Source organism: Vicugna pacos, chromosome 11 (genome assembly GCF_048564905.1).
Source record: "Vicugna pacos chromosome 11, VicPac4, whole genome shotgun sequence".
Lineage (NCBI taxonomy): Eukaryota > Metazoa > Chordata > Mammalia > Artiodactyla > Camelidae > Vicugna > Vicugna pacos.
Window position 1 is genome coordinate 18,854,581 of NC_132997.1, and position 72,089 is coordinate 18,926,669.

At 44.9% G+C, this 72,089-nt stretch overlaps 2 long non-coding RNA genes across 2 annotated transcripts; one reads left to right on the forward strand and one right to left on the reverse strand.

The window, feature by feature from the left end:
* Positions 1-15,203: 15,203 nt before the first annotated feature.
* On the reverse strand, positions 15,204-24,868 carry LOC140699175 (uncharacterized). Its single transcript, XR_012077182.1, has 2 exons — positions 24,760-24,868; positions 15,204-15,424 (listed from the first exon to the last, which is right to left on the reverse strand). It is a non-coding gene; the product is annotated as an uncharacterized lncRNA (long non-coding RNA).
* An 87-nt stretch (positions 24,869-24,955) lies between these two features.
* LOC140699174 (uncharacterized) lies at positions 24,956-55,697 on the forward strand. Its single transcript, XR_012077181.1, has 3 exons — positions 24,956-25,065; positions 53,634-53,888; positions 54,251-55,697. It is a non-coding gene; the product is annotated as an uncharacterized lncRNA (long non-coding RNA).
* Positions 55,698-72,089: the final 16,392 nt, after the last annotated feature.

Below are 72,089 nucleotides of genomic sequence, written 5' to 3' on the forward strand. Positions count from 1 at the left end.
CAGCCCTCGGGGGAGGGGAGGGGCAGTTGTGTGGCCAGAGCTACTCCCACGGGGAGGGGTGAGCCAGCGAGTCTCAGGAGGGGATATCTGGCCCACAGGGCTGGCAGGCTGGGTGAGCTGAACCCACTCTCTTAGGCACCCTGTCTTGGCCCAGCACCTGGACCTCAGTCCCAGAGCCTCATAGGCAGGCATGAGGCCTGGAGCACTTAGCCACAGGCTCTGTGTCCCGGGATGCCAGCCTGCAGGGTGAGCGCTGGTCCCGGAGTCCCGGGCCTGGTCTGTCCTCCGTGGAAAACTTCCACTGGTCTCCCAGGAGGGGGGTAGATGCCTCCAGCTCCAGCTCCCAGGGCCCTTTCTGGGCTTCCAGTATGACAGTCCTCTGCCATCAAGTGACAGAATGGGTTTCTGGGTCTGGTCCCCCTACTGCCACCTCGGAGCTCCCCGGGCTCCCATTGGTTCTAGGCCCAAACTCAGAGCCTAGTGTGCCCGAGGCACGTGCAAAACACTCCTTGAACTGAACCAGACTCAGCCCCTGTGGCCAGAGGCTGGGAGCCCGGGCCAGCACTGAAGGCAGAGGGGTGCCTGGTTTTCAGCTGGGACAAGGGCTGGGGCACACAAGCCTAGTGCTGGGGCCGGAACCGGTGGGTGGAGACAGGAGCCTGCCCCCGGCCCCGGCCCAGCCTGGCAAGAGCTGGGCCACCCCTCTCTCAGCCAGCCTGGCCCTGTCACCACGGGAATATCAGCAGCAGATGGTCTGCTGGTCAGTTGGCACAGGCACCAGCCTGGCTGTCACCTCCCACATCCTGCCACATCCCGTCCTGCCCTCTTCCTCTCGGTCTGAGGGTCTGAAGGAGGGGGCTGTTTCATGGTGGCCCAAGGAGAGGTTCCCCATTGCCAAAGCCCTCTGTGGGGAATAGGGAGGGTGGATCTCTTGTTGCCTAGATGGAGGACATGCCTAGGAGCCCTGGATCCTTGGAAGAGGGGGTTAGAGGAAATTTCAGGGCAGTGAGCCTGTGCTGGGTGTGCTGGGTGATGGGCGCGGGTGGGTATGAAGATGCAAGCTTTGCTCTGGACTGGATGCTGTCAGGAATGCGGGGTGATTCCGTGATCAGGTATCTTAGTAAACCTTGTTGACAGGGAGGGGAGCCTGGAGTGAGAGTCTCTCCTGCAGCCGAGCAGAGGCGGGGTCTGGTCATTTTGTGGCCCAGACACCACTCAGGCTGTCCCCTGTGTTCAGTGGTCACCACGCCAGGGGCCATGGTTTTCTCCCAGGTCGGCCTTGTTGGTATCCTGTACAATGCTTGGTATTAAATGGGAGGACAAGCTCTTTGTTCCGAAAAGGGAAGGGGTCCCAGTCATGTTTAGCCCTCAGACCTGGGCCCTTCGAAGAGAAGAACTCAAAATCCCCCAAAAGCCAGACACACAGACTCTAAACCAGGGGGTCCTGGGTTGGATCACGGGCTCTGTCATTACTCACGGCATGGGCCTGGGTGGGTACTTTTTTGAAGACTTTATCTTTTTTTTTTTTTGGAAGAGTTTTAGGTTTACCGCAAAACTGAGAGGGAGGTACAGAGATTTGCCCCCCCCCCATTGCATAACTTCCCCCATTATCAACATCACATACCAGAGTGGTACATCGTTTACAACTGCTGACCCTATTGGACACATCATTACCATTCAGTTGACATCAGGGTTCATTCCTGGACATTCTATGGGTTTTGACAAATGTATAATGACATATACCCATGACAGTATCACATGAGAAGTTTCACTGCCTTAAAAATCCTCTGTGCTCCACCTGTTCATCCTTCCCTGCCCTCCAACACCTGACAACCACTGCTCTTACCCGCTCCATAGTTCTGCCTTTTCCAAAATGTCATAGAGTTGGACTCCCACTGTTTGTAGCCTCTTCAGATTGGCTTTTTCCACTTAGTAATGTGCATTTAAGTTTCCTCCACGACTTGATGGCTTAATAGCACATTTCTTTTTAGCACTGAATAATATTCCTCCATATGGCTGTACCAGTTTATCCAGTCACTTACTAAAGGACACCTTGGTTGGTTCCAAGTTTTAGCAATTATATGATAAAGCTGCTATAAACACTCCTGCACAGGTTTTGTGTGGAAGTCAGTTTCAGCTCCTTTGGGTAAACAGCAAGGACAGTGATTGCTGGATTGCATGGTAAGAGGATGTTTAGTTTTGTAAGAAACCACCAAACTCTCCTCAAAAGTGTCTGCACCATTTTGCATTCCCACCTGCAGTGAATGAGAGTTCCTGTTGCTCCACATTTTTGCCAGCATTTGGTGTTGTCAGCGCTCTGGATTTGGGCCATTCTAATAAGTGTGTAATGGTATCTCATTATTGTTTTAATTTGCATGGCGCTAATAACATTAGATGCAAAGTATCTTTTAATATGCTTATTTGCCTTTTGTGTATCTTCTTTGGTGAGGTGTCTATTAAGAACTCTGCCTGGGAGTGTTTTATTATCTCTCCGCACCTCAGTTTCCGATTCTATAAAATGGCAAAAAATAATATATATCTGTGTTAGTCACGGTTCCAGCAGGAAATAGAATTTACCCCAGGTGGTCCAAATAGGGAATGTAACTAAAGGGACTATTACAGAGGTGCGGGCAGGTTCAGGAGCACCCAGAGACTGACAACTGAGGTCTCTGGAAGCTGCTATGTCCCTGGGGCTAGAGGAACAAGTGGAGGAAATGGTGTTTCCAGCGGAAGTTGATGGGAGCTGTGCTCAGGGAGGGGCACAGACAGTGCCAGTGCTACAGCACATGGGCAGTGGGAGGAAATGCCCCATCCTCTCCCTCCCCCTCTGACCTCCAGCTGCTGTCCCCATTGGCCAGACCCAACCAGGCACCAGCGGGGGATGCAGTCCATCAGGCACAGAGCCAGGCAGCGGATGGAACCAGGGGGCTGGGGGACACCACGAATGAAAAGTGACCAGCACTGCTCATTATGGGCTCATTCATCCACTCACTCTTTCAACAGACATTTATTTGGCCCCTTTTAAGTGCCAAACACACCAGAGACCCTTTAGGGGAAGAAAAGAGGCAAGCTCCCCACTCCCGCCGCAGGGAATTTACATCCTAGCAGACAAACTAAACAAGAAAGAAATAACTGACTGTAGAATGTAACGCCAAGTGCAAGAACTCAGAGAAAAAGGAAGCAGGACCAGAGAAGAGAGAGTGGAGGGGAGGCAATTTTAGATCGTCCAGAGAACGTGGCAGCAATACCCAGGACACACCACTACATGTATTGGCTCTAGCTGGTCCCTTTGTTCAGATGCCCCTCCACCCTCTGGGACACATGGCCTGCTGCCCAGGCAGAAGTGCTTATCCCAGGACCCTGGTGGATCACCCCCAGCACACACCCCCTCCTGGACTCTAGTCACCAGGAAAGCTGCCACCTGATCTGTCCCGTTTCAACACTGTTTCTGGAGGGCAGGGGGCTTAGCTGCAAACAAGGACAATGATGGCAGGGAAAAATGTTTTAGTCCCAAATATGAACATAAATATTTGCACAACTGAATTTCAAAACTTTAAAACAATCACTACACATGAAAACACATAAGAATCAGTCAGTAACCATCCTCGCTGGAACACCCCAGCCGGAACACCCCAGCGGGGTGGCCGCCTGGCCCCTGGCAGCACAAGGCAGCTCGGCTTCGGACCAGCACTGACTGTTAATCCTGCTAGAGAATGCCTGTCCAGGAGCCCCTCCCACCCCCAGCACAGTGTCAAAAGGAGACAGGGTGAGCCCTTTCAAAGTGAAGGGTGAAAAACACCCCTTTAGGACACTCTGGGGTGTGGACCTGGGTGTGGGGAGTGGGGTGTTCGCTATTCCACCGGAGCAGTACTTCTCAAACTTCCCGGGAACTTGGAAATCTCCAGAGGACTTGTTAAAACCCAGATTCCTAGACCCCATCCTCAGTTTCTTTAAGTCTGGGGTGAGGCCTGAGAATTTACGTTCCTATCAAGTTCCAGGATGATGCCAACGGAGCAGTCGGGACACACTTTAACAATCACAGCCTTGGGATATTTAGATGCTGGAAGCGTTTGTTCGCCCCATCCCTGTCTTCTCTGCCGCCACCGCAAGACCCCAAGCCCTGAGCAGGGACACAGTATGAACGTCTGATCTTTCCTCCCGGCTCCCGCCCCCCCCCCCCTTGCACAGGCCAGGGCTGGGAAGGGGGCACTCAGCGGGCGTTAGAGGGTCGCGGAGGGGTGGGTTACTGGCCCGAAAGCCGATCTGGGCCGCCGGGGTCGCCGGGACGCCCCCTTCCCCGGCGGGCGCCGCCCACAGCCTGCGCAGTGCACCAGGATGAGGGGCCCCCGGGGAGGGCACCCCTGCCCCCAGCGCCCAGCTCGGGCGGCCCCGGGCCCCGGCGCCCCGGCGGGTGGGCGTGCCCGCGGCCCAGGTGGCCGCCTCCCGCGCGTCTCCGGCAGCTCCGGAGTCCCGGTGGCCGCGGCCGCGTCGGGCGCCCTGCGCGGGCCCGGGGGGCGGGGCGGGGCGGGGCCTCCGCGGCCCCCTCCCCCGGCCCCGAGCTCCGGCTCTGCGCGGTGGCAGCGGCGGCGGAGGAGGCTCGGGGACCAAGGTGAGCAGCGGCGACGGGTCCCGGAGGCCCCGGCGGGGGAGGGGTCCGGGGGAGCCGGGGGCGGCACGGGCGCCCCTCGGAGGGCGGGGGCCCGGGCGGCGCCGGCGGAGTGGCGTGTGTGTGCGCGCGCGCGTGTCGCGCCGAGTGCGGGGACATGGGGTGGGGTAAGGGTCGGACGGTCCCCTTCGTTGGGGGTGTCCAGCGTCTCCCACCTCCCGTCTCCTGGGACCTCCGGGCTCATCCTCTCTCGCAGTCTCTCTCTTGGCCCCCTCCCCGCCCCCTCCCCCGTCCCCTTCTCTATCTCTGACTTTCTGTCTGTCTCTGTGGGTGGGTCTCTGCCTGTCCGTCCAGCCGCTTGTCCAGCCGCCTTGTTTCCTGATCTTCCTTCCGCGACACTGCCCCCTCCCCATCGCGACTCTCTCCTCGCTTTTCACTGCCCCCTCTTAATAGAGCAAACAAAGATGGTGGAGGGAGGGAGACACCTCCTTTCTGAGCCCTGTCCTGGATCAGCATGGGGCCCCACCCCTCTGGCCTCTGGCCTGGGCCTCGGGCCACCTTCCTGCGGGGAGCTGGCCCTGCAGAGCTGTGGGGGTCGGTTTGGGACAGCTGGCACATATGAGGGCAGAGGCCCCAGTGCTGGAGCTTGCAGAGGTTTGTGCCCTCAACCTGGGGAGCCCCTCTCTCCTCCCTTGAGAGGTGGCACACTGGCCTGGTCAGGGCTCTGGGCCTCTGGCAAAATCAGATCATGCACTCGACGCTGTTCACATGAGCAGAGCCTGACGCTTTCTAAGATTTTTTCCAATGGAACCAAGGTAGGGAGAACTTGCTGGGCTGGGGGAGGGTCCCTGGTCTGAAGGTCACAGGGTGTGGTCTCAGCCCAGCTTGGCCAGGCCACTTCCTGAGGGTGACCTCCATCTCCCCATCCATGGCATGGGGCAGCAGCGAGAGCCCTGTGCAGCCGCCTGAGAACCGCGTGGGCTGGCCATCATGTCCAGGTGATTAGCGATGCTCTTGGAGAGAACGGGGCTGTGCCGGAGCTCCCCGGAATCCCAAAGACCAGTCCCTGGTCTGCATCTGGAAGGGGGGGAGCTCCCTGCAGCCTCTCGGACCTGCTGCAGGGCCAACCTAGAAACCCTTCCTGAAGGGGTAAGCTCGGGGCTCTGGGAGTGGAGCCTGGACCACCAGGCTGTCCTCTTTAACAACTGTGCTTGATAAAATGATGATTCCTGGACTCCTATCCTGGCCTCTGATGGGGTACCAGGAATCTGCATTTTACAACTCCCCCCTCTTCTGATGCACATTCAGGTGTGAATGGTGGCATCAGGTTATGGGACAAGGTCATATAGCTTCCTCTGACTGGCAGGCAGTGGGGCAGACCCAAGAGGAGCTGGCCTTACTGTGTCCCTGGGCAAGCCACTCTCTCTGAGCCTAAACCCCCATCAGTCAAAGGAGATTAAGGCCTCCCAAGGGTCTTTCCTGCCAAATGGTCTGGGATTCTGAGCCATTGCTTTCAGTGGGGGTAGGGGGTAGCTGAGGGCTACAGAGTCAAGGAGGCCCAGGTCGGCGTCCCAGGACCGCCACTGGCCGGCTGTGTGGCCCTGGGCAAGTCACTGTGCTTCTCTAGGCTTCAGTTTCTTCTCCTGAGAACTAGAGATCACAGTATTACCCACTCCTTATGGGTGGTGAGGAGCCACAGAGGCCCAGCGCCTGACACGTCACAAGCCCACCGGTAACACGGGGGGACCAGTCACGAGAGAGGCTAGCACTCTGCAGTTTTCACTGTCTGGTGATGGGGACAGTCGCATGGACTTAATTTCTCATCAGCAGAGAAAGTGGTCTGTGCAGAAACATTTGTTAGCTAATGGATTTTTTTTCTTTCTAATGGATGGCTTAAAAGCCCTGAGGACAGCCACGCAGAATTGCCTGGGCAGCTCGGGTGGCGTCTTATGGGATCCGCTGGGTGCCACCACCAGCTCCCCAAGCACAGGGAGACAACACCCTTGTCTCCTGGGCGACTCCCCGCAGAGTTAAGAGAGCAGAAACCCAGGAGGGGCCTGGGTCGGGGAAGGAAAGAGAAAGTCTCAGGCCCTTGCCAGGTGCCCTGAGTTGTGAGCGTCCGTGGACACGAGCAAAGTCGTCTTCTGGGACATCCGTGGGAAAAGCAGAGCTCTCGAGAAACCCATAGAGGGACAAGGAAAGTCGTTAATTCATTCACTCACTCACTCCTTCCCACAGGCCTTCTCCAGGCCTGCAGATGGTCAGGGTCCCCTGGGAGGCAGAGAGACCCATGTAGAAAAGGGGAGGCCTCAATCTGGGTGGGGAGCTGTTGAGTCAGACGTGCTGTCCATGGTCCTTGGGGTCAAAAGCAGGGTCAGGACATCCTGCTTCAGGGCTCACCCCAAAGCCTGGGGTGGCCCTCAGGGTAGACACTGAGAAGGACCAGGGTTAGAGTCCGGAGATAAGGATTAAAACTGTGGGCTGTAATGAAGACATGGGTTAGTGGGACAAGGAGGTGACTTCCTGAGGACAGTATAACCTTCTTTTTTAACCATATCCCTCTTTCATGTCTCAAAATCGAATTTTGGTGAGGGAGCATCTCATGGGGCGGGAACTTTGAAGTCTGTGTGTGAACACAGTTCTTGTCACTCAGGAAACCTGACGTCTCGAGAGCAGCCCGGGTGCATCTGCCAATAGGACTTGGCTCCAGCCTCAGACCCTGTGGCCTGGAGGAGAAGCCAGCAGGGGCCAGGGAGGGGCTGCAAAGGCTGGAGACCCCAGAGTTGGGTCCACCTGCTATAAATCCCGGCAGCACTATTGATAGCTGTGTGGCCGTGGGGAAGTGGCCTAGCCTCTCTGAGCTTCAGTTTGCTCATTTGAGAAGTGTAGATTGGAAAACACAGCTTAGGTGACCAAAACCTGGGTTCTGGAGCCAGGCTTCTTGGGTTCGAATCCTGGCCCCACCTCTCATCAGCTGTGTGATGTTGGCAAGTCACCAAACGTCTCTGTGTGCCTCGGCTTTTTCATCTGTGAAGTGGTGATGGTGGTTGCACCTACCACCTAAGGCGCTTGTGAGGACTACGTGGCTTCGTGTAAGGTCCTGGGAAGGACAGTGCCTTGTGTTGGTATGGTAGAGAGGTCTTGCAGTGACAGGGGCTTGCGGTCAGGCTGGCCTGGCATTGGCCCTGGAGTTCCTGTCAGTGTTAACGTCAGGGTTAAAACCCACTTCTGGGCTCACACGATGACTATGGGTGATGAGCCGTGTGGAGGCCCCCTCAGTGCCCGGCACAGGGAATCCCTCGGAGATGCTGGTGCCGGTCTGTACCCTCTGGGCAGAGCAGCGGGGACATAGGTGACGTTTGCAATTGCTTTACCCTTGACTACACCAGGAGCGAGTGAGGAGGGGCTGGGGCCAGGTCCCTTCTGAAAAGGTTATCAAGAAAATCTATGTAGTTCGTTTAAAAGGAGTACCGAGTATTGCTCTCCTCGGTTCTGACTCCCAGGCATCGATTTACCACCTACTGTGTGCCAAGCCCAGTGTGAAGACTTCCCCGGCCACCATACTACTTACTCCTCCCAGCCAGCCTAGAAGGTGATCATGGCCCTGCCCAGTTAACAGAAGGGCAAACTGAGGCTCAGAGAGGCCAATGGCTGCCCAGAGACACTGGCAGCAAGGAGCAGGGCTGGGGCTCAAACTGCCAGGTCCCCAGCAAGAGGGGAGGTGTGCACGCCCACTTTCCTGTCCACGACGCTACGTGCCTGATGGTGAGGGACTGTCACCGTGACACCTCCCCATCGAGAGCTGCTGTGGTGGGCTCCTCTGACCCCAGTGGAAGTCCTGCTCATTTTCTGGAAGGTTCTTAATGTTTTGCTCTCTGCGCCACCAGCTGGGCTGATTAAAGACCTTCGTTCTTTTATCCAAAGCAGTTTCTCCAGCAAAACCAATCTGCCCAGAGCCTAGAAGAGAGCAGAGGAGGCGAGACTCACAGGGAAGACCCCAGCTGGGAGGGGGGCCCCGTTCAGCACCAGAAGGTCCTGGTTTCGCCACTTCCACCCCTTTGAGTCTAAGAGGGGTTACTCTCTATGCCTTGGTTTTCAAATCTGTGAAATGGGAATTTTTACTTCTGCTCTGGTGGGAGGGTAGGTAAAGCTGTGAAGTAATAATAGTCAACACGTATATAGCCCTGGGCAGGTACCTGGAAGGCGTCTTACATATTTGCCCTCATTTAACCCTCTGAGGCCCTATGAGGTCATTGTATCATCCCACTGTGCAGGTGAGGAAGGCAAGGCACAGAGAGGTCAGTGTCTTATCCAAGGTCACGCAGCTGGTAAGACTTTGAGTCTGGTAAGACAGTCCATCGAGGCCACTTCTTGGTAGATAGGCATGACACCCCTTGCTTGATTATTCCCACTGACAGGGAGCTCACTACCTCATGAGCTTCTGTGATGGTTAGTCTAGGACTTAGATAGGTGGCGGTGATGGTCCCTGGTACAGTAGACTCAGTGTGGGAAAAGATTCTGAGCTTGGCATAGGCTGAGCAGAGTTTGAGGTGCTGGCAGGCTGAACCATGGAGAGGTGGGGAGGGTGGTCCCCAGTTCTTCGTTTCTCCCAGTCATGTCCATCTCATCTGTCCCACAGACCAAATCTGAGGCTGAGAGAGGAGAAAACTCAGCACAGGAGGGCAGACAGTAGGTGTCCAATAAACCCTTGGTGGGGATCAATCCTGTTTCTAAGGAAAATTTTAAGTTATAAAATCAACTTAGGCATTTGATATAAACTCTAGAAAATCGATCCCAGTTTTACCTGTAACCTCCCCCCAGAACATCAGCATTTTGTGTATCATTTCCAGTCTTTTTTCAGTAAATGCATCCCGATGTAGAACCATTTTTGTGAAGGTGGCACCTTGCGGGGGGCAGGGGGCTGTTGCTAGGGAGGCAGGTGGGAGACCCCGCGTAGAGAAGGACTGGCCCAGATCCTGAGTGATGTTGGGGGTTGATGCTCCTGTTAGAATCCCAGTAGCTGCATCCCCTGAGGGTGTCCACCCACCAGCCTGCCCCTGGGGGCCACCGGGGCATTCAGGAGCCCATGTGACCCTTACCCCTGGGGTGGGGGGTAATCCTGTGGGGCTGGCACTGCTATGTCCCCATTTTACAGAATGGGAAAATTGAGGCCAAGTACAGTGAGTGGCCAAGCTGAGCTTCAGATTCAAATCTGTCCCCAGAGCCCAACTCGTAACAGCCGGCCTCTCCTGCCGCCCTTGCTCCTTCACTGAGCCCCGGGGCCTCGGCTCTGTCATTTGTGGAGAGGGGATTAGAGTGTGACATCATAGGCCAAGCAAGTGCCATTCATGGGACTAATTTTCAAGCCCACTCCCTGAGTTCTCTCTGAGTTCATGATTTCTGTTGTCTGTGGTTGGAGCATCGCTCAGGGGCAAGTTAGGGGAACCAGACAGAAGCACCAGAGGCACCATGGGGACAGGGCTCTAAGGAGAACCAACAGAAATGGGAAATGAGTTCCATTCCACAAGACCAACCCGAAAGAGCGTCAGGCAGCCAAAAGGAGGTCAGTGCCCACACGCCCAGGTGTGGCCCCGAGGGCGTGTGGCTGGCGGGCCCCTAAGGGTGGTGGGAACAAAGCAGACAGGTCTGAGAGGGAGCCGACTCAGTGCTCTGGGCCCTGGGCCAGCTGAGGACTCAGAGGCAGGTGGGGAAACACAGCTGCCCCAGGGTCACAGAGCGGGTGGGGCCAGTGCAGCAATGGTGTCTTCTGCTTTACCTGAACCAGCCAACAAAGGGAGACCTCCGTGCTGATGGTCAAGGTCGCCGGCCATCGCCTTGGTCTGTCTGCTCCAAGGCCAGGAGGCCGCAGCCCCTGGTACCAGGCAGGGAGCGTGAGGGTGGTGGGATGTCACTGAGCTCAAGGTATTTTTTACCTTCTAGTTGTATCAGACTTTACCATCCATTTCTTGTCACTTTATTGGTTACTTTTCAAAATCCAATTTAAATATAATTCTACAAGTATATTCAATCATTCCTTTTCTGTGTTTCTATAGTATCTTATTTATATAACTAAAAAAATACCTTTATACTGGGTAGTGGTTACTCAGATATCTAATCAGTTCTCTACTAGTCTATGAACTATGAAGGAAGGGTCTATGTTCCTATTTTTTATTTTCTATTAATTTAATAAAACAGTTGTTGAATGATAGGTATTAGAGTATAATATCTCTGAGATTCCTTACTGATCTAAATCTCATAAATTTTTTATTATTCAATTCTACTTTAGGAGACAAACCAACCTTTAAATTCATAAGTTGCCCTTCTAGAAAGCATTTTGGTAAAAAAGCATCAGGAATGTTACAAAATGTCCATTAAATCTGATCCAGTAATTGTAATTGTAATAATCTATATTAAGGAAATTGTCAGAAATATAGTGAAAGAAAAAAGGCTATCAACAAGGATATTCAACAAAATATTTAAGAGAAGGGAAAATTGGAGTCTAATTTCTTACCAGAATCTAATGACTTACTAAATCACAGCACAATCATAAGATGGATTATTATGAAACCATCTTAAACAGTTCTTGAATTACAGTAAATGACATAGGAAATGCTTGTGGTGTAACTTTCAGTGGGAAAAGATATATAAAAGAATACAGATGTACAGTCAAATGGAATGATGACTTCATAGGCTGAGCCTTACTTCTGCTGAAAACACATGGCAGTGAATGGGAACATAAAAGAGAAAATCAAACCAACACAATGTGCTTTACAAAAAATGTTAATATCTCTTTGGACCAGAAATAGCAGAGAAGCTTAAGGGAATAAATAATGTGGAGGTGAGAGGTCACTGGAGTGTGCACATGGAGGAGAAGGTAAAGATCTTGGCTTACATGGAAACTGGTGGGGAGAGAGGTCACACAGCAGGGAATGGAACTGGTCTCACCACTGGAAACCCAGAGCTGTGACTGGGCTCTAGACTCATGAAAGGAGGGTGAAAAGAGCTATGGTCCATACACAGCTGTGTGTCTAGGGCAGCAACAGTAGACAGATACAGCTTTCCAGGCGTGACCTGAGACAAGTCGTTCACTAGCTTGATGACCGAATCTTGAATAACTAAACATGTCCACATGGCAGGACTCCCAGGCAGACTAAGTCAAAATAATTGAAAAAATTAAGAGAGTGCAGATGTGTCGGGTCAGGGGACGGGAGAGAGCAAGGGACAAACAGGTTGACAGACAGTTTCTGTCAGAACTCCTCAACTCTTCAGTTGTAACACAGAAGCAATCATAGATAATTCATAAATGATTGGATGTATAAGGCTATGTTCCAATTGAATTTTATTTACAAAAAGCCTACATGCTGTAAACTTCTGACATCTTCTGACACCTGTTTTAAATCAACATTCTAATATCTTAAAGAAAACTAATGAGTAGAAACAAAGCATACAGCTATTAACAAAGGAAAGATGAAACAAAAACTATAGGAAATTCAAACAGAATTTTATTATATTTTTATAAGCATCACAGAGATAAAGGAAAGATAATATTCAAAATAAGAACGAGAAATTATTTTAAAAGTAATCATAGATATGGTAAAAAATATTATAAATCTTAAGAAACAAAAAATTATTATGATTTTAAGATAATTGCATTGAAAATATAAACATCAGGTTGGATAGAGTCAGAGAGAGAGTTAATGAACTGGAAGACATTGTCGAGAAATACATGAAGGTTATAGCAAAAGGAGTAGGGTAGATTTTAAAAATATAAAAGACAAGTTAGGAGACATAGAGTGTTGGACCAAATGGCTCCAATACCCATCTAAGAGGAATTTCAGGAAAAGAGGAGAAACTGATCAATATATGAAAAGGTAATTGTGAAGAATTCTTGAAACATTTAGGTGCACATCAGTCTTTAAAATAAAAGTTCTAAGTACAGGGAAAGATAATAAACAAACAAACAAACAAACAAACAAAACAAATAAAGTCATACTACACATATTAAAGCAAAGCCAAATATGAATAAGGATGAGAAAATTACAAAAGTCAACAAAAATAAAAGACATTATCTACAAAAGAATGGCAGATTGAAAACAGGTTTATCAGTGAGAAGAGATGGCAGAAGAAAAAAAGTATCTTCAAAATATTGATGAAAATGTGTCAATCTACAATTCTATGTCCAGCAGACTAATCGTTCAAAAATAAGAAAGAAATTTTTTTGCAGTTATTTCCAGACTCAGAACTTAACACCCACCAAGCCTCACTGAGCAAACAACCAAATGAGAAGGGAAAAATGGGATGCAAAAGTGATGGCAGAGTGATTACATATGTTGGTAAATGTTATTATTTAAGGATTATAAAATATCAGCAATTTTTAAAAGAAAAATGATAGTAGTTAAAGTCTGGAAAAACATTAGAAGAAAGAAAAGAGTAGTTAATTATTAGTCAGAATGTTCTAAAAGTTTAATCTTATTTGGGAAGGTAAATATATTGAGTAAATTTATGGCAGGTATTAAAACTATATACTTTAAGAAAATATGTTCACAATTAAGATCAGCCAACAAATTAATAGTAATACTTTCTATAGCTTTCAAAATGTATTGCAGGAGTCAGAGAGAGAATGTTGACAAAATTTTAAGACAATAGAAAGCCAGAAAAAAGACATAATGTAAACATAAATATATTATCCAATTTTAGAGCAGAGAATGTAAGAATGGATAAAAATTACAAAAATTTTATGCATCATGGTGTCGATGGAATAATTCGTGCATGTGCAACATATACACACACTCGATAAAAACATGCCAAAATATTAACCTTATGTTATTGGACTACAGGATGACAGATGATGGAGGAAATTTTCACATGCTGAGATATGGATATGTCATTCTGGCTTACACATGATTTGGCTTAAAGTTTATGCTAGCTTCAACAGATTGTTTTGAGGCTTTCAAACATGCACTATACATCTGCTTTAACTATTAAAGAAAAAAGTGCATTCAAGAATCAAAATGGATCAGTACCATACTGTTTTAATTACTATAGCTTTGTAGTATACTCTGAAGCCCAGGAGCATGATTCCCTTACTTCTATTCCCCTTTCTTAAGATTATTTTGGCTATTTGGTTTCTTCTATGTTTCCACACAAACTTTAATAATTTATTCTAGGTCTGTGAAAAATGCCCTTGTTATTTTGATAGTGATTGCACTGAATCTGTAGACCACCTTGGGTAATATGGTCTTTTTAACAATACTAATTCTTCCAAACCCAGAACATGGTACACCTTTCCCTCTGTTTGTGTTGTCATTATAGATACGTTCCTGCATTACCAAAAACTTGAATTTTCTGCACTGTAGCAAACTCAAGGACACCACCAGTCATTCTCAGAACAGTATCTGCTACTAGTTGCTATCTGTAACCTCATGGTCTCAAGGTCTCCCCTTGTAATGATGCAACCATTTTGGACCAATCTTTACATAACAAACACCCTTACATCCTGCCAGCTCCAATTCTAATTCTTGACAAACAACATATTTAATTTTGCAGTTTTTGACTGTATAAGCCTTCCCCATTTTGTGGTTCAGCATAACACAATCCAAGTGCTTCCTGACTCTGTCTCCCAGGCTTCAATCCTCAGATTGGCTCAAATAAAAATGTTCTCTGTTCCTACTGTAATTGTTTATTGATTATTTCCATTGATAAAAACAAATAAATTTTCCTCTCTACATTTTTCAATGTTGTCTGATGTTCCATACTAAAATGTTACTCATTCTAAAATCATAATAAGAAGTAATTTTTAAAAAACTGCTGGTTGCATTTGAATTAAGTTTATAACATCATTTTTTCATTTCTCAAACAAAAATAAAATCAGATATCTACAATTATAAATGTAAGTGTTCCAAACAAATACAAATCAATACGAATAAGTCTATGAGCTGATTTTTCCTGTATATGTCTGGACAGAGACATTATTTCAGCTTGAAGTTACAGGTAATGAATTTGAAATACTTTCAAGTCAGACGCTGAAGGTGGGGGAGGGCAGGAGGTTCAGGGAAGAATGTGCATGAGAACATGCGTGTCGAGTTCCAGGAACTTAGTTACTCAGTGCTCTGTTCATGCTAAGTCAGGTGGCAAGTGGAACCATTTCTACCCAAGAAAGGCACGGGAACAGAAGCCACCGTGGGGCACGATGGCATCAAGAAGAGCTGCTCACAGTCAGAAGAGGCACAAGCTGACCAGGCTGGTAAACCAACTACATGTCACTGGGCTCGGAAAGCCAGGGAGCTCCCAGGGGAGCTGGAGATAGCGTGGCAACAATATACATACCAAACACAGCAGATGCTCTTATAAAATGCTAAAATGAGATTCAGTTGTCTTACTATAAGTGCCTGAGCCATAACACATTATTTCTCGGTCTTTCCTTAGAAACCAAATTAAGTCTGGAATCAGAAACAGTGACAGAGCCAGAAGACGGGTGACTTACGGCTGACAGCTTATCTGTCTTTCTCAAACTAATCACACTGTTTATTCTATTTTGGGAAAGCACAGTGTGTGGCATTACATAGAAGCCCGATGTAAGCCAAGTTAAGAGGTAAAAGACAATGCACAAAACACGTTTATCCTCACATTATTCATGACACACGTGCACAGAAGATACTGCATTTTTTCAAATGGGAAGAGCCCACCCATAGCCTGGATGCCATCTACAGGGTCCTATGATGCGCTCACTGCTCAGGTTCGTCCAGAGACTTGTCATTTTCCTTGTCTTTGGAGGACCGGCCATGCGTCTCCATTTTTTCCAGTTCATCTGATTGTGCTCTGAGGAAAAACAAAAGCCAAGTGGTTGTTAGATAATCATGATCTTAAATACAGGAAAACTCTGTGTATTTTGATATTTTCAGCATCTATTTGAGGTAAAGCTTGACTTAATTCATGACACATTTTAAAATGTTTAAATGTGTTTAATGCAAACCAGATCATCTCCAAATCTTCTAAATGCTATTCGCTATTAGTCATGCACCAAAAAAAATAAATAAATATTTTTATTTATTCCAGCATGCTTTAAAACAGTACAGTTTTCCTCCGTTGTTTTTAGGTATTTCTAATGCTCTCTGGAATGCAAGACTTTTATTTTAAACTGGTATTTCTCTCAGAAAGTAATCAAGTTAAATTTGTAAGTAATTTGATCCTAAAGGTGTTATAACTTTTTTAAAGAAATAAATAAGTATTTAACTATTGCAATCATTGTTTCTGCCTCTTTGTTTTGGAAAAAGAAAAGTACAATTTAATTATTAAGTCATGGAACAAAAATAGAAGATTTTGATTATTTCAAATTTTTTCATCACAAAAATGCTCCAGGCTTCTTTTCTTTCTAACTGTCCTCTTTCACCCTTTAACACCCAAGCTAAAAATTTGTTGCTCTAAGTTTGGTTCTTTATAGGAGAGGATCGTCTGCATTTTAACATAAGGCAGAATATTTTACAGGTTTGAACAACACAAAATTTACTCTTAATACAGAATTTAGATGATTTTTATTTTCAGTTTTATCTCTATAATTCGCAAAGATGTTTCAAAACAGTCAAAATCCTACATTTTCTAAGTGCATTAAGAAGTCTGAGTCAACCACCATATCTTGGGTTTGAGTCTAGTCCTCAGAAGTTAAAATCCCTTCAACATTTTCTGTTGTTTAAACATAAGGCAGCTCAGCCATAAAGTGCTGTAAATGATAGAAGCTGAGAGATTTCTAATAAAGATATTTTGTGTTTTGTGTTCGCTGACTGATTTGAAATGCAGGCTTTTCTGTTGTTGGGATTACCCAGCAAAGACTAACTCCTCAAAGGAAGCTTCTCTCAGCAGGGAAAGAAGATTTGATGACAGATCAATAGATCTTCTGAGGGCTTGACCCATTTGGCTTTTGGAATGTAATGCAACAAAAGATACATAGAAGTAAATGAGATGGTTTGGCTTCAATATAACCTTCACTAAAAAGCCTGCCTTGCCCACCTTGATCCTCATTATAACAAGTCTCTGTCCACAATAACACAGAACCTTATATTTGTTCTGTTCTGTGCTTACTACAATGTCTTACTGGTGCTACACATGGATGTCTACTTATTCTACTGACTGGAGCTTATTGGAGAGAAGGACTATGTCCTGTGTATCTCTGTGGTCCTAGTGACCAGTATGATTCATGGTACAGTCAGCCCTCTTTATCCGTGGGGTCTGCATTTGTGGATTCAACCGAACACAGATCCAAAATACTCAGGGCAAAAAATTTCATAAAGTTCCAAAAAGCAAACTTGAATTTGTTGTGCTCCAGCTACAATTTACATAGCATTTATGTTGTATTAGAAATTATAAGTAATCAAGAGGTGATTTCAAGTATACAGGAGGATGTGTGTGGGTTATATGCAAACTACAAACAATTTTATTTAAGGGATTGAGCATCTGGGGATTTGAGTAGCAATTCCCTGCAGATACCAAGGGATGACTGTATGTAGTTAGAAGTCAGTAATTTTTTTAAAGACAGAAAAATTAGATCACTAATTGAATAGGAAAAAAGAAAGCCTCCATGTCCTGGGAGAAGAGAGAGGTTAAAGGAGGAAAGTTAATGACAAGACAATCAAAATAAGAAATATCGAGGACATAATGATATACAGATAATGCCAAGTGTTTACCATCATCCTACAGTAAAATGAGGGTCCTTATGAGGTAATTTGAATCCCAAATAGATACTTATGTATGCCTGAGACAGAGCTGGTCATGTCAAACATGAGGATACAAATAGATAGATTAAGAAATAAGAAGGCTGCGTCCAGCAAAGGTACATGTGAATTCACTCATCTATACGTTCACTCAACAAAACGCTCTCGTGTGCATATCATTCATCTCTTATGCGGGAATACGTATGTGTAGGAAGTTACAAAAATAGAACTAAAACTTAATGTTAATCAAGTCTGCAATATTCTGCTATTCATTGCTACAGCAAGACCAACTGTTTCTTCTTGCCTGACATCTTGGCTTTCTTCTTGCAAGACATGTGGGATCAAGCAAAAGTCAGTATTTTTCTACCTGTTAAAAACCCATTTCTCACTCTTATCAGCAACTATCAACTATGTAAAACGAGTGCTACAAATTCATGCCAGAACTTAGAGGTCATCTGGATAATTTTGGCTTTGTTTGACCTCCAAATTAAATATAGTCTCAAGTGTTCTCCTCTGGTTCTTCTTTTAAAAAAATGAATTTTAGGGATTATTTATTCATCCACCCATTCAATCAAAAGCTGACTGTTTACCAGGCATTGCACTAGGCACTGGAGATAGCAAGATAAATGCTGGGCTTCAGATTCCAGCAAAATCCCACCTCACAAAATACACAGTTACTCATAATATCACTCTTATTTGCTCAAACCTTCTATAGTGATCTTCTTCCTCTGCTTTTTAAAACTGTATATAACCCTCTATGAAGAGGATGTTGGTGATCTCACTGCCATACCAGTGGTGATGAGAGTTACTTATTGAAATAGGTTCATTTTCCCTTATGGCCAAAGCTATGTGCAAAGTAGCTACACACTAACACATCGATTACCAACATAAAGGAATTTCCAAGTTCTAAACATTTAAATAACAAACCTTCCATCTCCAAATCTCACTCACAAACCGTCTAAGATTAAATCATTTCAGTCTCCAGGACAGGGGTTATCTTTTGGTTATTTCCTTTCTTTTACTGTTCACCCCTTCCCACCCCCACCCCGATTATCTGCAGAACATTTCTTCCAGAATATCCTTTTCTGAGGGTTTCCTGTTTCCCTGTGAATGAACTAGAGCACTGCTGCATAGTTGGAGGCTTTCACTGGTTACCAAAGATCCATCCCACCCAACACCCAGACACGCTATTCACCCAACCACTGGCCGGAATGGATCCAGATTCCTGGCTGTCATCCCTGATTTCACCAAATATTTTGACCTCCACTGCCCTAAACCCACAGCACCCTGACAGTGAACCCTACTGTTTCAATGCCTGAGAAAAACTGAAACTTTCCCAGGGAGGGGGTTGGGGACCAGGGGTGGAGGGGTTTGGGGAGCAGGGGTGGAGAGGGAGGGGAGGATGCTGAGAGGGACGGATGCACAGTTCTGTAGCCCAGTCTGTTAATGACACCCAGCAGGTGTCTCTCCAGTGCTGTTCCAGAGAACGCAGACTTGGATCCCTGAGAGTCTGTAAGTACTGCTGCATGGGCCGTCCACCTTGAGACTCACGGTGCTAGACAAACACTCTTAGAAGTTATGTTGTTGACAAACTGTTTCATCTTAACAGCGATCCCCATACTTACTCCATCATGAAACATGATTGTGTGTGAGAGACAGAAAAAGAGAAAGACAGAGACAGAGAGAGAACATGACAGTAACACTCCCAAGTACCCAGTGCTCTAAGGGATACAGGTGAAAACACTGTGCCAGGCCAGCCTTTTACCAGTTTCTTCAATCAGTTTCTACAATGTTCATAATATTTCTATTCTAAATCTAATCTTTAAATCTTTGCCTTGCTCCTCAAATACCACCATGCCTCTCACTCTTAGGTTTGCCTTATAATACTGTCCCCTTTGATGACAGTACTATACCCTGTTTCCTGGATTTCCTCCCACCCCTCTGCTGACCTCCTCAGTCTTCACTGCCCAGGCTGAAGCCCTTGTTTCCATCATAAGCCTTTGTTTTCCCTTCATATCCACACAGGCAACCAGTTTCGCATCATTTCCAAGAAGCATCTTGGATCAAATAAATGTCTAAAAATAAACTCATGTTTTCTTCCCCCAAATATTCAGTGATCCTGATTACTGGAAACTGTAAACTAGTCACCCAGCCACAAAGCTGAAAGTCATGTAAACACCTGTCTCTACTTTGCCTCCGCATCAGATGCATCACTAAGTCTCCAGTTCACTTACTTCCCTCCATTTCCACGGCCATAAACCTTGTCCAAACTACTTCCTCCCTCAATTTGCCTCCTTTGATACTGGGCTTAGTCTCCTCATAGCCATCCGAGGCTCTCTCTAATATAAGTCCTACAGGGCACACAGTGTCATTTGTAAAAAATGTGGACCGGAGCATGTATTCTATGTCAATCTACTTATGACTCTGTAATAACTAACTGGCATTTTTAGAATAACACCCTAGACCTTGGGTGCCTACGATGACCGCGTGACTCACCTTCCTCCACCTCCCATCTCAGGTCTTGCTTCTACTTGCTGAACACATTGTTCTTGGTGGCTTTCATTCAGTTCCACAAACATTTCACATTCCTCATTCATAAATGCTGTGCCCTGTGTCTAGAACATTCCCCACGCCTCTCAGCTTCCACAGTACCCACTACCTCATTTCAGCTCCAATCTCTCTACCTTGGGGAGGACTTCCTTACCCTCCACATCCATGAAGAATCCCCCTGGTAATATAACCCCACTGTACAAATTCCATTCCCCTCACAACACGTGTCACAGCTGTGCATGGATACATAAGACTTGACTCCCACATTCGAAGGAAAGCTCCATAAGCACAAGGATAATGTCTATTTTGTCATCATCACAACCAGAGCACATGCCTGAAATAAAGCAGATGCTTAGTAACTGTCTGATGGCATAATAATGAATGACTGGAGCTTATTATATAAAAATTTCTGATGTCCCAGCTCCTCATTCAGTCCCACCTTTCCTCTGTTTCTCTCCTTTCTGCAACAGGAGCTGCAGACTACCAGGAGCTGAAGTGGTGGGTTACAGTACCAGTGGGTGTCTGATTTGGAAATGGTAAAGGTTAACATACTTGGTGACATCAGTGATGACAGCCAAGAACTGGGTTCTGTGCTGGATGGGGTTCATGGGAGAGTGTGCCTGGTCTCAAGGAATAGTTTTCTTTTCTTTATACCGGGTGTTAAATGCAGCATCAGCAGCAACCTGGCTCTTTCTGTAATTTACCTCTTTATTTCTCCCTCTTCAGTCCTTTATTCTTTCCTATCTAAACTTCACACTCCTTTCTCCCCCAGTCACTTCCCTGAATCCCTTCACAACCCTCTCTCTACTTGTGCAGCAAAATATCTTGAAGGTACACTGACTTCTTTTCTCATCTTTTGCTTGGTTTTTTATCCCTGTAATCTGGCTTTTGTTCTCACTTAGATCACTCTCACTAAGCCCAAAAATGATCTTCTTAGAGCCAAGAATCTCATCTATAGATGAAGCAAGAGCTCAGTTTTACTGGGCCCTTAGTAACAATCAGGTATCCTACAACTTACTCTACATGTATAATGTCACAGTCACAGGCATTATTAGCAGCAACAGCATCATCCCCATTTGAACAATAAGAAAGCTGAGTCTTAAGTCCCAACTAGTAAGCACAGGTGCCAAGGTTCAAACAAAGTTGGAGTGGCTCCCAAGCCCTCTTCCATCATCTCCTGGTGTCAGTGGCCCTACACTGAGGTCAGTTCACAAAGCTCTACTGAGTCTAGACCGCCTCCTGAAGTGGCCCAGGTCCTTAAAAACCAACATGCGGCCAAGATGAAGTCACTCCATTGCTGCCAGTCCTTCTTGTGACTAAAAATCCTGGCACTAAGAACACAAACAAAAACAGGAAATCTATGAAAAATGGAAAGAAGGCTGACTGGCCAGGAAGCTGACAATGTGAGGAGTGGTGAAGCTCCCCGGGTTTTCTTTCCCCCTTCACCCCTGATGAGATGCTGGAGAAGCCTGGACCTGGAACCACCAGAAGATAAGGGTTGTAAATAAAGCCTCTTCCTCCCTCTAGCCCAAGGACAGGGAAAGGGACATCTGGCAGAAGAACCTTGTTCTTAATACTGGCTCTACTCCAGCCAAGACCAAAAGAAAACTGGCCCCTTGTGGAATCAGTGTCACCATGGGCAGAACTGGACCTGCAGCCTGACCTGGCAGCGCTGAGGTAAAGGTGGTGAGTGGGAGGAGTGCTACTCAGAAATCTGCCTCCCCTATGCTCCACCCCGCAGGGTCTAGGGGGCCAGCAGTTGCTTCGTCCCCACTCCCCCAGCAGCAACGAGGCAGAATGAGGTGTCTCAGAATGGTAATATGGAGCCCTGCAATACAACTAGGACATGGGCAAAGACATAGATGTTTTTATCAAAGAGAATACACAGAAGACAAACACATGAAAAGATGGTCATTTGCCATTAGGAAACTGCAAATTAAAATCACAATGAGATATTACTCTATACCTATCTGTTAGAACAGTGAAAACTTTTTAAAATGGTGACAATACCTATGATGTGGCAAAATTTGATACCTCATATAGTGCTTCTGAGAATGTTAAAATGGTACAGCCATTATGGAAAATAGTTTGACAGCTTCTTAAAAATACATTGTAAATATACATTTAATATACAACACAGCAGATTCAATGCTGGTCACTTCTCACAAAGATATGAAAATGTATCCACACACAAAAGTTAATATATATGAATATTTGTAACAGTTTGATTTGGGATAGCTAAAACTTCAACACAACCCAAATGTCCCTCAATGTATGCAACAAATTTTGGTGCATTCATACCACGGAATACTACTACTCAACAATGGAAAGAAGTGAACTTTTGATACACTCAACAATTGGATGGATATCAAGGGAATTAATTCTACTGAGTGATAAAAAGCCAATATCAAAAGGTTACATACTATATTACATACTATTTAACACTCTCAAAAATGACAAAAATTAGAGATGGAAAAAACATTTGTGACTGCAAGGAGTCAGGAAAAGGAAAACGGAAAGAGTGTGAGAGATTTTGCAGAGGAGGAACAATTCTATATCTTGACTGTAGTGATGGTTACACAAATCAACATGTAATAAAACTGCACGGATACATACAGGCATACATGCACGCACACATACACCGGTGCATGGGAAACTGGCAAAGTCACAAAAAGCTCTATGGATCATACCAATGTCAATTTCCAGATTTTAACACTGTACTACACTTTTGTAAGTGTTATCATTCAGGAAAACTGGGTGAACGCTACCTAGGATCTCAGTGTACTAATTATGCTATAATTATTTCAAAATAAAAACTTAAAAGAAAAGAGATCAATGTGGCCAATTGATCCTCTGTTCCTTTATGTCTCCAGTGTCCATCCTCTGAATATCCAACCTTGGCTTATGCCAATCTGGTCCAAACACCCAAGCAAGAAGTCTTCGTTCAGTCTCTCCCCTCCACATCCAGTTAGGCAACACTTCCTATCTAGGTCAGCCCCGAAAAAAGTCTCAGAAGCAGATTTCTCCCTCTCCAATCTCACTGCCACTCCAGAATGCTATGGCCACATCCATCTCTGCAAGTGTCAACCCCTATCCAAATCCCATTCCAATTCTGCTGTGTATTACCTTCCTCCAATTCAGAAGTCCTCATCCCAAATACATTACAGTTTTCCACATCTATGCCTTTGATCAAACGGCTCCATGTACTGTGAAAGTCTCTCATCTCTTCTCTTAAGTTTATAAGAACATTTAAGAACAGCCCCAAATATTGCCTCGCCATAAAGATTACCCCAGGTCCCCCAAAATAAAAAAATTGTGGCCTCTACAGCAACTATCCTGTTCTTTCCTTAGAACCCTAGCCTAGCACTTACCACATTAGGCTGTAATTATTTAGTTGTGTCCCAGGGAAAGACAGACACTCCCAGAAAACTCCCAAGGACTGAACCTGATTGTCAATGTACACAAGGTCAGGCCAAGAAAGAGCAGAAGCTGGTACTGACAAGCCTTCCAGACCTGTGACCTCCCAGACTGGTCACACATGCATCCATGGACATGCAAACTCCCTAAAACTCAGAGCGGAGACACAGTGGCAGATGATGACCCTTCCCAGGAACTACCCATCCTCAAGCTTCAATCAGCTCAAGTTGCACCACTGGTAGCCACATTTAAGTCTTTATTAAGTAGTTATTTATTTATTTTTGCTTTTCCTCTATTAATTGCTATGAAATCTTCCAAAGCCAAAGGTTACTTCCCAAGAAAAATGAAGAAATTAATTTTCTATAAGACGACTAAAGAATGACTGAACTATGCTGGCATATACATTCACATGCAGATTTGAAAAAAGTCATAGGTTTATTAATATAAAGTGAAATATATTATTATTTCTCATGCAATTCACTCATTCCATTTGCATTCATACTGGATTACGTGAAGTGAATTACATTTGGGATAAAGTAGTAACAAACTGATTAAAAAAATCCTTTATGAAATTTCCAATTCAGTTAAGAATTAGAGAATTCACAAAAGGCTACTTTACATGCACATGGTAATAAAAGCTTGAAGGGAAATGAGGCAGGGAAGTGGGACGGATGGTGATGCATGGGACTGTCATCATTGTTGTTACTTGGTGATCACTACAAGGGATCCAAGGAGATCTTACTGACAAGCAGGCATTTGAGCCAAGACCTGAAGGAAGGAGGGAGACCACCACGTATGTGTCCAGGGAGGATTCAATGCGAGGGAAGAGCTAATGTCAGGCCCTGGGGCAGCATATTCTCAAGAAAGTAAGGGACAAGCCACAGAATGAGAGACTATTTTTTACAAATCTTATTTCTGAAAAGAGCCTTTTATCTAGAATACATAATTGCTAATACAGATTTCTCCTAAAGAAGATATACAAATGGCCAACAAGCATATGAAAGAAGCTCAATATCAGGGAAGCGCAATCCAAAACCACAAGGACATGCCACTTCAGAAACATGAGGACGACTATCATCAAAAAGACAGACGATGACAGGTGTTGGCTATAATGTCGAGATAAATTGGAACCCTCATAGTCTGCTAGTGGAAATATGTAAAACGGTGCAGCCACTTTGGAAGCAGTCTGGAGTTTCTAGAAAGGCCAACCATTGAGTTTCCTTATAACCCAGCCATGACAATCTAAGGTATGCAGCTGTGAGAAATAAAACCTAGATCCCCAAAAAACTGGTTTACAAATGTTCACAGCAAAATTATTCCTAATAGAAAGAAATACAAATTGTGTGGACACCAGTTCAGGTATCCTGTCTCCAACCTGAGTCGCAGCCCCGCCCCCAGACCACAGGAGCCAATCCGCGCGCTCGCTGCCAGAACAGGCCCCGCCCCAGAGCCCTCCTCGGCCTCACCCCTCCTTCCGCCTACCGGCCCGCCAGTTGGCAGTCGGCAGTTGGTGTGAGCGGCCTTCGTTTCAGAAGCTCCGCGGCTCCCCTGAGGCGGCGGCTGCTGCTGCGGCGGCGGCGGCGGCGGCGGCGGCGGCGGCGGCGGCAGCGCGGTCCCTCCGGGAGGAGCGGCGTGGGCCGAGCGGCGGCCGCGGAGCGTTAAGCCCAGCGCGGCGGCGGCGGCGGCGGCGGCGGCGCGCGGCGGCCCCGAGCTGGTCGGCCCCCAGGTCTTAGACGTGGGGCCGCGCTCCAGCAGTCTCATCCTCGAGGGCTCCTACCGCGTGGTGTGGTGAGTGTCCGCGCCCCGCGTGCCGGCCGCGCCCGCCCGGCCTCCCGCTCCGCCTCGTTGGCTGCGGCAGTGGCGTCGTGCCCGACCCGCGACCCCGACCCTGGCCGGACCGCAGCCGGGCTGCCCGCCGTCCGCGCGCCGGGGGTCTCGGGCGGGGCCAGGCCGCTTGGGCCGGGTCGTTACTCGCGGTGCTTCCCGGGCGGTCCTCGATGGCGCGCGGAGTAGGGGAGCGGCGCGGGGGTCGGAGGCCGGGACCCGGGACCCCCGGGACGGGAACTGCCCCCAGCCCTAGGGTACTTGACTAGCGGCCTTCCCTTGACGTCCCCATAGTGAAGCCTCGAAGTACTTAAGATGCTTGAGGAGGCGGCTGCGGTCTGGATAGCGGTTCTCAGGGGCGCGTGTGCACAACCCCGAAGTCATCGTCTTGTTTTGCCCCCTCCCCTGCCTTTTCCTCCAAAGGCTTTGGTTCAGCACCTTCCGTGGTGCCAGTGGTGCTCCCCTGCGCAGGCTTTCTAACAGGCGTGAAGTGGCACCAGTGTGGGTGTGGAATGTCTCCATCTTCAAGTGTTTAAATGGGTTTGGGCATGGTACTGTTCGCGTTTCAGGAAGGGTAAGTCAGCATCGCTGTTGTGATTTATTTAAGGAGTCTTTTGGAGTTGGGCCTAATTTGACTTGTCCCCCCTTTTACCGGGCGTGAGCTCTTGTACTGGCATAAAGGTTTCCAGAGGTTTTAGCATAGTGACTGTGGACTTTCCCTGTTGAAGCTTTAGTGGTCTGTGTGTGTGCCGCCCTGATGGAGTTCTTGCAGAGCCACATGCAGGAGCCCTTGTCTGGCTCGAGATCCCTCAGAAGTGTTCGTGGGATGGGGTTGATGGTGATTTTTCTTTGTTTTTTGTTGTTAGAACCAACTACCTGTGATATTTTGTGCTCATGCAGATTTGTGGTGTATGCTTCCTTATGCCTAAACCTTCATGTGTGTCTTTTGTGTTGTGTGAAGGAAGCAGACTATTTATGATCACTTCATGTCAGGTACTGTGCTATGTACCTTATCTCATGTTACCTGAACAGCCAGCTGCAGAGAGGGAAGGGCAGTGCTAGCTCTATTTCAGATGAGAAAGTGTTTTGAGGTGAAGCCGATTCTGAATGTCCCACAACTAAAGAGTCAGACTTCAGATTGTACCTGAGATCCTGTTTCAGTTGCCAGAGCTCTTTTCATTACTCCCTATTTTCCTTAATTAGTATTATTAATAAATTTGAAATTTTAGCATATTTTACTATTACAAGCAAATTTATTTCAGAAACATTCAAATTTGAACGGTAATAATTATAGAAATACATAGAGGGAATATTTTACCACGTATGTTAGCTAAGTACAAAGACTAGTTAAAATTCTTTAAAAAAAATACTTGAATATTTGCATTCTCTTCAGGAGCAGAGTGCTTCACAGTACACAGCTGTGAAGATTCACGTGAACTCAGTAGGCTGGGATCCATAAGAGGAATTAAATTAGGTCAGGCCTAAAAGAAATAAGGTCCTAGAAGGTAACAGAAAGACAGTACTGCCCACAACATCACTTACCTGGAGTAGGTCTGATTGCTGTGCACCTGCTGGTATGTATGCTAGTCACCAGGTCTCGTTGTGAGAGGCTCGGAATTGCCCGTCACATCATTGGGCCCTTAGAAAAAATTAACGCTTAAATGTGTACTGAAAAATTCTAATTTTATGACATCTCAGTCAAAAATTTTTTTTTAATCTGATGAGAATTTTTCCTAGCTTGAAGATGGTTTAGATCTGGTAACTTTCTATCTCGGCTGTGGACTTACATGACTTAAGTCTCTATTAGGTGAAATGTCAAGTCCACTTACTATATATATTTTCCTTTCTTAAGAAAGATCCAAGTACAAATAATATTGGAATTAGAATCCTGGGACCAGATTATAACTTTTTACCTTCAGGTTGATTGTATTTCATATAAGAGTTTAATTCACATTGTGCATTATTAGTATTTAGTAAATGTTGGTTAACAATGCTGGGTTTTTGAAGGATTTCTCAATTGAAATATTAATAATATTTGGAGAACTGACATTTTAAAAAGCTTAATGTTTCCAGAAGGACTTAAAATTTTAAGGAAGAATTTTTTTTTTATTTTCTGAATCTGTTCATTAGGAATTTTGTCTTTTCCATGAAAAGTCCTTCCCTAAACATTACGTAGGGGATATAAAGAGTGGAGTTTGAATTGAGCCTTTCTGAGTGGTGTGATTTTGATAGAAAGATAATAGGTGCAAGGGACAATCTAAGCTATGGAATCCAATCCTGCAAAAGGACTTAGGTGGCAAATTGTGGAGGACTCTGTAGGCAGAATAGAGTTAGATTTTATGTTTGTGCAATGGAGAAGGATCAGAGTTTTTGAAAAGAGGCAGGCACATGATCAGTTTTGAAATTTTGGGAGAATCTAGATCGACACTGGTGGAAATGACAGGAGAAAATTAAGGTAGGGATTCAACTAGGCTAGTGGCCTTCTAAAGGTGAAGTGAGGTAGCGGTGTGGAGGATGGAGATGTTAGAGTCAATAATGGGCTCTTCATGGCAGGTATGGGATGCAAAGGATGATGAGGTCTTACAGGGTAAGAGTTACGGTGGTGCCGTCATTAGAGGAGGAATACTGTAGGCAGAGGTTTGTTAAGGAAAAATAGTGAGTTCTGGTTTGGACTTGTTAAGTATATGATGCAAGTAGGTCCTTTAAGTTGTATCCACAAGGCATCCTGAAAATAAGAGGGACATAGAATCTGGAGATGGAAATTTGTGTAAGTGGTAGTCTGGTGTACAGGAGCACAGATCCTTATTTGAGATCATTGGTTAGGTGAAATCGCATACATATATTTTGTGTGTTTATCTTTTTAGTAAACAATCCATATCATTCAGTATATTTTCAAAGGGTTCATTATCCCAGAGAAGTTAGGAACCAGTGAGACAGAACAGAAAGACCAAAGAAGAAGCCTTGGCAAGCAAGTAGTTCTAAGAGGTGGGAAAGGAAGAGGAAGCTTAGGAGTGGTGAGGTGTATAAGACCGGAGAAAAGGGGAAAAAATGGTATGAAAGAGAGAAGTTGAAGCTATATGCTTCATCATCTTATTAAGATAACCATCTGTGTTGGGTAAATTCAGCTTGAGACATTTTCTGAGTGTAACGAGAGGTCGTGGGGTCATCTCCATAGAGATGATAATTGAAGGCTTGAGAGAGGACAAGATGAGAAAAAATGTGTGAGCTGAGCTGAAGGAATGCCTGTCTTTAGGTGTCCTTAGTGGGCAAGCTACAGAAGAGGAGGAGGAGGTGTGGTCAGAGGCCAGAGACCTGGGAGTCCGCAATGTCTGAGGAGCCGGGGACATTGTGGTCACTAGGGATCGGTCCTGAGGACGGTAGAGAGCACGGTGCAGCTGGAAGACAAACTGTTGGATTTGTTGACTTTCAGCACTCCTGAAAAAACATAGTTTTAACAAAAATTTTGTCGTGCTCATATTCCTGATGGTGCAGTATCTGGTCCTGTTAATGTTTCTGTGATCACAGCAGGCTGGTAAGAACTACCATTTAGCCAATGTTTTCTGTTATATTTTTATGCATATATTCATTAGTCTTCTTAGCCACACTGCAGGGGTGGTTCCTTTCGGTAAGTGGGAGTCTGAGACACAGCGAGGTTACTTAATTTGCCCACAGATACCCAACTAGGAAGTGGTAGAGCATCTGTGTCTGCTTCCTAAGTGATACTCAGCCAAAGATTAGAGTTGAGAAAATGCATGCTTTCAATAGCAGAAAATACCTATTGTCTGCTTTTTGCATGGTTTGCTTTTTAGCCTTTTAAAAACCTTTCATGCAAGGTCATTCACTTGAATTAATTCAGCACCAGTTCTCTGCAAGGACACACGTGGCACCTGCCCTTCAGTAGCTCTTGTTCCAGACAATGGGGTGCAGTTGGGCGGGAACACAGAAGCCCCTGTAGAGTGCTGTGGGTGACAAAGTTCTGAGTGGCGTGCAGCTGTCCGTGTCTGGCTTCGCAAACCTTCGTGCTGGGTGTTGGTGTCTGACTGGGAGTTGGCCGTGAGACGTGCACTCCGGGTAGAGGAGAGTGCGCACGCCAAGGCACAGCAGTCTGAACAGGTCACAGCCGGTCAGGAAAAGCAGGAGTTGTCTGAGAAGTGAGGCTGTGGGTGGGTGCCTTGGGGAGAAAGCTGGAGTGGAGGCAGCTGGGATGGGTGGGGCCGAGTTCTGAGGGGCTTTGTTTTCTAAGGAGTTGGGACTTGATATAGTAGGGGAAGCTCCCTGAAGGATGCCATTTTTCTGCTGGTTCCTCATCCAATTTTGTGTTTCCCTCTGTCTCTCTTTGACTTTCTAATCGCTGCGCTTGTCTGTTCTGTTTACTTACTTAGGGCTACTCAGTGGGTGTGATTTTTATCCAGTCTCCAGGGGCATTGAAATGTATGTGGGTTTTGTTTTACTTTTTGTTGTTGCATTGATTGGAGGTGTTACTGGCCTTCGGTGTGTATCAGGTGGAGGCCAACGTGCCAAATGACCTGCATGCGGTTTGCACGCAGCACATTCAGTCCCTGCACCAGAGAAGCCTCCTGTTTAGATGCCAGTGCTGTTTCCCTCCAGCCCATCATGAAGAAGTGCTGGGTCCTAGTCAGGTCCTGCCTTCCTCTGAGATTCATCTCCTCCAACAACTTGTCCTTATTACTTTCAGCTCTAGCCCTCCCTCCATCCCTCCCTGGGACTTTGCTGGGTATTGGTACCACCTGTTTGAAAGGCAGGACCAGCAGTGGTATAAATCATGTACAGAGGATCCAGATCAGATTCTTAGTTGTGCTGGTTTAGCTGTTAATTTGACTTTTAAAAAAGAAGTCTCTTGTCTGGTTTTCAGAGCTCAGAGATGGGACGAGACCATTTTACATAAGCAACAGAAAATCCAGAGTTTCTGAGCAGTTTTGTGTGCAAGTAAAATGGAAACAAAATTCATTTTGATATTAGTAACATCCCTAATAATGTGCTCCTGGTGATTAGCTGTAATATATATGCCATTCTGATGAATTGAATTTGTATGTTCTCAATTCTCAAGTATTAATAAAAATACTTTAATGAAAAGCATCCTAGTTGAGTTTTCCAGGAACTATGTATAGTTTATTCCTCACCTTGCTGGCAGTAATGTACCTACTAAGTAAAAATCAAGCGATTCCCACCAAAACATCTCAAGCTGCCCCACCATCCATCCAGCCTGCTCTGCCCACCCACCTGCCTGACCCTGAGATACTGTTTCTTCCTTTTGGCTTCTCTTTTCTCTTTCACTTCTTGAGGCTCCCATACGTTGGAAAGCCAACAGGTTTGATGTTCTCCAGGGTCTCTCAGATGCGCAGTCTTAAGGCAGGCTCTGGGCTCTGAGCCCATCCGTGGCTGGTAGGAGCTGGGGGTGGGGTGTAGGCGTGAGGTCTGCAGGACTTCACCATCACCAGCTGACTAACATTACTTGCAAGCTTTCCTTAGGTGCTGTGGTTTGAAAGTCATTTTCATCCTCACCTTTGAGTTATTATTTTTTTCACTGTACAGATGAGGAAACCAGGTCTTAGGTAACTTGACCAGGGTTCACAGCCAGTAAATATACAGCAGAACTGAGATTTGTCTAGACCTCAAAACCTGTCATTATTATTATTTTTCTTTTTTTTAATCAACTACTGTAGACTTTCCTCTGTTGTGGTGAGTTACCTGGAAACCTTCTTCTTCCAGCCTGGGTTCCTGAATGTGTTGTCACCAAACTATAAAATGATGATTGTCATGGCAAACTTGGGCCTGTTGTGGAGATGGAAGAAGGAGGAAGCAGAAACTTGGAAGGGGTGAGGAAGGTAGGGTCAAAGCAGCTTCATTTTTATCAGAAGGGTGTTTATCAGTGTTGATCCTTCTCCTCCTATGTACCTCCACCAGTTTCTTGATGTTCACTCATTTAGTAATGATACTGAGCATGTACCTGACCTGTGTAGTAAGCAGTATGATCGAAGTGGTTTTTACTGTTTGGTGCTTACAGTCAACAGGAAAGTAATCACATTTACTGAAAATGATGAGGTGCAGAGTGCTACCCTTTATACCCCTAAAAAGTGGAGCAAAGCTCTGAGGAGTAGTCCGGGCCAGTTTCCTGGAGGAAGTGCTGTTTAAGCTGGGACCTGGAGAATGACTTAGAGCTAGCTGAGTGAAAGATAGGGAAGGGTGCTAAAGTGTTTGAGGCACTACTTGTGGGAAATGGATGGTAAGAAGGTAGGAACTAAAAACTAGATCAAAGCATCTACTCCCCACCCTTTGTACATTTAGAAAATCTTCTTGTATCCTGCATCTCTGCCTAGCTGTTTTTGTTTGTTTGTTTCTTCTCTTTTCACTTTTACCGCATCCCATGCACTTGGCAGAAGAGAGCTGACCCTCGCTCCCCAGAGATATGTGTCTTCAGAGCAGTCTGATTCCTGGGGGAGAGAATCTGATCCAGCTTGGGCTAATGTCCACCACTGGTCTGGGCAGCTGAGGCCCAGGTGGAGTCATCTGATAAGGCTGAACCTCTCTAAGGTGGTGCAGTGAGGTGGGGGTGGTCATGAGATGTCTCCCGCTGACCTCTGACACTTACCAGGGTAGCTCTTGGTGCTGCTTACCTAGCTCTTGTGCTGGGCCGAGGCCTGCTGATGGGGGCTGGTGGGGAGGAGAAGAGGGGAGGGCAAAGTCATTTAGGCAAGAGAGGGGCTTTGGGCTGATTTTAGGGTGCTTCTGGTTTCCTGTCTTTGGCAGTATCGGGGTGGCAGCCAAACTGGGTGGCATTCTTTACAATGTATTTAATATTTGATATGTATCTAACATGAGAGTTATGCAGCCTAACAATAAACACCCAAGAACCCACCACCCACTGACTGACTTCACACCAGATTGTCAGAGGCCCATGTTCTAATCTCTGGCTGGGAGTCTGTACAGTATAGCAGGAAATAGTGTGGGCTCTGAACACCTGTATGTGAACTGAGCTTGTTTTTCTCTTCTGTAGAGAAAGGGTAGTGATACCCACCTCAGGGTTGGGAGGATTGAATGAAACACATCGGTGAGTGCTGAGCCCGTGGCCTCGGGTTAGTGCTCTAGTTGTTACTCCCTGGAAGTGAGCAGGCCTGGTGAGACCAGTGTCCTCCCTCCCCTCAGTCTCTTGGACATCATCCTGGAGTGTGAAGCAGAGTCTGTGGAAGTGAGACTGTCAGACTTGGGTCACAGGGTTGTGTGGTCTAGGGCAACATCCTCTCCTGGTGAGATATATCATTTAGAGCATCTTCTCTGCCTGGCCCTGGTCCATGTTCCCACCCACCCTAAGGAATGCTGCAGGTGGTGTAGGAGACAGACTGATAAGGAAATAGACTACTGTGTCACTTGGTGAAAACACTGATATGAGAGAATACTGAACAGAACCACTAACTCCTCCTGGGCTTCCCAGTTTCTAATTAATCCAGCAAGTGGTGTCTGTATGCACTAGGACACGTACTAGTTGTTCAGCTACTTCAGTGAATAAAACACCTAGTCCCCAGCAGCTCATAGATGGTGGATGCCTGGCTTAGAGTGAGCCCATTCCATAGGTTGTTGTTTGGTTTTGCTTATGTTTTCCTCTGCTTTTCAAAAGCTTGTAAGTTTAATTAGATCCCATTTGTTTGTTTTTCCTTTTATTTCTATTTCTTGAATAGACTGCCCTAGGAGAACATTGCCGAGATATATGTGAGATAATGTTTTGCCTATGTTTTCTTCTCGGATTTTTATTGTGTCTTGTCTTATGTTTAAGTCTTTAATTGATTTTGAGTTTAGTTTTGTACGTGATGTGAGGGAGTATTCTTGCTTTATTGATTTACATTGCTGCTGTTCAGTTTTCCCAAAACCATTTGCTGAAGAGACTGTCTTTATTCCATTGTATGTTCTTGCCTCCTTTGTCAAAGATTAATTGACCAAAACCTTGTGGGTACATTTCTGCGCTCTCTATTCTGTTCCATTGGTCCATAGGTCTATTTTTGTACCAATGCCATGCTGTTTTGATGACTGTATCTCTGTAGTATTGTCTGAAATCAGGAAGCATTATTTCTCCAGGCTCATTCTTTTTCTTCAGCAGTGCTATGGCAATTCTGGGTCTTTTGTGATTCCATATAAATGTTATTATTATTATTTGTTCTAGTTCTGTGAAATATGCCCTGGGTAATTTAATAGAGGTTACATTAAATCTGTATGTTGCCTTGGGCAGAATGACCATTTTAACAATATTGATTCTTCCAATACATGAGCATGGGATATCTTTCCATTTTCTTAAGTCTTCTTTAATTTCCTTAGTCGATGTTTTCTAGTTCTCTATGTATAAGTCTTTCACCTCCTTGGCTAGATTTATTCCTAGGTATCTTATTACTTTGGTTGGTGTTTAAAAAGGGACTGTTTCTTTACTTTCTTTTCCTATTGATTCATTGTTAGTGTAAGTAAGTGCAACTGATTTTTGTACATTAATCTTGTATCCTGCTACCTTGCTGAGTTCTTTGATTAGTTCTGGTAGTTTTGTGTGGCACTTTTAGGTTTTTCTATCTATAGTATCATGTCATCTTCATATAGTGACAATTTTACCTCATGTTTTCCAATTTGGATCCCTTTTATTTCTTTTTCCTTGCCTGATTGCTGTGGCTAGGACTTCAAGACTCTGTTGAATAGGAGTGGTGAGAGTGGACGACTTTGTTGGCCCCGGATTTTAGTGGGAAAGCTTTTAGTTTTTCACAATTGAGTACTAAGCTGGCTATAGGTTTGTCATAAATAGTTTTTATTATGTTGATATATGTTCCCTCTATACCCACTGTGTTGAGAGTTTTTATCATAAATGGGTGTTGAATTTTATCAAATGCTTTTCCTGCATCTATTGAGATGATCATGTGTTTTTTGTCCTTTCTCTCTTGATGTGGTGTATTATATTGATTGATTTGCTTATGTTGAGCCATCCTTGTGTTCCTGGAATGAGTCCAGCTTGATCATGGTTTGTGAACTGTTTTATGTGCTGCTGGATTCTGTTTGCTAATATTTTGTTGAGGATTTTTGCATCTATTTTAATCAGTGATACTGGCCTATAATTCGCTTTTTTGGTAGTGTCTTTGCCTCATTTTGGTATCAGGGTGATGGTGGCTTCATAGAATGAGTTTGGGAGTACTCCCTCTTTTTCAGCCTTCTGGAAGAGTTTGAGTAGGACTAGTATGAGTTCTTCTTTGTATGGCTGGTAGAATTCCCCAGTGAAGCCATCTGGTCGTGAACTTTTATCTGTAGGGAGATTTTTTATTGCTAATTAGATTTCATGTCTAGTGATCGGTTTGTTCAAGAGGTCAGTTTCTTCTTGATTCCATCTTGGTGGACTGTATATTTCCAGAAACTTGTCCGTTTCTTCTCAGTTTTTCACTTTGTTTCTATGTAGTGCTTCATAGTATCCTCATACGATATTTTGTATTTCTGTGATATTGGTGGTCCTGGATTTTTGTTTGTAGGAAGTTCCAAAATTTACTGATTCTTACTAGTTACCAGTCTGCTTTGGAGCTCTCTGGGCTTCCTGTAACTGGGTGTCTGTTTCCTTTTCCACATTAGGAAAAGTTTCAGACCTCGTTTCTTTAAATATGTTTTCTGCCCCCTTTTCTTTTCTCCTTCTGGAGCTCCTATAATGAGAATGTTATTGTGCTTGATGTTGTGCCATTAATCCTGTAAGCTGCCTTCACTTTTTTTCCCTTCCTTTCCGTTTTTGCTTCTATCTTTGAGAGAGTTCCTCATACCTGTCCTTGAGTTCACGGATTCTTTCTTGTGCTTCATCTATTGAATTTTTAAGTTCAATTATTGTATTCTTTAGTTCTGTGACTTCTGTTAGGAACTTTCTTATATTTTCTAACTCTTTGTTGAAGTTCTCACTGTCTTCATCCATTATTCTTCTGAGTTCAGTGGGCTTTATACGAGTGTACTTTGAATTCTTCATCAGGCTAATTACTTTTCTTCATTTCATTGTTGTTTTTTCCTGGGGTTTTATCTTGTTCTTTCATTTGGAACATTGTCCACAGTCCTGTTTTTTTCATTTCACTTGACTCTCTGTGTTGGTTTCAATGCATTAAGTAAAACAGCCACCTCTCCCAGTCTTGAAGAGTTGTGTGGGAGATGAACTTTGTCAGTTAGCCCTGCCTACTCTTGGTTGTCAATGAAACTATGATTATCAAAGCAGCTAATTTTATTTTGACATCTTCCAGCAGTTGAGGGTGTGCCAAGATCAGTCAGTATCTCAAAGGTGAGGATCTCAACACAAAGGTTCAGACTGATTGGACTCCATACCCCCCAGTAACAGCTTTTGAAGAATATAAATATCTTGAGGCTTGGGACTGCTAATGTAGTCCCTGCTGGCCCCTAGAGCTAGGAAGTCTGGAGGTGTCCCCTGGAGAACAGTCACAAAGAACAGGGCTTCAGATAAGTATACAAGCTCCTTTCTGGGAAATGTCGGTGAGGTATAGCAAGACAGGCTGAGAGTGTAATGATGGCACCCATAGCCTACCTTCCCTGAGAGCACCTCAGTAGCCCCCTGATGTGTGCCAAACCTGAAGCCTGCCTCCAAGTCCAAAGCTCTTAGACTAGAAAAGGAGGCCTTTTTTCACAAAGTCTGGGGATGTGTCTCAGTCTAATGTGCAAGGTCTGAAAGTGGTAGCCTGCCAGGAAGTGTCTCTCCAACTGTTACAGATCCATGGGAGTGAGACATGCAGTTGGTCCTGGCCTCCAGAGCCAGGTGGTCAAGGAGCATGCCCTGAGTGGAAGCCACAAAACCTGGGTCACCAGTGTGTAGACATTCCCTGCTTGGAGATACTCTCACTCTGCAGCCTATCAGAGGGAGAGTGCAAATATGGCTGGAGTGAGGCAGTGGGAGAGTGCAAAGATGACACCTTCTGAATAAAGAGGAGCAGAAGAAATGGGAAAAGATGAAGTAAGAAATACAGCAAGACAGAGGGAGAGCGGTTGGGGTTAGGGCGCTGGGCCTGGGACGCCACCCTAGGTCCTGTCTGCCATGGGGATGGGGCCAGTGGACTTTCCCACCAGGTTCCCTCCTTCCTTCTTAAGGACAAATTGTTAGGAGAATTGTTATTATCTGTTTTAATGTTCTGCCTATGTGAGTTTAGCACTGGCACTTGTCTAACTCCCAGCAACTTTAAATCTTGGAGGATCCAAACTTCTAGTACAGATGGTGCGATGTGCCAGGAAGGTTTGCACATATAAAATCCGTATCTTGTATGTATATTTTCTTGCACAGTGCAGGTGAGTGAAAGCGGCGTGCAAGGTCCTGAGAGTTTTGGATTCCTGGCGGTGAGTATTAGACCCTAGTAAAAATTAGGGTGAGGACGACTGGCTTACTGGCCCTTATCAACTGACCTGCGAGCTTTGACTACTTGGAGAATGCTGTTCATAGGGATTATTTATTCGGATAGTTTTGTGTCGGCTAAACTTGATTTTTAGAGCATTTTTCAGTGAAGTGATTTTTATCTCTCTTGCTGTGAAATTGCCCAAATGAGATTCCGGTGTTGCAACTCCTGGGCGTGTTTTGTCTGGGGAGACTGGGAACATAGACTCTGGAAGTTCAGTCCTCACAGCCGGCTTCTGAATCCGCTCACCTTGAAAGCTTTGGCTGTCGGGTGTAGTGTGTCCTTTGTTTCCTGTTCCCTCTGGGAGGGAGCATTGTCTCCTACTTTGTATCTTCCAGACATCTGTGGCCTCCCCCACCCCGCCCCCCAGTTTGTGAGCAGTGAATGAAGAGAGGCTGGCCTGCTGGTATGCAGAGGTCTGCAAAAGGAAATCCAGGAGTGGTTTTAGTGAAATGAGAGCTTTGTCTCATGAATAGCGGTGGCTCAGACTAGACAGCAACTTGAAGAGATGGCTGTCCTTTGATAAAGCCTGGGCTGATGGGTTTCAGATAGCTGAGTTATAAAGTATTTTGTCTGGAACCTGGGAAGCCATTTCATTATTGCCATTTGGTGTACGTTCAGTACCTTCCAGTATCACTGATGTTAAATTGTCTTCGTCCTAAGAAATATTAGTCACAGCTTGAAGTGTTATTTACATAGTGCTGCTGCTTGGTTATCTGCTGATTTCGTGATGCAAACTTCTTCAAACTTCTACTTTGGAGGCTTTTTTTCTCCTGGTCTGAACTAAAGCAGCTGCTACATTTATTTTACTTTTAGATTTAAACCCACAAAAATCTCTGGATTAAAAAAAAGAGTACCTTTAAGGTTTGAGAATCTCCTTTCACAAAATTTGATTACTTTGCACCCAATATTCATTACTTTGACCTTGTCTTTGTTCTGAAGGCCACATACAAGGCACTAAAGCAATCGCAATAGTAACTTAAAAAAACTTGGGAGAGACAATTCTATAGGATTAAAGGAATGCTGAGACTATTCAAGTCTGAAGTCCTTGAAGGAGAAATAAAAAACTGCACTAGGAAGTTTAGTGCAGCCTGTATCTAGAGTCCTTGTGGGGCTCTGGGCCTGAGATTCTCCTAGAGGCTAGAAGAGTCACTTAAAATAGCTGTCAGGAAAAACCAATTTTTAAAAGTAAGGTGGCAAAAAACAACCAAACAAAAAAACCCAACATTTACCAGTGTTCAGGTGTCAATAAGCAAGAGTTTTCTTTCTTTTGAAGTGTCATTTGACTACTTCCTTTACCAAGACAATTGTGTAGAAAAATATAGATTCCAATATTAAAATTTAAACTGAATTGAGCTTCCTACTCTTAATAGTGATGACTGGAATAAAAATTATCCATATTAAAAAAAATTTCTAGTTTTTTAAACTTCTAAAAGCCTTCTAGCTTCTTTCCTATTTAGGTCTTTAGCCTTCCTGGAATTTACTTTGGTGTGTGGTGTGAAGCAGTAGTCTCTTTCCCATGTGAATATTTAAGTACCATTTATAAAGAATGCTGTTTCTCTACTGGCCTGCTGTGGCATTTCTGCCAGATATCAAGTGTTGGTATACATAAGAGTTCTTTCTGGGCTCTCTGTTCTGTTCCATTCTGTCTTTATATCCTTAGATCAACAGCATGTTGTCTGAATGTCTATTGCATTATAATAGGTGTTATTGTCTAGTAGACTAGGTTTTCCCATCTCGTTCTTTAAGAGTGTCTTGACAATCTCGGCACTACACTCCCTACAAATTTTAGAATCTTTTCACATCTTCTACCAAAATCTCTGCTGGGATTTTGGCTGGGATTGAAATCTATACTATACTTACTTTTCCAGTGTTTATTCATCACATGTTTTTCCATCTTCTTCGGTGTTCTTTGATAGTTGTCAATAAAGGCTAATGTAAGGTTTTCTTCCTGCACACTTTCAATCCATATAGTCCATACATTGTTCATAGTTTTTGACGCCAGTGTAAATGCTATTTCTTTTTCTCTTTCAGTCCATTACAATGCGATGAATATCACTGATTGACTTTCCAGTGTTAAACTACTTTTGTCCCTAGAATAGACTGGTTTGCTCACAATGTATTATCCTCTTTATATATTGTTGGATTTGGTTGACTGCTGTTATGCTTACAGTTTTGGTGTTTACTTCCTTGAAGGCCATTGGCCTGTAATTTTTATTTCTCTGTCTCTGTGAAGTTTCAGTATTAAGGCTGTGCTGGCTTTGTGACCACGCTGGGGTTTGCTTCCTCTTTTTCTGCTCTCTGTAGAAGTTCCTGTACTACTGACATTATTTCTTCCTTAAATGTTTGGTAGACTTCATCAGTGAAGCCACTGGATCTGGAAGATGTATATTTCTTTAATGATTATAGGACTATTTAGATTTTACATTTCTTTTGGTATAAATTTTGGTAATTGTATTTTTGAAAGAAATATATCCATGTCATCTGAATTTTTCAATATTGTTCATAGTATTTTCTCATTATTTTCCATATCTATAGGATTCTTAATTAATTTCTCTTTTTAAAATCTTGGTTGATTTTTGTTTTCTTTCTCTGTTTCTCAGTTTCTGATCACTCTTGCCAGCCAGGGATTTTCAACTTTATTAGTCATTTCAAAGAACCATGCTTTTTCTTTTCTTTTGATCTCTCCATTTTATATGTTGCATTTTTTATATGTTATTAATTTCCACTCATATTATTTTATTTTTTCTATGGTTTTGGGTTATTTTACTTTTTTTCCCTAGTGTCTAAATTGGATGCTTTCTCATTAGTTTGCTGCATTTCTTACTTCAAGACTAAAAATCTACTTAGAAGCACAAATTTTGACATGTAACATTGAAATTTTCTTTATTGACAGATAGTTGATTTATGTTTCATGTATGTAGCAAATGACTCAGTTATACATATATAAACATATATTTTAGATAATTTTCATTATAGGTTATTACAAGTCATTGAATTTAGTTCCTCGTGCTATACAGTAGGTTCCTATTATTTATCTATTTTATATGTAGTAGTGTGTATCTATTAATCCGAAATTCCAGATTCATCCCTCCTCACTCCCCTTTCCTCTTTGGTGACTTTAATTTTGTCTTCTATGTCTGTGGGTCTATTTCTGTTTTATAAATACATTCACTTGTGTCACTTTTTTAGATTCCACATGTAAGTGATATCACATGATATTACCTTTCCTCTGGCTTACTTCACGTAGGATAATCATCTCTAGGTCCATCCATGTAGCTTCAAATGGCATTAATTCATACAGTATTCCACCTATATACCACATCTTCTTTATACATTTATATGTTGATGGACATTTAGGTTGCTACCATGTCTTGGCTGTTGTAAACAGTGCTGCTGTATGTGTCTTTCTGAGTGAAAGTAGAGTACTTTACATTATATCAACATGTGGGCTTTTTATTGACTATGTGATTAACCAGGAGTTCCAAGTGCTTAGTGAAGTGTTTTTGCAGTTGAGAGGCCTGGGGGATAGGATGAGACACAGAGATACTTAGAATTTGTAGGAATTTGGACTGGGATTTCCACATCTTTGAGCCTCAGTTGTTGGTTCTATGAAAGAGGTTTGGTGATATTTACTTGGAATTTATGTATTTATTCTGTAAACTCAGGGCACCCACTAGGTGCCAGATCCTAACCTGGGGAGTGTGAACACAAAGATGAGCCTCTGCTTCTGAGACTCTTCCAGCAAGTTGGGTTCCAGTAGACTTGTTAACAGACATGTGCGGAGAGAGGGGAGCATTACAGCCAAAGGCAGTACCAGATGGTGGGTTGTATGTGCCATCCGGGGTGTGGGTCACAAAGACTTCCTGGTTGATGGGGCTTGAATTTATCTTAGAGGTTGAGTAAATTTTCACTGGACAACTCAGGAGAGAAGGTATTTGTAGGAGAGAAAAGAGCATGAGCCAGGGCTGAAAGGTGGGAAAGATCATGGCTCTTTAGTGGTACTGAATTGTTTGGATGGGAGAGGGGAAGCCTTTGGAAAGGGTGCTGATTGGCTTAGATTGGATGAGTGGCCATCTCTAGACCAATCGTGTGTAGCCTGGGGCAGGCTCTTGCAAGACCTCCACTACTGCTGCAGCCCTGAGTGTTGGTGTAGTTCCCAGGGGAGGAGGTGTTACTGGGTGCCAGTCCGGAAGGTATTCATTGCAGCTTGAGCAGTCTGAACTTTTTAGCAGTCAGAGGAGCCAGTAAAGGATTCATTTAATTTAATTAATTGTAGTTAAATTTTTAATTGTGATAAAATACACATAACATAAAATTTGTCATTTTAACCATTTTAAAGTGAACAACTCAACGGCCCTTAAGTATAGTCATACAGATGTTCAACCATCCATCTCCAGAGCTGTAAAAGCAAGTTGCTATTTGACTCACTTGTGGTAAATGATAAAAGTTACTCAGCATGATTTTTGTATTGTTTATCAATTCTTCCACTTTATTTAGTTACACACCCTCTGCACCAGTTTGTGCATTTGGATATTTTCTATTACAAGTTATATGGTAGAATTTTGACTTTCAAGCTTCTTAGGAAATTACATAAAAGTAAAACAACAGATCTTTAATCAACAGCTAATTTATCATTTTTGTCAATCTCTGAGGGGATTCCCAGGGAATATATAATGATTGACTAGACTAAGAACTTGCTGTGTTGCTTATGAATACAGAGAGAGCTAACTACTCATGGAAAACATCTGGAAGGCCATCTATGCCCTGAAAGGTACAAAACTGGTAAAATTGCTATTTCTCTGGCATGTATAATTTTCATGGTTTGATTAATTAGTAATAAAATACACACTGGTTCAGTGAATAATGTTGCTGTCACTTTCAACCTTAGTTGTACAATTACTTAATCTAATAATACATAGTGTGTTCCCGTGAAGAGATAAAGCAAGGTAAGTGCAGTCCTTTTATCTGTATTCTAACTGGTATTCCAGGAGGCCATCAGCATGAGTTTTAATTCAAAACATCTGTGTTACCTAAATATACTAGATACTGAAATGCTATTTAGATGATTCTGTTAGATGTTTCATATTTATACACATTAAACAGCATTTTATATAATTAAATGTAAAAAAGTTAAGCAAAATTAATTTTTGAACAAATTTTGAATAAAACAGACATTACAGAATTGTACATTGACCCAGAGCTTTTATAATCTCCCTTAACTGAAGCTCTGTACCCATTAAACCACCACACCCCATTTTCCCTCCTCTCCCAACCCTAGCTCTTTACAGCCTCCATTCTACCTTCCGTCCCTATGACTCTGACTACTCTAGGGACTGCATACGCATGGACTCATAGAGTGTTTATCATTTTGTGACCGATTTATCCTGGAAGCCTTATGTCCTCAAGATTCATCTGTGTTGTAGCACGTCAGTATTTCCTTCCATTATGAGGTCAGATTGTACATATATACCACATTTTGTTTGTCTGTTCATCTTACTAATGTACGTTTGGGTAGCTTCTGCCTTTTGGCTATTGTGAATGTTGTGAGCATGGGTGTACTAATATTTCTTTGAGATCCTGCTTTCAGTTATATTGGGTATATACCCAGAGGTGGAATTGCTAGATCATATGTAATTTTTAGTCTGTATGTTGCTAGTTTTTTTTATTGTGATAGAATTGAAAATAGCATTATATTAGTTTCAGGTGTAAATCATCATGATTCAGTATCTGTATACATTGTGAGATGATCACAATAATAAGTGTAGTTAACATTCACCACCATAGGTAGTTACACAATTTAATCTTTTGGTAATACTGTTTTTAGTTTCTTGAGGAATTGATATGCTGTTTTCCATAGCATCTGCACCATTGTATATTCCTACCAACAGTACACAAAAGTTCCAGTTTTTTCACATATTTGCTAACACTTGTGTTAAAAAATTTTTTTAGATCCTAATAGGTGTGAGGTGTTATCTCACATGATGGTTTTAATTTGCATTTCCCTAATAACTAAAGATGCTGAGCTTCTATTTATATTTTTTGGCTATTTTTGTATCTTTTTTGGAGAAATATATTTTAAAATCCTTCACCCATTTGTTTTAATTGAAGATTAGTTAATTTGCAATGTTGTGTTCTGGTGTACAGCATAGTGTTTCAATTATACGTACATATAAATATATATTCTTTTTCATTATTTTTAGGTGTTTCAAGATACTGAATGCAGTTCCCTATGCTCTACAGTAGAAACTTGTTTATTTTGTATATAGTTGTCTTTATCTATGAATCCCAAACTCCTAAATTATCCCTCTTCCCCTTTCCCTTTGGTAACTCTAGATTGGTTTTCCATGTCTTTGAGTCTCTTTCTTTCTTGTTTTAATTTTAAAGATCCCACATGTAAGTGAAATCATATATTTATCTTTCTCTGCTTGACTTACTGCACTAGTATGATTACCTCTAGACGCATCCATGTTGCTGCAAATTTCATTCTTATTTTATGGCTGAGTAGTATCCATTGTATATACATACCACACTTTTATCCATTCATCTTTTGATGGAAATTTGAGTTGCTTTCATGTCTTGGTTATTGTAAATAGTGCTACTGTGAACATTGGTGTGCATGTGTCTTTTTGTGTTAGAGTTTTCTCTGGATATATGCCCAGGAGTGGGATTGCTGGGTCGTATTCTTCATCCATTTTTTATTTACTTATTTTGTGGTTGTTGAGTTGTAGTAAAGACTTAAGCAGGATGTTCTCATTTGACCTATGGTTTGGAGAGGACTGAGCTTGAAACTTTTTCAGTAACCAGGGCAAGAGTAGAGGGGGACCAGAGCTGTCTGCAGCTGAGAGGATGCACACTGTGCATACAGGTGTTCTACACAAAGGCCCACCTGGCTGTCCTCTCGATGTTGGGTGGCCTTGGACAAGGAAGACCTAGGCCATTCCCTTAAAGTCAGGGCTCTGTCAAGATCCTTGCCTTGTTAACTTCCATGAAAGGCTCAAAGTAGTCCCAGGCCCATGTGAAATCCAGGGTTTTGATCCTTCCAAGTGACCCAGGCAGAGAATGGTTCATATTCAGGGCTATAGGATGTCTGCTCTTCTGCAGCAGTGGCTGGGGGGTGAGGTAGGCTCTAGAAACCACAGAAAGTGACACCATGTTGGGACACATAAAAGTAGACTCTCCTATTCTTGTTTTTGACAAGCAGATAGTTTAAAGGGTTGTAGAGTCAGACTGCCTGGGGTCAAATTGTACTTGGTCTCTTAGTAGATGGGCAACTTACATAACCTTCTAGTGCCTCAGTTTCCTCCTCTTTCTAATGAGAAAAATTAGCATGCTTCCCCTATTAAGAATTAAGAGTAAATGAGTTAATAATGTATGTAAAGCATTAGAGCCATGCCTAGTTCATGGAAAATTATGGCAAGTATTGCCATTTTCACTGAGATCAGGGCCTACCCAGCTTCTGATTTAACTACTGCCCAGCTTCCCACAGCAGTCCCCACCCAGGTCAAGGTGCCTGTATCCTCCAACCGGGTCCTGTCTCCTGGGATTCTCATGCCCATCATAATCAGGCCTGATCCCAGGCTGCCAGCATAGGGCAGCATTGCAGCATGCTGTCCCTGCTCAGAGCAGTAGGTCCAGCCTGGGAAGTCTGGGTCTGTGTCCCTGGCAGGATCCCATCTGGCCTGGCATGCTGGGCATGGGTGTCTGGAGACTGTTGTCTCTGCCAGCACAGCTCCTGTCATCCTCCTTCAGGAGGGTCCCAACAGTTTGGGGCTCCTGTAGCTCTTTCTTTGTCCTTTGTGCAGCCTGGAGGCACTAGAAAATGGTCTTGACTTGGTGCACAATCTCCTCATCTGTAAAATGGGAACAACTGCAGTGTTGCAGGGCTTGGCTTAGGGTGTAGGGTGGGGGCAGGAGATATTTAAACAACTTCCACCATGGCCTTCTTTAGGGAGAGGGCTGGGCTGGGAGGTGATGTCATCTGGTGGGGTTTGGGGGGGTGTTAAGGGAGTGGGCAAATGCGGTGTGAGGGGTTGTGTTTCTGGACTTGTAACCTGCTGATGTAGACTGTGGCTATGAGGATGTGCACCGGGGCCTCTGCTCCAAGCTGTGGCTGGCTGTGTGGTCCTGAAGACAGGGCTGATCTGGGCATGAGCGCACCTCATTCTTGAAGAGGCTCAGTGCCTTTTCCTCTGATTCCTGGAATGGCCCTCCCTTTCTCCTTCATCATCTTCTAACCCTGCTTGGGCTTCTCAGAAGTTCTTAACAGCCTTCTAGGTAGCTCAAGGCCTGACATCAACTTCCCCTGGCCCATGCCAGCCCCCAACAGCAGTCTTAGCCCCATCTGGGGCTACCCAAATTCCTGCCATCACACCTGAACCTCACACCAGAACAAGTGTCTGTCCCAACATGGCCCTTAGCAAGGGACTAGGGAAGTGGTCCAGCTTCCAGTAAAGAAGAGTCCCAGCTCAATGGTTCTAGTCCTGGAATCTCAGGGGCTTCAGGGGTCTAGCTCTTGGCTTCATCCCCTACAATTCCTTGAGGGCCTTGAACACTGGCCAACCCCACTTGAACCATCTGTGGTCACACACCTCCAATAGAGCATGGCAGATGCAGGTCCCGCACCCCTCTTAGAAGCTTAGGACCTGAAAAGCCCTGCAAAAGAGCCACAGACTGGCAAAAGAACACTCTGTGACTCCAGTGATCTGGAAATGCACATTAAAACAACTTTGAGATATAATTGTTCACTTACCAAAATGAAAAACTTTAGAAATTATTAACACCTAATGGTGGTGGAGATGCAGAGAAACAGTCATGATTTTCTCTTGGAAATGTAAATTGGTTCTAAAAACTGCTTTCAAAGACCATTTTGGAAATATGTATTAAAATATTTAAATCATGCATACCTTTCTAATCATTTATCATAAAAGTAATTGCATAAGACCCAAAATGCACATATGACTACTTTTATAGTGGCATAAAAAAAGTCCATCAGCAAGTGACTGGTTAAATAATGACATGTGCATGGGAGAGAACTGTCATCAGGGGAAAAAAATTAAGATAACAGAAAATAAATTCACAGCCAGGGAAGGGCTCACATTAAAATGTTCATTTACTTACTAATTAATTCATTGGTTTAACTTTAACTAACATTTATTGAACATTGAGACGTGTTAGGCATTGTTCTGGACACAGGAAATAAAATCATAAATGAGATATACCCTATCTTTATTTTCATGAGTCTTACCCCTCTATGGGGAGACAGATAATAAACAAATGAAAATAAAATAATTTCACGTATGATCCTTTTGTCAGCTTGTATGTAAAAATTATAAGTGAACAGAGAAAATGACAGGAAGAGAAACATCATAAGATAAATAGTCGTTTCATGTTGGTGGTTAACAGTTAGCATTTCTGTTACTAATAACTGAAAACTTTACTGCATGAGCTGAGCAAGTCAGTGGTTGAATTGTCTCATTTGTCCTGTGTCCAGGGCTGAGAAAGCCAACCACTGTCATCTGGCAGCACTGCCATCTGGGGTGAGGCTGTCAGTCTCTGCTTGGCTCCTCAAGGTCACATAGCAGCCTCTTCTGGATCTGCTGTCCACATTCCAGGTCTGAAGGAAGAACGGGGAAGGCAGAAGGGAAAAGTCTTTCTCCTGGGGTCTTTACCTTTTTATCATCCAGGATCAGAGCTTTAGCCAATGTAGTTGTTCAAAGAGGGCCATGTGGCAGCTTTTAGCTGCAGGAGGGTGGGGGAGAACATGGAGGTGGTGTCAGAAGTGATTGTCATTTTCTTCTCCATGTTTTGTGGCATTTTCTAAATCAGTCAAGGCATTAAAAAGAGATTTTATGTAGAGGAAACCAAGAGCTTTCTACATTTTAAGAAATAGGGGAGGGGTGGTGTATTGCATTCTCTTAAGGCCTGGCAGGTTGACAGAATCTGGCAGACAGAAAAAAAGTCACAGAGCCCTGGGTGACACTGATGTGCCTCTTTTATGGAGAGCAGTACATAGGCTTCAGTGGCGGCGGTGGAAATTCTCAGCCGAGCAGTAGCCCAGCCTCTCTTAGGTTATGACCCTGAATCATCTTCAAGTGGGGCTAAACCTCCTGAGATTTGTCCCTTTCCTCATGAGACTAAGTCCTCTGTACAGGGGAGAAAATTCCCTTTGGCCTGCCTGAAAATAAAATACTTTCTTTACTGTCTGTATAGCATCGTTTCTCAGGTGGGCAGTAGACCAGCCTCTCAAAGATGATTTCCAATAATCCTGATCAGATGGAGCCAAATCTCACAAGGTTTGCCCCTTTTCTCCTGAGACTAAATCCCCTGTACAGAGGAGAGTAATCCCTCGGCACTCCTGAAGTTAAAACCTTTTCTTTACTGCCTGTATGGCATCCCTACTCAAGCAAAAAGCAGCCCAGCATCTCACAGGTGATCACCCCTAATCTTAATCAGGTGGAGCAAAATTGGGTGAGTTTTTCCAGTTTTCTCTCAAGACTGAGTCTTCTGTTCAGAAGAGAGAAACCTTTTTGAGCCACTGAGAATAAGAGCTTTACTTCACTGTCTGTATGACTTCCTTTCTCAGGCCAGAATTAGCCTCTCAGATGATCACCGAGAATAACCTATAGGTGGAGCCAAACCTCGTAAGATTTGCCCCTTGTTTTCCTGAGACTGTGTCCCCTGATCAGGGGAGAGAATCCCTTCTGCCCTTTTGAAAATAATAGCATTTCTTTACATTCTGTATGGCTGGCCCTCTCAGGCGAGCAGTAGCCCAGTCTGTGACAGGTGATCCCCAATAATCCTAATCACGTGGAGCCAGATCTTGAGAGAGGCCCCAGTTTTCTCAAGAGAGTAAGTCTCCAGATCATGGGAGATAACTCCCTTTGGCACTCCTTAGGATGAAAGCTTTTCTTTACTGTCTGTATGTCTTACCTACTCGGGCGAGGAGTAGCCCAGCCTCTCTCAGGTGATCACCAAGAATCCTCTCCATGTGGGGCCAAGTCTCATGAGAGTTGCCACTTTTCACATGGATTCTTGCTGCTCCTATATGGGAAAGCCATGTCCCTTATTGGAAATGAGGCCTGTCCTTTATTTGAAGGGAAGAATGGACTCCATCTTCAGATGGTGCCCTGTTTCACTCCTGAGACCAAATCCTATCCTCTACGACTTTTGCACTCAGAGGAGTGTGAATCCAGCTTCCCTTGGCTCAGTAAACACATATTATCTCACAGAAGCCTCAGCAATTTCATGAGGTTTGCACCTTTTCTCACTATACTTAGTCCCCTGTTCGGGGAGGGGGTAATCCCTCAGCCTCCGGAGAATAAAAGCTTTTCTTTACTGTCTGTGCATCCTCCCTTCTCAGGTGAGCTGTAGCCCAGCCACTCTCAGGTGGTCATCCTGAAACCTTTTAAGGTCTCATGAGATTTGCTCCTCTTCTTGCTGAATTCAGGCCTCTCCTCTGGTGTAAAATCATTCCCCTTATTGGAAGTCAGGTCAGTTCTTTTTCTGAAGGGATGAAAGGGCTCCATCACCAGATGGTGTTATTCATAGATCCAGAGACAACACCTATCTTGAAAGGACGCATTTTCTTCTCACATGATCGTGAATGCAGTCTGACTCATCTCAGTGAGCACACATCCTCTCACGGAAGCCCCAGCTGTCTAAGGAGAGCTGCCCCTTTTCTCGAGAGCCTGAGTCCCCTATTCAAGCAAGAGGAATCCCTTTGGCTCTCCTGAGTTTTAAAGCTTTTCTTTCCTGTCTGTGTGCCTTCATTTATTTCTCAGGCCAGCTGTAGCCCAGTTTCTCTCAGGTGATCACCCTGAATCCTCTTAGCTGGAGTCAAATCTTGCAAGATTTGCACCTTTTCTCACAAGACTTAAGTCCCTAGTTCAGGGGAGAAAAATTCCTATGGCATCCCTGAGAATAAAAGCTGTTCTTTACTGTCTGTGTGGCTTCCCTTCTCAGGCCAGCAGTCGCCCAGTCTGCCACAGGTGATCACCCCTTATCCTAATCAGGTGGTGTGAAATCACATGATTTGTCCCTCTTCTCACAAGTCTAATTCCTGTTCAGTGGAGAAGAGTCCCTTTGGCCCTCCTGAGAAACAATCATATGGATCAATGGAACAGAATAGAGAGCCCAGAAATGAGCCCACAAACTTTTGGTCAATTAATCTTTGACAAAGGAGGCAATAGAATAAAGACAGTCTCTTCAGCAAATGGTGTTGAGAAAACTGGGCAGCAGAATGTAAATCAATGAAGTTAGAACACTCCCTCACACTACACACAAAAGTAAACTCAAAATGGGTTAGAGACTTAAACATATGACAAGACAAAATAAACCTCCTTGAAGAAAACACAGGCAAAACATTATTTCACATATATCTCAGCAATGTTCTCCTAGGGCAGTCTACCCAAGCAATAGAAATAAAAGCAAAAATAAGCACATGGGACCTAATTAAACTTACAAGCTTTTGCACAGCAAAGGAAAACATAAGCAAAACAAAATGATAACCTTCGGAATGGGAGAAAATATTTGCAAAGATGAAACTGACAAGGACTTGATCTCCAGAATATATAAAAAGTTCATATGACTTAATAAGAAAAAAAAACCCAATCCAAAAATGGGCATAAGACCTAAACAAGCAATTCTCCAATGAAGATATATGAAATGATCAAGAGGCACATGAAAAAATGATCAATATCACTAATAATCAGAGAAATGCAAATCAAAACTAGAATGAGATATGACCTCACACCAGTCAGGATGGCCATCATTCAAAAGTCCGCTAATGATAAATGCTGGAGAATGTGTGAAGAAAAGAGTACCCTCCTACACTGCTGATGGGAATGCAGTTTGGTGCAGCAACTGTGGAAAACAGTATGGGGATTCCTCAAAAGACTAGGAATAGACTTGCCATATGACCCAGCAAACCCACTTCTGGGCATATATCCAGATGGAACCCTAATTGAAAAAGACACCTGCAACCCCATGTTAACAGCAGCACTATTTACAATAGCCAAGACATGGAATCAGCCTAAATGTCCACTTACAGATGACTGGATAAAGAAGCTGTAGTATATTTATACAATGGAATACTATTCAGTCATAAAAATGACAACATAATACCATTTGCTGTAATATGGGTTCCCTGGAGAATGTCATTCTAAGTGACGTAAGCCAGATAGAGAAAGAAAAATACCATATGATATGTGGAATCTAAAAAAAAAAAAAAGAAGAAGAAGAAGACAACAAGTAAACTTAAATACAAAAACAGAAGCAGACTCACAGACATAGAACACAAACTTGTGGTTGCCTTGGGGGAAGGGTGTGGGAGGGATAGACTGGGAGTCTGAGATGTGTAGATACTGAGAGGTATATATAAAATACATAAACAAGCTTATACTGTATAGTACAGGGAAATATATTCAAGATCTAGTAGCTCTTGGTGAAACAGAACATGAAAATGGATATATGTATATTAATTTATGACTGAAAAATTGTGCTGTACACCAGAAATTGACACAGCATTGTAAACTGTCTATAACTCAATAAAAAGAAAATAAATTCAAAAAGCCTTTTTTTTTTCCCCTTTCAGGTTCTGCTAATTAAGCCAAGTGTGTAGTCTTAGGTGATGAGGGCTGTGTATACATTTCTAGGACATGATAATAGCTCTAACTTGAATTTTTCTCCTAGGAATAGTTTTCTTCTCTCAGGGTCAGCATTTTGAAAAGATGTCTGATCAAGTCAGCTTTCTCTACAGTTTTGTAATGTCGAAAGAGGTTCATCCTGGCATTTCAGTGTTGAGTTCTTGCCAGCATTGCAAGAGAAGAAGCCAGTCAGAGATCCATCAAGTGGCTGCCTCTCCAGGAGCCATTCAGCTTTTGAGCTACAGTTTCTCATCATTAATTTGGTGTCCTAAATCAGCTATGATCTGAAAAACTTTCTGAGGGCCTAGTGATGGATCCAAAGTGCACTGCTTCTGAGTCTAGCTCCCTAAGGAGTTCTTCTTGGGTCTGTTGGACTCTCTAATCTGTCCCTCTCCAGCAGGAACTGCTGGGGGGATTTGGAGCACTAGGTGATCGGCTTTACGGTGCCCACTGTCCAGCAGAATTGACATAATTTTGCTATGATGGGATCCCCTGCAGGAACACTACCCATCAAGAGGACAGATCCGCAGACATTCCACTGGGTTCTCAGTTGCCAGAGAATGCCTTGTGGCCAGAAAAAGCAGATTCCTTTTCTTCAGAGATGAGCATACTCAGTCCCTCATGTAACCAGCAAAGAGTTTGTTCAGACCATATGTACATAATCTTCCCAGTTCAAGCCTAATATTGAAAAAGGATAGCCAACCCACTTCCTTCCAAATTTCCCCCTAGGTCCCTGTGTAGGAAATGTACCAATACCCTCCCAGGACTCCAAGTCCCAACAAAAACAGCTCCAGTACAATTCAGGACATTATTTAAAGCAATGACATCCTGATATCACCAAAGCACCTAGAAAGACCAAGAAGCAGGTGGCATTAGAAAGACCTGTGCTGGTACCACGCTGCAGTCTGGGGTAGGCTCCATCTGTCCCCTGGTGGTGTTTCTAGACTATCTGAAGAATAATACTTTTCTCTCTGAATAAGAACACAGAATTCTAGAAAACACACCATCTACAATCAAAGAGAGGAATCATTTCTCCTGCAGTCATCTCCCCTGTACCCAGGACTGGGGAGACAGTGCTGGCCTTCCCAAGGCCAGGATGAGCTGGCTAACGCACCCTGTCTCTCTCCAGCTTCCTCTCACTGTCAACCCTGGCAGTTTCCTTGCTGGTCTTTTTGTCTTGATCTCTGAGTCTCTCTTTGTCTCTTTTGCTCCCTGTCAGTCTCTGTCTTTGTCACAGTGTCTCTCTGTTTCTCACGCTCCCCTTTCTCTCACTTGCTCTTCTTGCCTCATCTTTGCTGTGGTCGATGCTTGATGAACATGCCTCTGCCTCTCCCAGGTCCCCACAGGCAGGGCTGTTTCATAAAACACAATCACTGGCAAATGCCTCTGTTGAAACTTCACTAAACCTATATGACAGTAATTAAAATCCCATGCTGCCTGGGAAAGACTCATTGACTGTGAGTGACCTCTTGGTGGATACAGGCCACAGCCACTTCTAGGTCAGGAGACTCTTCTGTAGTCCATCCCCATCTTTCAGTCACAGGTCGTTGTCTTCAACAGTGAGATGATGTGCTGGCTGCCTCACTATCAGAGACAAGGGGTAGTAGGTTTTTTTTGTTCATTTGTTTGTTTGTTTAAGTCATTTCTGAGTGTTTTGTGTGGAAAATTTGGTGCATCAGGAAAAAATTTTAATAAGAAAGACAATATCTTACAAAGCATTGTAAATTACAGTGATCCCTTGTTTTAACTATCTTCTATTATGATTTGAAGCCTGCTAACGAGGCATGTTTGTACCAAAAAAAAAAAAAGCACATGAAAATCCAGAGGACAAACAAAAGTATTCTAAAAGAGCATATGCCTTTGCTGGAGCCAATCTGAGATTCACCTGCAATTACATATTCAAAATTGAAACAGTGCATAGCAGAATGTCATGAAATAAGCATTTCTCCTGCTTCCGTCGGCTTCCCTTCCTCGTGCAAAATTTATCACAGGACCCCGCCAAAACAAAAAGCCACCAAGCCTTTTAATGATTAGAATTTTCAAATATTTGAGTGTCTATGGTAACTGCTCAAAATGAATTTTTAAATGCTCATTGAACTGAGAGTAACCTTGCTTCTCCAAAAGACGACCTGTTGCTGGAAAAGAGTACCACCAACAGGAAACACACACACACTCTTCAGAAGGCCCTCAAGATGCAAAAATGTCAAAAGGTTGCAATGTCTTTCTAATTTTGAATAGATGTTAGTATGTCACAACTTGCCCTCCAGGGGGCGCTCTGAGAGTCAGTAATTGTCATTTCTGTCAATAAAGTGGTGAAACGCTCAAAGGTAACCTGGAGCCTTTTGGATCTGATCCTACCCCTTATGTCTTTTAAGAAGTGCTATCTGAATACGCTCTCCAGGCGGCTGGTGGTCCAGGGACATCATGCGGTTTCCGCACCCACCATCTATGCGCAACCAGAGCCAAAGGCAACATCACAGCTCTGGACACATCGAGGGGAGACTTGAGCCCCGCGGCCCCGACTTTATGGCTCCTCTCAGGCGGCCGCCCGGTCCAGAGCCCGTGAGCCTCGGGGCAAGTGGCCGAGTCCGGGGCCCGCAGTCCGAGGCCAGGGCCCTCCCCGCCCCCACCGCCACCGCAGGCGCCCGAGGGGACGGCCCCGCTGCCCTGTGAGCCCGGGGCGCGCGCAGGAGGGACGCCCTCCACGCAACGCCCGCCTTCGTGGCCCGAGCCCATGGGCCTTAAGCTGCCGACAGCGGAGCGGCTGCGACTGGTAGCGGCGGCCCCGGAGCCGAGGACGCGGGTAGGATCGCGGCCTGGCAGCTGGAGAGCGGGGCCCCTTGCTGGCGCGCAGGCGGGCGGGGAGGAGCGACAGAGAGGGCTGCACTTACCAGCCTCTGTGCTTCTCCCCAGCCGCCAGGAGGGTCACATAGTCAGTGACCCACTCAGTCTTCAACTTCCTTGTCACGACCCAGGGCCTCCCAGGAACCCACCCAGTTCAGGGGTGAATCCCCTTCCCCGCAGCCCTCACACCTGCCTCTGCTCACGCCTGCGCACTGGCTCCTGGGGGGGTGGGATGGGGGGCTGGGGGCGGCTCCCAGCCTCAGGACTGACGCAGGGATAGCCATGTTTATTTTTCATTTACTGAAAGTATTTCACTTGAGATCAAATGTAAAAGAAATACATGGTAAGATTTCTTGTCCAAAACATTATTTAATGACTAAAGAGTCTGCCTTTGTAAGATTTCCTTAGTGACCGATATTTGGATCCCGTCAACTGACCTGAGTCAAACAGCAGGTACCAAAATTGTTCAGTAGTGTATTTTCCTTGTGTCATCAGTCAGTAGTGCATTTGATCATGTGGAGTTTTATTGGATGTGAACTATTTTTACTAATAATCACTCTGATGTCGTATGTACTTCTAGGCTGAAAGTGTGGGTGTCCAATAGGCCTAATTTTTGATGACACTTTTTTTTTTTTGGCAGATCTCAATTTTTGATCCAACGATTTGGACATACTGCTTCCCCAAGTTCCCATCCTCCACCTCGGCCCACCTCATCAGGGAACAGAAGAGGATCTTCTCTGAGCTGCTTCCAAGGAACAGGCAGATGAAAGCCCCACTGTGGTTCCAGCCGCCTGCCTGGGAAATGAAAGAATCTTTGCCTCTAGAAAATCCTGGTTAGAATCTGCATCTCTAATTCCCCTGGGAATGAAGAAACACCAAGCAGAGGGCCTCTATGGTGGGTAAACAAAACCCAACTCATCTGAAAATCACTCCATCTCCTCCCCTTCTTCTTGGTGTTTAGTGTAGGCAAACAGCCCAGGTCATCACCACATGGCTTTCATTCTTTTTTTTTTTTTTTTTTTTTTTTTTTTTACTTAAGAAGAGAAAAATGGTCTACATGAAGACAGAAATTCTCCATAACAATGGTTGACTTCCTAAGGTCTCTTGTAGCTGAAAGTGGCCAGATCAACTTCAGGCAGATTAGAAGTGAGCAATAGGATTGTGTGGACTGTGTGGGTTTGAGGGAGGCTGTTTAGATGGAGTAGATGCAGCTGAGTTGGCCCTTTGACCCTTCCTCTTTCCTCCTTCCTGCCTCAGAGGTGAACTCATGGTGGCGGATCAAGTCCCGTGCTCCAGCAGCCATTTTGGACCAAGAGACAGCCTTGAGGATGAACACCAGCTAAAAATACTGAAAGGGGTAGAAAGATGGATAATGGCTGACTACCGTGGTGTGCTGTTAACAGGATGAACTCTCTACACTTGTAATTATTTTCCATGAGAGAGGAAAAACCTTACCACTCTACGCCTGTGGTATTCTGGGTTTCTGCTCTATTAGGGAAATATCGGCATCCAATGAGAGTGGTCCCCTCCTGCCAAGTCAGACAACCTGAGCTGCCCTTACTGTGTGGATACCCCATCCCATATCATTCTCTCTACTTATGAGCTACACATCTCAACCTTCTACAGGATCTAAGGTAGAAAAGGGATGTTTGAGTATCTGTACTGAATGTGTTTTCTGGGGGCAAATTTGGTTTTACATAGAGACTCTGTAATGATGATTCTTAGTAACATCCTACAAACCAACACTCAGCCTGTGCTCCTAAGCCTCAGTGTAGAACCTCAGCCCAAGCAGGCCTTCCCCTGGGCCCTTGGATCTCTGCTTCATCTGCTCCCAATTTAAACAGGGGCTTCTGTTTTTCCCCTCCTGGGAAAGCTTGGAATTTCCTTTTTGTGAGGACATATGTTCTCTGCACCGGGGGCTCCAACTCTGGGTAGAGAGAAGGGAGGTCACTGACCATCATCTCACTCACTAACTCAAAACATGGGACCCCCTTGACCTTACATTGATGGACATATTGGCCCTCCTTCCTCCCCATTTGTGGTTTAGGGCAAAAGGCAGAGTCCCTTCCCCTGCAGAAGCTGAATGACAGGATGTTAGCCACAGGATGTCTGGACCAGGGATGAGGCAGGGAGTCACTGCTGGGGGGGCCTGAGGGGTGGAAGGGCCTGTGCTCATCTCTGAAGCTCTTGACCTGAAGCTCTGACCTTCCTGCAGTTTCCTTGAGCACCTGATATGTTTTGTCACAACTCTTTCTGCTCATATGATCTCAAGTGGGAACCGCTGCTGAAGCTAGGGAATTCTGCTGGAGGGAACACATCCAAGGCCTTGCCTTTAATTTGGTGACATGGCATATTTTTAATATTTAAAATTTATATTTAAAGCAAAATAAACCCCATGGTAATCAGTCTCCTCATACATTACTCAGACAGACACAAGAGACTACTGTAACATGATATCACCAATAAGAATACCCAGGGGTTGTAAATTCACAGACACATCAGGCACAGTGGGTGCCCCAGCACTGAAGGGGAGGGGAGGCAGCAGAGCCTGACTGGTACATACTGCACTTTCCTTTGATGAAAATGTTCTGGAATAGACGTTAAAAGGGGTTATTGTAACATTGTCAATGTACTTAATGCCAAGTACATTTACAATTTAATCAAAAAATTAAACTTTAAAGTCACTATGTCATAGAATAAATAATTTAGTGTATGTAATATAACAAATTTATTTTTTTTTTAAAGAAGGAATTACAGGGAAGGGGAAGGACATCTCCAGTGTGGCTGCTGGCATCCGGGGCAGCTCAGCCCACGGCCCTGAAGGCACTGCGCGTGCTGGTGCTCCTTGCTGATCGGGTAGCAGCTCTAGGTGTATCCGGGGAGGACCTGGCTCTAGCACCTGAGTAACTAGAAGAACTGGGTGTGTTGTGGTCTCTGATCTAGAACTGGATAACCCTGTGGGGTCACAGCTGGGCCAAAGCACAGTGGCACCCCAGGGCCAGTGGGGGAGCTCTTGCTGAGGTTGGCTGAGGCTCTGGATGTGAGGCAGGGCAGGCGGCTGGCTGAGGTGGTAGAGGAAGTGCTAGAGCAGCTGTTCCTGATGTTTCAGGCTCTGAGATGGAGGACAGCTGTTGCCTGAACCTCCTGTGGAATTGGCGCTTGTGCGGGTGCTTTTCCTGGCTTTGAACTTAAATGAGAGCTGGGACGGGAGCAGGCTCTGGCTCTGGTTTTGGAGTTGGTATATCCCTTCGTCTGGCCCTTGAACTTGAGCAAGGGCTGTGGCTTGAGCTTGCTCTGGCTCTGGAGCTGTCCTGGCCAGGAGAGGTGCAGCAGGCTTTAGGTCTCCAGGTGCTTCCAGAGCTTGTTCTGAGCTGCCGCTGTAGCTCCAAGAAGGGAAACTCTCATCAATATGACTGCTTTTCCACATGTCTCCCCAAAATAGGAAAGCCCTCACTGCCAGTCAGTGAAGCCTCAGTCCAAGATCCCATGCCCAAGAAGCATGCTCAGATGCAGTCCAGGGCAAATGATCTGAGGCTCCCCATTGCTCCTGGTCCAGTTCCATCCTCAGGAGGCTCTGCTCTGTGTGGTCCAGTGCTTTCCCCTCCTGACTCAGCCCATCACCGACCCTGCATCCTCCCCACCATCACCCTCTGCCTCTGGGAGCCCCAGCTGTGCCAGAAGATGGGCCTGGTGCTCCAGGTCTGAGCCAGGCATGCTCAGCTCTGCATAAGCCAGTACCATCTTCAGGCAGGGAAATTCTGGGGGCTGATGGAAATCCTCTTGGTACGGGCGCAGCCAGGTGCCCAGGACGGAGGACATGGCCCTGGGGGTAGTAGTGGGGAAGCAGAGTGACAGACCTGGCCTTCCCTTCCATGCTGTGCTTTCATGGCAGCCCTGCGGGGACATGGGCCACTCTGCCCTTGGCTTCTGCCCATCCAGAGGCCAGTTTTACTCCATGTCCTATCTCACGTGGCAGTCTGTGCAGAGGAGGGCCTGGACTCAGAGGAGGGGCTGCTACAAGCCTTCTGAAGGGAAATCCCTTTGTCTGTGGTTTGACCACTTCTCCCCTTTTCAGGGATGTCTGACACACTGCTCTGTCCCCCCAGCCCCCCCCCCCACTGGGTGGCACCTCTGTGAAGACAGGCAGGCTGTCTGCTCTCGGCACTGCCATTTTGGGGATACAGGAGCTGCTCTATGAATGTCTGACCCAGGAGGGAATAGACAGGCTGTGTCTGCCACCCAGGCTGCCCACGGGCCTCCTCACACCTCAGATTTTAGCTCCTGTCCCTGCCTTTTGCCTAATCCTCCAGGGACCCTGCCTGGGTCTCCTCCTGTCCCTGCCACTCACCTCCCACAGGGTGGACTCAGCTGCCCCTGAGGCTCACTGGGTCCGCTGAGCACCAGCTGAGTCCCCACCATTAAGGCTTCACCAGAGTGTGGGCAGGATGCTCTCCACCCATTATGTTCTGTGTCCCAGGAAGCGGGTGGGGACAGGGCTGGGATGAAGAGGGGATGGCTGTGGGTTCACTTAGGGGCTGACTCTGACCTCTGACCTCCTAGATGCTTCTCACAGCACCACAGCCCCAACAACAGCTCTCTGGGTCTCCAGAGACCTTTCCCCTTTGCCAGAAGAAGCCCTAAAACTTCTACTCTCAAGCCAAAATCATAGGATGTGTGGGATTCAGGGTTTGCCCCCCCAACTTATCAACACAGTCCACAGCTCCACACTTATTTAGGCAAGGGAGCCCGTCTCATCAATCAAAGAAACTCCCCATTTCATTTCATACAGGGGTCCATCCTCATCAGTGTAAGGAAGGATGTAAGGAAGGATGTAAGCCAGGATGGTGTCAGATGGACTGTCCTGTGCACACTAGCTGGATGTGATATCTAGTGTGACACTGTGATTCCCGGGAGTATGGAAGCCCTGGAGGGCAGGGCTGTTGTCTGCTCAGTGCATTAAATGGTTGTTATTCCTATAAATGTGCCTGTCCCTGGTGGACTTCCTATATACTTGAGGAATGAATGAGCCCAACCAACCCCACCACACAGAACTGAGTGGGACTAGGACCCCACTTCTCCCACCCAGGGATCCCTGCTCTAGCTGACCTAGGACAGGGGCAGCTAATGGAATCACAAATTACACTTGAAATAGGAAAACATTTTAACCCAAGGCCACATTCATTCAGTGATGCAGGAGGCAGAGGCCGCCTCAAGGGCAGGAGGAGATGACCAGTTAGCACAACCACAGCCCCTCCTGCTGACCTTTCCAGGGGCCAGGGCCCCAGAAAGCACTTTCCATGAAGGGCCCTCTCTGTTCTTAGTATCATCCTAGGGCCCGATGCTCTCTCACCCGAGGGTGCAGAGCAGCAAACGAGGTTCACATTGGTGGAGTGACATTCCCACATCTCACCACTAGTATGTGGCTGCATCACCAATGTCCCATGAGGGCAGAGTGCTCACCTTTGGAATAGAAGGTTAAGCACCTTGTAGGCAGTGGCCAAAGTTCTGTAGGTGCCCAGGAGTGTATGTAGGTAGGAGGGGTTGCTTCCCAGGACAGCAGGCACCAGATTTGCCACAAGCATCTCCAGTCTGTCTCTCTGGATGCTCCACACCATGCAGTCCTCATTCCTGCTCCCTGTTGACACATCTTCCCCCTGGGGTGGAACAGAGGAGAGACATGAATCAGACGCAACACCGTAGACCACCAGGGGATTTAGGGCTGGAACTCAGATTCAATCTACAAGCCTCAGGGACTTGTGCCAAGAGATGGGACAAGAGAGCTCTCGGCAGAATAAAGGTTCTCAGTATCAGCAGGAAAAGTGTCAGTGGGTGATGACTAAGTGCACCAGTTTCTCAGATCATTGTGTCAGCCCAGTATTGACAGCACCTCCCTCTATTAACTACATCATCCCCTTGACTGCTATCAAAGCATGTCATTTTAGAGATGAGAACCCAGAGGCTGATCCCGGACTGTGTGGGATCAGGATTGTTGGGCCAACATGGACACATGGGGATGGAAGGAAAACATGAAAATCTGTACAAAAATACAGAAACACCCTTGACGTAACATGAACTGAAATTCTATCAAAGGCTCTTTCAGAGATTCTGTCTCATATGTGGACATTGACTTTGCATCTGGCAAGGGCAGAGCCTGGACTGTGAGGGTAGGTGGGAGAAATGGGGAATCAGATTCCTTTGCCAGCAGGTCTCAAGAGGGAGACCAGGAGAGGTGGAGGGCAGCTCTGGGACCCAAGGCTTCCAGGGTGTGGATTCTCCTTGCTTGCACTCACCCTGAGCCCATCCTGGATTCTGTTGGTGTCTTGGGACCGCTGCCACTCTTACAAGGAGATGGAGCAGGGGACTCCATGAACAAGGTCCTGTGTGATCTCCTGTGTGGAGTCCTGCAAACACAGTCCCCAACAGCCAGGCAGAAACCTTAGAGCCCTTTCTGAATGTCTCGGCTGGTTCTCAGATCCACAGGACATCTCCACCGCAGACTCACACATACCACTCTGCGCAGATCTACATTAGTGACAAAAAAGCTGACAACCTGAAGCCCTTGGATTCCCACTGGCACATGTAAGATGTCCCTCAGGAGTCCTCTTTCTCCCTGGCCAGCCGTGTCCTTGGTTGTGGCCATGACAGGAACACCAGGTTACCAAGTGCTTGACAACCTGTTCCAGCCCAGAGGGGACACCTCCCCTCAAGTCCCCCTTCCCCCACACAGAGATGAGTTGAAGTGGGCCTGCCCAGGGAGGGCTCCCAGAGGAGGCTGGGCCCAGATTGGCCTGCTCCAGGCCACATTTTTTTACCTTAGGTGACCTCCTGGTTAAAGTCCAGAGGTGGCCTGGTTGCTGGCTGAACCAAAACCTACAACCTCTGAGACACCTCTCATGCCAGGTTTTCCTGAAGGTGAAGCCCAGGAGTTCAGGACATAGAAGGAGAACATGTTTCTCTGTGAACTGTCTCCAGCCAAGTGAGCTGGCGCAGGGGCCATCACTAGAATGTGGGTGCCTGGTTACTGGGTTCCAATTCTGTTGGGGTCTGTTATCAAGGAAGTGATGTCACTTCCTGGGGTCCACTTCCTGGAACCCCCTCCTCAGACAACACCTCCACACACAGCCCTCTGGGCTGCTGTTTGCTCACCCCCTTCTCCACACAGACCCACCTCTTCCAGTTACAGCAGCCGTGCCCTCCCCACGGCTCCTGGGGAGGCTCTGTGCACAGCTGTGAGGAGTCGCCCTGGCTTCCAGACTCAGTTCCTCCTCCTTACCTGTTCTCCATCCTGGATAATTCCTGGTGCCTGTCCAGGCCTGTCTGTCTCCCCGCCTGCACAGTGGGGGTGATTCTACATGGTACTTCTAGGGACGTCCTCAAGCACTTGTCAGATAAGACCTGAAAAGTGTAGGAGTGGTCTCACATTTAGATGATGACTCCAGTACCGTTTCTCCCTCTTATTTCCTCCTCTGTGTCTGTTTTTCCCTTGATCCCACCCCATGGCCCATATTTAATGTCAATCTTCGTGTCTGTGTGTCTGTGTGTTGTGTTTTCAGGCTTATAAGCCAGTGCTCACTCTCTGTGTGGCCAGCAGAAAACTGCCCGCACATGGGAGGGTTGGGCAAGAGCATCCCGAGGCCTGAGGGTTTCTAATTTCCAAAGAAAAGCTGATGAAAGGGGTTGAGGTCTTGGCTAGGAGGTCAGAGCACCATGACTCAGGCTATACAGGAAGCAGAGGCTGGAGATGGGGTCAAAGACTCATAGACAGTCTGGCTCAACTGTCTATGCTCAGTACCACAGTGCTGGAGGCAGGAGAATGTCCCCTTCATGGGGCACCCAGAATGGCAGGCTGGGCTTCTCTGGCTGGATGCACAGTGGCTCAGGGACAGACAGACAGGTGATGGCTGCCATCACCAGACAGGCTTGTCAATCTCATTTGCTGCTTCCTTTATGTTCATGTCCTTAAGTCACTCTCCCCAAGCGTCAGGCTGGCTGTCAGCTTTTATCCAAACCCAGTATTAACAGAGTCCAGGTCAACAGGCAGAGTCTTTCTTTGTCACCAGTAGTACTGCATCTTGCTTGAAACCCCCTTCTCCCACTGACTTCATTATAAAATGGAATCACTTTTACCTTTGTTTAGATTCCTCATCTTAATTATATTATATAATATTTCTCTTTGTCTGACTTACTTCATGTAGTATAATAATCTCTAGACTTCCCAGGCATACAGCTCAATATTCACATCAACTCTGTTTACGACAAGAGGTGGAAGCACAGTCAGGGTCTATCTGCAGTGAGTGGGTAACGAAGACGTGGTATAAGCACACCTTGGAATACTAGGTAGTCACTACAGGGGATGAAAGAATGTTGTTTCCAACTAAATGGAATGGACACAGAGATTAGCATACTAAGTGAAGTAAGTCAGACAGAGAAACATAAATCTATAACTTATACGTGGAATCTAAAAAAAAAAGATACAAGTAACCTTATTGACAAAACAGAATCAGACTCACAGACATAGATAACAATCTGTGGTTACCAGGGGGAAAGTGGTGGTGGGGAGGGAGCAATCAGGAGTGTGGCATTACAGATACATAGCAGTATAGACAAAATTGATTAAAAAAAAAAAAAAGGACCTGCTGCAGAGCATAGGAAACTATATCCAGTAACCTGTAATAACCTATAATGGAAAAGAATGTGAGAAAGAACATATGTACATGTATAACTGAATCATTATGTTGTACACCACGAACTTACACAACACTGTAAATCAAATATGCGTCAATGTAAAAATAAAGTGTATCAGAATTGATCTAATCTCATAAGTGTCCAAGATTATGTGCCTTTTGGAACTCTCTTCCCACCCATCCCCCATCCATGCAGTGGCTCCATCTCCCCACCTGCTCAAACCAGAACCTGGGGCTCTGCTCCCTCTTTCCTCCACACCCCCACATGCAGCCAGCTCCTCCGCTGTCCCTGGGTCCCAACTCCAAGTGCATTCATCACCTCTCTGTATCTCTCTCCCCTCCCTGTCCAGGCCACCACTGACACTGTCCTGGATTCATGCTCTTTGCTTCCCTTTCTCACTCCCTCTGACCCAAGGGAGTGGTGGTTAAAAGACAGATCTGTTCCTGTCACTCTGCTAACACACAGGGAACCTCTCAGAGGCACTTTGGGGAAAAGCCCCAGTCCTCAGCCAGACCTGAAGGCCCTCCTCCTGCCAGCAGCCCACCTGGCCTTGCTCCCCTCAGTCCAGCCACTCTGGCCTCTGTCTGTTCTTCCAAGAACCACCCCCTGCCCTGCCTTCAAAAGCCCTAGGCTGGGAACCCATTGAGCTCTTTACCTGGGTGACTTCTCCTTCAGGTTTACCTCAATTGCTGGAGGTTGCCCTGCCCCAGGCCCTCAGTTCCTCCCCCAGGGATCTTTCCATAGTCCTGGGAGATGTCAGTCTGGTTTTATGGGCCCCAGGACTTGCCTGGGAAGTGGCAGGAAGCTGGGCCTCTAGAAAACCTCAGGTCCCCAGTCCCATGACTCATCCTGCAACTGCCTAGCAGGTAGCCCAGTGGGCTCTACAGACCTGGGCGACCCCGGGATAAAAGGCCCTGCACTGCTTAGGAGCCCTGGCCCCTGCTGGTTTTCCACATGTAATTTAGAGAAGGAGAAAGCAAGCCACAAGTTTAGTGACATGAACAGTATGATACCAGCATAAAAACAGGCACTTAGACTAATGGAATAGACTACAGAGCCCAGAAGTAAATCCACACATGTGTGGTCAAGAAATTTACAGCAATGTAGCCTCAAATGCAGAGTCGGAGAAAGGACAGTCTCTGCAATAAACAGTGTGGGGACCACTGGGCGGTCAAAGGCAGGAGACGCCCACTGGGCTGCTCTCTCACATCATCCACAGAACGGAAGTCAGAATGGATTAAAGCCTTGAATACAAGGCCTGAAACCATGTAACAGCAAGAAAGACTAGGTAGTGAGCTCCTTAACATCAGATTTGGTTTTTAATTGTTGGCTCTGACTACAAAAAGTAGAAGAAATAAAAGTAAAAATTAACAACTGAGGCTACATCTAATTGAAAAGCTTCTGCACAGCCAAGGAAACCATGCACACACTGAAAAGCTGAGGTATGAAATGGGAGAAAATATCTGCAGTTCAGATCTGATTAGGGGTAATATCCAAAATATATAAAAACTGACACAACTCAATAGCACACAAAGTCTCATTGAAAAATGGGTACAAATACTAAGTAGCCATTTTTCCAAAGATGACATACAGATAGTCCACAGACACATGAAAGATGCTCAACATCATTAATCATCTGAGAAATGAACATCAAAACCTCAATGAGATATCATCTCACACTTGCCAGAATGGCCATCATGAAAAAGTTCACAAGTAACAGATGTTCATGCGGAAGTGGGGGAAAGGGAAACCTTGTACACCATTGGTGGGAATGTAAATTTTTGCAGCCATTTTGGGAAAAACATGGAGCTTCCTCAAAACCTAAATATAAAACTCATATGATTCAGAAATTCCACACTTGGATATATGTTTGAAGAAAAGAAAAACTCCAATTTAAAAAGATACTTGCACCTCAATATATACAACAATTATTTACAATAGCCAAAAAAAAGGAAGCAATGTAAGTGTCCAACAATAGATGAATGAATGAATGAATGAATAAATAATATATAATTTATTTTATTTGCATTTATACACATAGGATGGACTACTACTCAGTCATAAAAAAGAATGACATTTTTCCCATTTGAAATGACATGGAATTATCTGGAGGATATTGTGCTTAGAGGAATAGGGCAGACAGAGAAGACAAATACTGGATGTTATCACTTATATGTGGAATCTGAAATATAAAACAAGTGAACATGTATAATAAAACCCAAACAGTCTCACAGGTATAGAGAACAAACTAGTTACTGGTGGTGAGAGGGACGGAAGTAGGGACAAGAAGGGGTAAAGGATTAAGAGACACAAAGTACTACATATAAAACAAATAAGCTCTGTGTCTATAGGAATGTTTACTTGTGTGTTTTAAACTTAAACAAGCCCCAGTTTCATCCTGGGGAAGCTGGTGGATGCTGGGGTGGGGAGAAGCTACCTTTGTAAAATAGTTGCTAAGTTTTCCAACAGCTCAAAGGCATCAGCTCCTCAGGCCACCCGAGGTGGATGTGTAACCAGCTTCTCCATTTCTTTTAAGAAAGTAGTCTGTTCAAAGTTAATGTCCTTTTGAGATTCAATTTTGGATCCATGAATTTTTTTATGGGGGGGGGAGATAATTAGGTTTATTCATTTAATTTTATTTTTAGAGGAGGTACTGGGAATTGGACCCAGGACCTCGTGCATCCTAAACATGTGTTCTATCACTTGAGCTATCCCCTCCCCTCGAGACTCAATTTTGTAACTTTTGTTTCCAGAAAGTTATTCATGTAGCCTAACATTGCCACTATAAAGGCATGTAGTTGTTCATTATCTTTTTATGATACTTTTTTTTAAAGAATTTCTTTGACTTATTCATAATTAACTAACTTATTCCTTATTAGCTTGACAGGGTTCACCTATTTCCAAAGAGAAAACAATACTTTCCTTTTGCAAAAATCAACATTTACTTGTATCCATCAAGCAGAGTGGTTGGTTTCTAATTGGTTATTTTAGATTTTTGATATTAATTTCTCCTCCTTTTCCACTGAAAAATACTGTATGATATCTCTGGTATACGGAATCTAAAAAAAAAGAAGACAAATGAACTTATATATAAAACAGAAACAGACACACAGACATAGAATACAGATTTGTGGTTGCCGGGGGGAGTGGGGTGGGAAGGGATAAACTGGGAGGTGGAGATTTGCAGATATTGACAGGTATATATAAAATAGATTTAAAAAGTTTATACTGTATAGCACAGGGAAAGATAGACAATATCTTGTAGTAGCTCACAGTTAAAAAGAATATGAAAATGAATATATGTATATTCATGTATAACAAGAATTGTGCTGTACACCAGAAACTGACACAACGTTGTAAACTGACTATAACTCAATAAACAAAAATGAAGGCGAAAAATAAATATAAAAATGGGAAAAAGTATTTTTTTAGGAACAGGTCTTACCAATTGGAGTCCCATGAATTATATCACGAGAGCCATCTCTCAGATAATTGATAAATGATTATAAAAATTGACAAATTCTCATAAGGGAAAGAAAGGTGGAAGAATGAGCAAGATGGCCAAGGGCATGGTTTGGGGACAGCCAGCCCAAAGGTGCAGTGCTGCACGGAACTGAGCGATTTTGAATTTTGAATTTCAGATTCTTGGCTGCAAATGCCTCACTTTAGAGCCCCTCAGATTCAAACCTGACCTAAGACACAGGCTCTATTTCTATGATTACTGAAACCTTCAATGTTGGTGCTCAAATACCATTTGCTGAACAAATCCTCACAGATACTTCAACATCACACGTTTTCATGAAGCTGAACCTGAATCAAGAGATCTCCATGTCAGGATAGGGCCCCTGCTCTGTTTTCAAAGGGGGCAAATGCTGAATTTCTCTCTTTGTCAAAGTAGTTATCTAGTTTTTGAATGCTAGCTTGTTTCCCCATGTTTTTGATAAAGCTGAATTGATTGCAAAGGTAAAATAAGAACTTCTTCCCCCAGGGCTATATTCATTCTTCCAAACTGAGCTGGAAAACACTGTTGTTAGTTTTAGTAGCATTTTAAAGAACTTCTTCCCCATATATTGCTTCTAGAGGACATTCTTTAGCCTGGGTAACCAGTATGAAAGATGTGGAAAGAGTCAGGTATAATGAGAAAGTCTGAAAGCATTTCTCTTGAGCAAACTAGCCTATTTCCAATAATGCCATTATTATTATTAACATTATTTTTGATTTATAAAATAAATTTGTACAATAGCAATCTCCTCTCCCTGGGGCCTTAGAAATAATATCCACCATCTGTGGAGAATTTATTACATTCTGGTCATTGAGCACATACTAATTTGATCCTCACAATAATCCTATGAGGAAGGTCATAGGATCAGAGAAATTCAATGCTTTCATCACACCTACCAGGGTCCAGAGCAAGGATTTGAACTCAGGACTGAAGGCGGCTAAAGCTGATATTCCCACTTTACTGTGCTGCTTCCCTAGGACACCAGGAAGCTGCTTTGTATACAACATGAAGCTGAACTCAGTTAAAAACAAGCACATGGGCCAAACACCTACCTTCCATAGGGAAGATGGCTTGGTGCCATTCAGAAAACGTCAGCTTAACACCCTGAGATTAGTTAGCCTTGCATCTCTCATCCACGAAGTTCTGTTTAATTCAAGTCACGTGTGGGCATTTTCACTCCAAATACAACATCAGTTCTAAACCTGGTGGTATGTCACAGAGGCACATGCCAAAACCTAGGAAGGAACCTGAGCTGTTACTGTTCCCAAGCAGAAATATCCTTGGAAGTTTACCTGAGTAGAAGGCCTATCTGAAACCCTGGAGGTTTGCCCAGCCTTGGTTTCCTGTCTAACTGAAAGCAGAGAGACCCAGACACGTAGCCAAGGGGTTTGTGCTTGTGGGATCAGCAACCTCAGTTTGAGGATTTGGACCAGCAAGGCCGCATGCAGCCTGCAACCAGGGCCCTGCCAGCACCACCACTCCGGGGGCCCAGCAGCACAGTGAGAGACCGGAGGAAGAAGGTGAGCGTTCCCAGCGTAATGGTGCAATGGGGCAAACTGACTTCCCACCTGGCGGAGAAGGGGAGACAGATCCCCCAGGGTTATTTTTATAGATTATCCAGGAGGGATCTTTTTCTGTCTGCAATACTGCTGGTAGCTAATGTGTGCTGAGCACTTGCCCTGCTCCTGATACTATACTTAGCACCTAACGCATAGTATGCCAGTGGTGAGTAATTATAATGAGTGGCTGAAAAGGCAAGTGTGCGGCTTTAAGGCTTCCTACAGAGGCTGTTGTTTTGGCATAGTCTTTGCTAGAAAGAGCTGCCTCCGTTTCTAGAGCTGCACCACCTCCCCTGCCTGCACCATTTCCTACACCCCAGCGCAAGGTCGCCTTGAGTCAAGGTGCTGTGTTGTTGCCGTGCCGCAGCCAGGACTGTAACAACCCCATCGCCTGCTTTGGGAAGCAGGGCCTCAGATGCACCCACAGCCCTCCAGCAGTTATTTCCCGCCATCTCCCCATCTCCGCATCTCCCCGTGATGCTTCCTGCCCTGGTTAAACTTAACCCCAGGCAAACCGTATCCCTTCCCTCCTGAAAAGCCTCCCTTTCCTTAGAGAAGACAGGGCAACATATGTGGGGGAAAGGGGAAACTCTTCAAGGGTTGTTTCCTTAGGAAGGAGAGAGATTTCTAGGTATTCCACAGCAAAGCAGCTGTCTCACTGGCCGGAATATTTTGGTCAAGTACCCATTTCTAAATGTAACTTTTGCAGAAATGAGACTGCCGTGATTATCTTACACTCACCGGGATCGTCCCCTAGAGCTGGGGGTGGGGTTGACGTCCCCGGAATTATGTGAGCAGAGGTAGACACCTGAATAGACGGAGGTTAGGAAGGGAGAGCCGGGGGAGTGGACACTGGGTAGCAGCCCTCAGTGTCCTCTGCAGGCAGGGAAAGTCCTTCCTACCTCTGACCCAAAGTCTTACTTTCCCACAAACATCACCGCTCCAGGGCTGGGTCCTGCTATTAAGGAAAGGAAATTCTTTCCTCTTTATGTCTCCATGCCACTCTATGCCAGCCCCGATTATAGCTCCTATGTCTTCTTTTTTTGAACAGACATCTTCTCTTCATGCATATCTCTTCCAGGTGGGTTAGGAGCTCTCTGATCAAAAAGGCCATGTATTACTCAATGTTGTAATTTCAGCACCCAGCAGAAACATAGGTGCTCCGTAAATGTTGGATTGAAATGATTTCTGAATTTCTTTTATGAAGGTCTATTTCATCATTACCTAGAATGGAGGGTAGGGTGCATGTTTGGTTTAAAATGTGGGAGAGACCATAGGATGATTCTGTTGTTGGTTGGTTGGTTGGTTGGTTGGTTGGTTGGTTGGTTGGAATTCATTTTTATCCTGCCTAATTTAAAACAAAAGGGTGTAAGGGATCGGGGCGCTGGGTGTGATGTACTGTGCTGAGCATCACTGTCCCTGTAATCCCCACCGCACACAGGACTGAGGGATGCAGCGATTCAGAACTCATCCACCTGTACTCCAGCTCAAAGACTGACATATTTCCCGACTTGCCCAAGGCTCTGTCAAGGAAAACTCAGGTCCCCAAACCCAGGTCATTCTAGTGCAGCAGTAACCAGCTGGGTTTTCAGCAACTTGGATGGAGCCATCTGTTTTCCCAGCCCACATAAAAATATGCACAACAAAGGTGCAATTCTGCAAATCTACAGCTCCCAGAGGACCCAGCTGGGCTGTGCCCTCCCTTTGGGGAACACTGAAAGGTAAATCTGGCCCTGGAAGACAGAGGGCCAGCAGCAAGGCTAAGGGGCTAAACAAACCCAGACTCTCTCATCCCTTTCCTGCCTTTGCCTAGAACAGAGTCCACCTGGCTCCCTGGCCTCGTGGCCATTGTGCCTGTGCCAGGGGCACCATGGGGCATGCTGAGTGCCCAGAAAATTACCAGCAGCCTCATGTAGTTTGCACCGGGCCACCAGGAACGGCCACATAGGAACTCCCTTCTATGACACTCCTGGGTCCTCAGACTTCCTGGTCAACACCCACATTCTCACAGAATAAGCATGGTGAGCCCAGGTGGTCAGGAACAGAGTGGGGTTTTGTGTCCTGGTCTTAGAGAAGAGAACCCCTTAGCTTTTCCCACATACCCAACTTCTGTAGCTACAGCTTCTCCTTCCCTACCACACCACATCACAGAAGGGAATTTAGAGCTATCTTGGCTCTCCAGTGAAGACAGAAGACAATAGATTCTACATGAAAAATGGAACAAAATGGGGGTGCTGTTAGCCAGCCACCTAGGTGCAGGTGGCATTTGGCAACCCAGAATGGGGTGGTGATTTAGAGGAGCATTTCTCAAAGTCATTACAGTTAATTATCACAGAGTTACAGACTCATCAGCAGGCAAAGAGCCAGCTCCAGATCCCCAGGGAATTTCAGATGGCTTTATAAGCAAAGTGGCATGCATGTAAGGAAGCTGATTCTCTATAAAGAAATGATTTCATTATTTCTTTATTCCTCAGTCCTGGATCCCATGCCTATTATATACTCACCACATCTTGGAAGATGTCTGTCCAACAGGGCTCTGGGTCCGGAAAATTACTGTGTTCCTTGTTTTTAATTTAGCAGCACACTTTCACCACGGGACCAGTGCATTTTTTCACAACTCCTGATTCACCTCAGAAAGGTGCATTTCAACCTGGTCATCTTCTAGACTCCGTGGTAGTCACAACTGAACCAAAATTCTGCAGACACTGATGCAGTCTTAACAATTATAGCATGAATGACATCGCCACCATTTACGTATAGAAAGCCCTTGCATATCTGGGAGCCAGAGCAGGAGTTTAATGGACATCATACACAGAAACAGGGGATCTGTTCATTACAGCTGGTGCTGAACAAAAAAGAAATGTACTGTGCTTTGAACATTACTTCCTCCTCCAGTTTCTTTTTCTTTGATTGTTGTGCTAAGGTCTCTGTCATTACTCCTGAGAAGCAGGAATCATCTCAGAAAGTATCCTGCTCTTTGGCAGAAACCCCTGCTGACTCATCCTGCCCCACAAACCCTGCTAGTCCAGTGTAGAGGAAGAGGGCTGTGTGTCTGCTCAAAGCCACTCTCCCACAAATGTGGGTGCCTGGATTCCCCTTTCTTTGCTGCTTGTGAATTTCCATTTCCTCGAAGCCTTCTCTCCTCATGTAGCCCCAAGGAGCAGAGGTTAATGAAAAAATGAAGATCATGACTTTATAAAGAGAGTGGAAAATACATTCTCTAAAAAAGAAAAAACTAAGTGAACTAACACCTGTGCAGGATAAAGAAAAGATTTTTCTAAGCAAAGTAAGAGTGAAGATTTAATTACCATGTTGCTACTTGAAGACTTTTTTTTTTTAATTTTGTTGATTTATAATCATTTTACAATGTTGTGTCAAATTCCAGTCTTCAGCAAAATTTTTCAGTCATTCATGGACATATACACACTGATTGTCACATTTTTTTCTCTGTGATTTATCATAACATTTTGTGTATATTTCCCTGTGCTATACAGTGTAATCTTGTTTATCTATTCTACAATTTTGAAATCCCAGTCTATCCCTTCCCACCCTGCAACCCCCTGGTAACCACAAGTCTGTATTCTCTGTCCATGAGTCTATTTCTGTCCTGTATTTATGCTTTGTTTTTGTTTGTTTGTTTGTTTTTGTTTTTGTTTTTTAGATTCCACATATGAGCAATCTCATATGGTATTTTTCTTTCTCTTTCTGGCTTACTTCATTTACAATGACATTCTCCAGGAGCATCCATGTTGCTGCAAATGGTATTATGTTGTCGGTTTTTATGGTTGAGTAGTATTCCATTGTATAAATATACCACATCTTCTTTATCCAGTCACCTGTTTATGGACATTTAGGCTGTTTCCATGTTTTGGCTATTGTAAATAGTGCTGCTGTGAACATTGCGGTGCAGATGTCATCCTGAAGTAGATTTCCTTCTGGGTACAAGCCCAGGAGTGGGATTCCTGGGTCATATAGTAAGTCTATTCCTAGTCCTTTGAGAAATCTCCACATTGTTTTCCACAGTGGCTGCACCAAACTGCATTCCCACCAGCAGTGTAGGAGAGTTCCCCTTTCTCCACAGAAGACATTCTTATTGTGTGCATTACTGCTGTTTCCTATTTAAATTTTTCAATGTGACTGAAGAGTCTATCGCATCAAGTCTAAGCTTCTAGTATTTAAAATTAAATGAAAATTTTGCAGAAAATAATTGACTTGCTCCCAACACATCAACTTGTCAGGCAAGAGCTGGGTGGAATAATACTTCACATCAGAGGACTGCAAACTTCTTCTGTAAGGAGCCAGAGAGTGAATATCATATGTTTTGTGGTCCATGTTGGTTCTGCTGAAATTGTTCAATTCTGTACTTATTAACACAGAAGCAGCCATACCCAATACATAAATGAATGTGTGTCTTTGTTGCAACAAAATTTTATTTATAAAAGCAAGCCACAGACCAGGTTTGGCTCTTAGGTAATGGTTTGCTGACCTCTGCTTCCTAGCAAAGCCCTAATAAATTTTCTTCTTTGGCTAAATAGTGAATGGGAGCTTTTAAAACCAAAGCCATTCTGAGGGGATGACACAGCCCCATATGAGGTGGTAGCCAGCACACAATAACTGGATTTCTTTCTTCTACTTTCTAGCAATAATAATAACTGATAATTTAACAGCTATTTTCAGCTTGGAAAGTACATATTATCTACTTGAACTGCAAATTCTGTGAGCTAACATCATCACAGTGCAGATTATGTATTATCTCGGGCTTCCGGTTTCTGGGGATAGTGGGTGGGTTATCCATACCAAGTATCCTACTGAAAACAACTGAAAAAGCTGAATATAATACAAAAAGCATCTACCTAAAAGCACCTGAGAGCTAGCAAGGTAGGAAGAAGCTTCCGGACCTGAAAGGAGAGAAAATATTAAGACGCTCAGAAGCAACTGCCCTGACACTATTTGCTGATCCTGGCAAAACTGAACTTTGCTTTTGGTAATTCATGGGGTGATCAGGGCTAAATCAAAGCCTAGGGCCTGTACAAACTAGAAAATCTTTAAGAAATCACCAGTACTATATACTTGAAACTCAAAGGGAATAAGCCCAGGGGTAAAAGGGAGCCAGCAGTGAAGCTGACTTCCTGCAAATAAGCAGGTACATTTCACATCCCCACATGGATCAAGGCCCTCTAGCCTTGAACTTGGCTGAAGGTGATAGTTCCTCCAGACATCTTTCAGAAGCAAAGATATGTCACATCTGGATGAAGGCACATATAGTTTATTCTGGGCCTCAGATTACTCCTATAAATGATTTCCCAAGCAGGAGGACCTAGCATGTCAGCAAGAAAATAAGCTACACAAT